The sequence below is a fragment of the Lissotriton helveticus genome, chromosome 1_2 (genome assembly GCF_964261635.1).
Source record: "Lissotriton helveticus chromosome 1_2, aLisHel1.1, whole genome shotgun sequence".
In the NCBI taxonomy this organism is placed as follows: Eukaryota; Metazoa; Chordata; class Amphibia; order Caudata; family Salamandridae; genus Lissotriton; species Lissotriton helveticus.
Window position 1 is genome coordinate 205,180,636 of NC_136058.1, and position 72,089 is coordinate 205,252,724.

Below are 72,089 nucleotides of genomic sequence, written 5' to 3' on the forward strand. Positions count from 1 at the left end.
CGCAACTTAACCCAAGGGCATCAAGGCTCCTACAGATCGTACAGCATATACTATAAACCGATGCAAAATTACAGATAGGCCTCTGTGAAGAGCCACGTTTTTAGTGCTTTACGAAAAGACATGGCAGATGGTTGCCCTTTTAATTCAGGGGGAAGCATATTCCACCTCTTGGGAGCAAGAAGGGAAAAAGCCCTCCCTCCCCATCTGGCTTTACAAACCCGGGGACAGACAGTAGGTTTTTGTTGGAGGAGCGAAGGGCCCTACTGGGGGCATACGAGGATAGAAGAGATCTTATACCTTCAGAGCTGGCTCCATGCAGGGCCCCATAGATAAGGCAAATGATCTTAAAAGAGATCCTAACCTGAATGGGGAGCCAGTGCAGCTTCTTCCTGGCCAAAGAGGCAGAGTACAGCCTTGGGGCATCAAGAACAAATCTTGCAGCCACGTTTTGAACTATCTGTAGGTGCTGAATAAGTTTCTGGTTAATGCCTAGATAGAGCGTGTTACAGTAATCAAGTCTCGAAGAGACAAGGGCCACAACAACCTGCTTTCGGGCTTCTGGAGAGAGATAGTGGGCAATCTTTCTCAAGATCCTAATGACCCCACAGCAGGTTGCAACGGTCCTGCTGACCTGCCGGTCAAGGGAGAGCGAGGTATCAACTAGCACCCCCAGATTCAGGGCGAATTGAGAGGGTGAAGGGCACACTCCAAGGGACGGAGGCCACCAGTCGCTCGACCAGATGACTGTGGCGTCGGCTGATGAACTGGAGTCAATGGTGCCGATGTTGGTGGGCCAAGGCTGCCGTGTTGGATGGGTCTGTGCGTTGTCTAACTTACGAACGGTGTCCCAAACCACGGTGTAGGAAGCGGCTTCAATGTCAGCTTGGACGTGTTGGCAGTGAGACCAGGGCTGCGATGCACCGTGTTCTTCATGAGCAGTGTCCACTGGTCACGGTGCAGGCAGCAGCGTCAGTGGCAGCAGTGCAGTGACGTCAGGGATATCAGGGCGATGGTGTGAAGCAAGGTAGTGTGGAACGCCCACAGGTCACGGTGCAAGCAGCGGCTCAGTGGCGGCATCGAATGGCAGTGTTGGTGAGACCAGGGTTGTGGTGAGAAGTGGGGCAGTACCCTCTGCTGTGCATTCAGGTCACTGAGCCGACAGCAGCGTCGTTGATGGCATCAGGTTGCTTTTTCTTCTGTGGCAGCACAAAACACACAGTTCCCAGTGCTGGCAGGAGATGAACTTGAAGTCTTTGTTGTTCCTGAGACTTCTTGAACAGAGGGTAAGCTCTAACTCAAGCCCTTGGAGAAATTCAGGGAAAGAAATGCAGAAAGTCCAGGCCAGCCCTGTCACTGCCCAAGACAGAAGCAGCCACTGCAGGCCAGCACAGCAAAGCACACAGCAAAGTGGTAGTCTCGCCTCACAGCTTCTCCAGCTCTTCTTCTTGGCAGGTATTTTGATCCAAAAGAGTTCTAAAGTTCTGGAGTCAAGGCCCCAATATTTATTCCACATTTCCCTTTGAAGTTGGCACAAACAAAGTTCCACCGGCATACATAAGCCAGTTCTGCCTGGCTCAGGCCAGGTTCACCACAGGAGGGAGACACCTTTATGGAAGGCAGCCACAGTCCATTCAGGTAAAAGTGACAACTCCTCCCACTACTCTAAATGCAGCCAGGTCTATTCATCCTGGCTATGAGACCCAGAAAAGGCAGAGCACACCTCAAATCCCCCCTTGTGTCTGTCTACTGTGAATGCACATCCCTGCTACTGTCACTCTGAACCCAGATGGTGAATCCACAAATGGCAGAGGCACACAAGATGGCTAAGCAAGAAAATGCCCACTTTCTAAAAGTAGCATTTTCAAACACACAACATAAAAATCACCTTTACTAAAAGATGTACCTTTAAATTATGAGTTCAGGAAGCCTAAACTCCACTTCTCTATCTTGTCCCAATGCTTCTAAGATGTTACAAAGCAACTCCATGTTAGCCTATGAGACAAATAGCCTTTCAATAGTGAAAATTAAATTGGCAGTATTTCACTATCAGGACATGTCACCCACACCAATACAATTCACAGACAATGCACCCTGCCCAGGGGGATCCTTGGGCCTACATGAGGGGTGCCTTACATGTAAGAAAAGGGAATGTTTGGACCTGGCAAATGGGTGCACTTGCCAGGTCGACATGGCAGTGCAAACTGTGCACAGACACTGCAGTGGCAGGTCTGAGATAAATTTGAAAAGGCTACTTGTGTGGGTGGCACAATCAGTGCTGCAAGCCCACTAGTAGCATTTGATTTACAGGCCCTTGGCACACATAGCACACTGTACTAGGGACACTAGTAAGTCAAATATCCCAATCATGGAAACACGAATTCATCAACACAATTTACAGTAGGAGCACTGCACGTTAGTACTGATCAGTACTATTAAAGTGTGCAGACACACTAAACCAGCAAAAACAATATCCAGAGTACCATGAAAACCAGGGGGTCAGAAGCAAAAAGATTGGGGAAATGTGCCAAAAGATGCCAGGTCTAACAACAAGTGTAAGTTACTACAGCCAAAATGGAGCAGTAGTAAGTCCAGCACAGCACATGCTCAACCACTGATACTGTAACACTCTCTCATGAAAAATAATTGAGGAAGGGACTTAAAATAAAGTTACATTAAAATAATTTACCTAAATGTTGTAAAAATATATGTAAATTAAAGGGAAAGTTTAAAATGATCTAAATATAAAACACACACACACTATGTACACGATGCATTGGCACACTCACCTATCGTACTAAACATTATTTAATTTTTGGAACTGTTATATGAGTTTCTTGAACTCTTCCTTACCACCAGCCTCAACCCCACCCTGTGTTATATTATCCTTACAAGGGATCTTTCCCTTCCTGGACTGATTCTTCCAGTAGCAGCTGGCAGGGAATGGAGGTGGCGCGGCTGTTGAAAAAAAAAAAAAAAAAACACTTACCTTTTCACTGTCTCTCCTCAGTCGTTGCTTTTCTTCCTGGAAGCAGGAATCACACAGGCTCCCCTAAGCCAATTACAATGCTGTAATGCAACATTGTGATTGGTCTGAGCACCATGGTTCGGCGCTCAGAGGGGGACTGGGAGCCTGTACATGTTCTCCACCCAGGCTGTGTATTACAGCTAAGCCTGGGTGGAGTTCGCAGAGTTGCGCCGCGAAGTGGCAAAAAACCTCTGATCCGCTACACTGAGCTCCCTGAGCCTTGAGCCAACTTTCCTCCAAGTAAAAACGTAATTGGGATTCATATCCAGTCTCGGGATTCCTGGACCGTATTGTCTCATTTCAACTAAACTGAGCTCCGCAAGTGGCGGAGTTCCATAGAAAAATGCAGTTCGCTGTGATTGCACAGTGCAGATGCTTGTCCGCACTGTGCAATCATTACGAACAGCACCTTGCACAGCGCAAGTGGTTCCTTCTTTCCCCTTTCTGCCACTCAAGTAGATTTTTACTCGAGCGGCAGCTTTCTCAACGCGAACACACCGTTTCTCATGAGAAACCTGACCACCCCGCGTTGAGAAATCTTGCAGTTTTTAATTTTCCACGCTTGTGCTCGCCAACTTGATGTTGACGATCGCGAACCTGGAAAAATCTCGCCGGGAGGTTGATTTTCCTTGCTTGCGGTCGCCAACTTGACGTCGAAGATCACGACCAAGGGAAAAAACTCTGCTCCACGAAGAGGAGTTTTTTGGAACTCCGCGAGCTCTGCGGAACGCGGAGTGCGGAGTGCGGTAAACTCCGCAAACTACGCGAGCGGAGCGTAGTTCACCGCCCATGATTAATGACAGCCCGGTGGAGAACATGCAAAGTGCACATGACTGTTTGGCCGCCCGAGCCGGCCGGCCAAACCATCATGCACACTTACAGAGTGCCCACCCCTTCCCCCGTGACATAAACCCAGCCCTAACCCAGCACCGCATGCTACAAAAAACTTAAATGATAATAACAACGTTATTATCATTTTTTTTTCCTTTTTCCATTGTTCTGAGAGCAGTGGGGCAACGCTTCTCAACCATAGTGAAGGATTTATCTCTTCAAAGATATGCTTTTAGGTATCATTGGTGTAATTCAATCTTCACCTAGCATCACTCTAAATTTCTTAGAAGAGTTTTTTCTATAACATTCTCGCAGGATGAGAAGGAGATATCCGAGATAAACACATCACATCAGCTTAGATTTTACATGTTTAGTTTTCAAAAATGCGTTCATATGCTTCAGTCAGGACAAGGGTTAAGAATCTGCAGTGTGCTACCAACACACACTTCACATGGCCACATTTCTGGCTTGATAGTGGCTGGTAGTAGTAGGTTTAATCTGTAACTGCCATTTCCAGTACATTATGGAGTATTGTAAATATTATGTGATCAATATGTTCACACATCCACAAACACCAAAGGATGTCTAGTGTTAGGTTATGGTATTTGTTGACATTTGACATTGTTGTAGCCTTGGTGCTCTTTAGGCAGATTGTTGACCTTCCACTGGGCCCTAGTACTACCATCTCTGACTGGAGTCCGGTTCAAATTGTTATGATATGTTAAGGATAATGCATTCTAGCCACATTATGTAGACATTACTATGTTCCTTTAGTTTTGCCTACCTAGTTTGCGAAGTATGTGCAGGCAAGTAACTACTGTGAAAAAAACAAAGAAATTATTATGTGCTGCAAAGGTTGGGACAAGCAATGGTAAGCCGTTTGCTTTTAGAAGTGTAATACTTCTGGTTTCCCTATATATAGAAAATGTAAACAAATATTTATCACACTTTTCTGAAAGACACACAGTGCTCTCTTATTTTGTCATATAGGTCAAAATAGGGTATAACATGCTAATGTTAGTATCTTCTGCACCATTTCCTGGGCAAACAGATAGAAAGAGCAGCATTCACCCAGATGTCACAATTCATTGAAGATAATGCCATACTTTCAGACTTTCAAACGGGATTCCATTCAGGAAGAGGCAAAGAATCTACCTTCATTGCCATCTGGGATGACCTTAAGAACACTATTGATCGCAATGGGATTGCTGCACTACTTCTCTTGGACCTTTCAGCTACCTTTAACACGGTCGACCATGACACTCTGATGCAAAGACTCTATGAAGCCGGCATAGACGAGACTGATCTAGACTGTTTCACTTCCAACCTTCACAACAGAACTAATCTCATCCGTACCCCACCTTTCTCACCCAAACTGTACTTCACAAACGCAGGGGTCCCTCAAGGCTCTATTATCTCACCCATGCTTTTCAACATCTACATGAAGTCATTACCGGCAATCAGTTCCCCTCACGTGCTATAAGTATGCAGATGACACACAAATACACTGGAATGCCCCAAAGACATTGGAAACTCACCAATTTTCTGTTGTCTATGAGCCGTGGATCAAAAGATGATGTGGAGCCATCTCAAATTGAATGCTTCCAAATGGAAATACTCATGTGTGGCTATTGGACAAATTATGTCCCACTTGCCGCCTGGCCTGATGATCTGTGAACACATCCTAAAGTATCAAAGGAAGTAAGAAACCTCGGAATGACCATAGACTCCAAGCTATCAATGAATGCCCAAGAGGACAAACTAGTAAGATCAAGCTCTGTTACTATAAATACTCTGTAACTAATATTACCCCATCTGGGAATTCCACACAAGGTCCAGGCTACCATCTCTCTTGTTCTGTCCAAACTCAATTACGCCAGTAGCCTCTACCACAGATCACCTTTAACAACTATAAAAAGCCTACAACGATTCAGAACCTTGCTGCCAGACTACTCTTACATATAAAGCCACAAGCCCACATCTCCCCTGCCTTGAAAGCCCTGCATTGGTTACCGGTTGCCAGAAGATCCATGTTCAAGCTGCTTTGTATCACTCACAAAGCGATATATGGAATGGGACCGCGTTTCATCAGGAATAAAATCTCCACATACATTCTGCAAAGGAACCTCCGCTCTAGAGTGACACCTCGCCTCAAAATCCCAATGTTCAAGAAAAAAAACATGGATGGCACATCCTTCTCTGTTCAAGCAACCAAACTATGGTTCTCTTTACCCCCCAACATAAGATCCACGGATAACCACCTTAACTTCAGAAAACTACTCAAGTAGTGTCTCTTACCCACATAACCACCATACTCAAACATAAATATACAGCATATTCCTCTGCATATAAGCATTTATTTGTACTATAGATATGAACCTATATGTGTACTGCTTTGTATAAAGGTATATAATAATTATGTTTTTTAAATATAGATATTCATTAATTCTGCTTAACAAATATACATATTACTTATAGTTATTTTATTCTATGTTTTAACAAGTATATATGTGACTGCAGAAATAAGTAAATCTTGAATCAAAGCTATCTATCTACAATTACTTCACTATTGAGTTACAAAAAATAAAAACAAATAAATTAATTTAAAGAACAACACTTGAAAGCCAGAGTTTATTAAATGCATATTTAATCTGCATATACTACCTTCCTTATGTATATATATATGTATATATATATATATATATATATACTAAGCAATGTTCCTGTTCGCCAGTACGCGGCGAAGAAAACCAGGTGAAGACCTCAAGAGTCACCTCCAACACCCACAGCAATCAGGACACGATGGCAGTATTCAAGTGTATAGCAAAGTAGAAATGTATTCACACAAAAAGAATAAAGACTTCAATGTCAATCCATGACGCGTTTTGCTCCACAAGGCAGCTTGGTCACCTTCAGTGTACTTATGTTTCTATATATTTATTACTTGTCTTATAATTCAGCATATCCAATGCACTACTCTATTTCATTCTCACCCTATACCGATCTCAATATATCCTCTACCACAACTCTATGACTCATCTCAAACCTCGTTCTACTAATCTTTCCAATGCACTGCCCAATGCACTACGCTATATCAGACCCTATACCCTGGGCTCAAGTCCTAAAAAAAGAAGTGGGGGGACTCTCCAAGTTAGGTGGTGTCACAGGAAGTGACATCATGGCAGGAAGTGACATCACAACACGAAGTGAGATCATGGCAGGAAGTGACATTGCGGCAGGAAGTGACATCACATGTGCAGCAGATCTATCATTTGCATGTATCGCAAGATTTAACAATTGAAGCTGCTCAGTACTTAGGCCTGTGACTTAAGGTCTCTGTATTGAGGAATTTAGAGCCCAAACGTGGAGGAAGTTTGGCGTACAACTACATTAGTCAATCCATCAAGTGCTGTAAGCAAGGCATACTAAAACATGGCATGCCAAGTTTTCAGGATGCTTATGTGTAAGGCACCCCGTTTTCACAGATTTTTTACAGATAAATACAGACAGAAAATGTGTTTTCTGTCTGCATTTATTTTTAAAAATAGATAAATACGGAAAATTGTCCCACTTTTAAGTGACTCTCCGTGCTGTCTTTCATGAATTATAGGCCAGCAGCTGGACAGCATGGAAAATTGCAACACCTCGTATTATTTCTCTTCAGTTCTTCTTTCTCGCCTCTCTACATTTTCCTCTCCGCTGCATTTCACTCGCCGCGTTATTTCTAGTCTCACTGGCAGATTAACAAGGCTCTTGCACCAATTTTGCGTCACTTTTCCCATGTTAAAAGTGATGTAAAAGTGGCATAAGGGGCTTGTAAATCTGCACCACAGTTTTTTAGTCCTCGCTCCATAAATCTCTTGACTACACCTACCTCCTCGATAAATTTCCCTCCTCTTTTTATTTCTCTCGTCGTCGTATTTCTCCCCCCGCCCCCGCTCCTGCCACAGATTCCTTGCTTTCTATTCTTCAGCTCCCTCTGTGGTTGCTCTACCCAGGCTCACGCCCTCTAATTCAGGCCCAGGGTCGGATTGGGATCACAATTCGGCCCAGGCACTCCCAAAAAAAGTGGCCCACTTTCCTGGAACGTCCCTTTCATGGATCACCATCTGGTTAGTCTCCTAAGACAAATTTTTTTGAGAAATGTTTGGTAAATTAAATAATTTAATGCTTCTAGAACCATTGACCAACCCATGTTTCCCCAGCGGTATAAGCGCTATAAGTGAGTACTGCTGGCGCACTCTTGTTTCTGGTGTAGCAATATCCCTGGACTGCTCAAGGCTGCAGAGAACAGAATCTGAAAATGTGCGGGGAGAAGCCCCCTTCTGTGCCCCAATGTCTTCTTTATAAATGCAAAGGGCTGATGTGTTATGTATTTGTTTCTGATGTTATCCATGCCTGAACGTTCTTGAAACCCCACAAAATCCTAAAAAAAAAATACATTTTTAAAAACCCTGTACCCCACTTTTCAAGAAGTGCAAATTGCACAGACCTTTCACAAGCAACTCTCACAAAGTCAGGAATACCCCTCCTTTGTTTGCATCAAATATCTTCTAAAAACACAGGGAAGCCCTTTCTGTGGCTGCATAACACCCTTTCTGTCTGACAGCAGAGAAGTCTCTGATAATTAAATTTAGGAAGCTTGTTTTACAGGAGCTCATGATATACAGGTGATGCTCTCTTCATGATATAATACTCTATTCAGCTTTACTCTATTACCTATAATCAGGGGCCCATCTGGTTTTGCCACATGTGTGCACTTGCTTTGTGTTTCGCTGACATTTTCCTGTACTGCATTGTTCATTTAACTCTTGTTAATGTTCGTTTACAGCACTGACACTGTTCCACTCAGTGCTTTCTGTACTTTTATATACACACATTTTGTGCGGTGCCATATCCAGTCTTTAAGCCACGCACCCCCCCAACAAGGCCAAAAAGACACTGGGGCCGAGGCTACAACACCTGGCTGCTAGGTAGGCTGCTTCTCTTAGCCCCCTCCCAGCACACAATAGCCTGAGGTGAGAATGGCACTAAGGCCACAAGTCACCCCCAACCCGCGCGTATTCACACCCTCCTTTATTGCCCCCATAACCTGAAGACCAAGGCCCAGCAGGGGATGACACTTCTTCTGGCCAGGCAGCCCCACGAGGCAGGGGGCAAAGGCAAGAATTCCCCAAAGGCCAGAGCAACACCGGGTCCCGGGCCTCAAAAACAGCAGGTCAGGAGAGAACCGTGATGCTGGCGCCTCATTAGAGTGGCGTGGCCTGGCGGGGATTAGGGAAGACTGTAAAAGTCTCTTGGGCCAGTTTGCAGAGGCCCAAAAAAACGCCCCACATGTGCCACTTGAGCCCCGGCCCATCGGCCAATGCCGGAGTGCCCTCCTTCCCAATCCGACCCTGTTCAGGCCTAAATCTCTTCACAATCGGAATACTTTCAAAGGTTTTATTGTTGTGCCGAGGGTCTGCAGCGCAAACTGAAAGCGCCCTTTTTTTTTCAGTTCCAGCAAGGTGACTGTTCCGGGGAATGATAGATTTCCTGCAGCGCTGGCAGTTTATCACCTGTTTATTTAAGCGTCACCTTGTCCATCTGATCTGTGCAATCAGAGAAAGTCGTCTGCAGGGCGCTTTCAAGTTTCTACATCGCTGTTTGGGTTTTTCCGGTTCCATTCTTTCCTCAAAACGGAGCTTCAAAGAGTTGCTAGGTATGCAGATGCAGGGGCTTTAAGGAGTGAAAAAAAACAACAAAGCCTCATTCACAACCAAATGGTCTATTAAAGAGCTGTGAAGGGCTCGGGTGCGGCTGTGTGTGCTGTCTCCTCCCGGGCTGCGCACACGACAGGGAGGGGAGGGGGGCGGGGATGCAAGTAACTCAACATCTTGGATGGTCATGCTTTTGAGCAGGGGGGATGGCGTCCCCCCTGTAAAATAAGTGGGGGGACGCCGTCCACCCGCATGGTCCCCCGACTCGAGCCCTGCCTATACCTCAATCAATATATCCTCTACCTCCACTCTCTCATTCATCCCAAATCCCATACCACTACTATGATCCGCAAAATAACCCTTTCTAGACTCTTCCCTCATCTGCCCCTCCTGGCATCATCTCATACCTCTTTTACTATTCAGATCTCCCAAACAAGCCTTTCTAAACCCTTACCTCTGACTCTGCCCCATCTCCCTTTACTCATCCCAAACCCTCTCCTACTGTTAGGAGTTAAACTAAATCATTCTAGACCCTCCCTCTTCTATCCCTCCTTCCTTCTTCTATCCCTTTTCAATCCAAATAACAGACTAACATGTCTACCACTCAAATTAATTTCATATTTCCCTATACTAAAGCCCCTCCAACTCCCCTTTACTCATCCCAAATCCCATCCTATGTCTATAAACTACCAAAAAATAAAAATGCTAGACCCTTCACTCTTTTATACCTCCACTATTCCTTTTCAATCCAAACAAAAGACTAACATATCCACAGCTCACATTACTTCATATTTCACTATACTAATTCAACACTAATCCTTTATGAGTTCCTGAGTAGTGTGTTACTCACCACAAATGTGCTTCAACACCTCATCAGGGGTAGCAAGCACTGCATAAATGCAAACCTTTTTCCCTGTTCTATCCCTCCACTTTCCAACTCAAACCAAATAACTGACTAACATATCCACCACTCAAATTACTTTCATATTTCACTATACCAATTCACCACTAATCCTTTATGGTTTCCAGAATAGCGTGCTACTCACTGGAAAATTGCTTCGACTCCTCGTCTGGGGTAGTAAGCGGTATATAAACACAATTACAATACAATACAATACACACTCTTGACAATATTTTGCTCGAAGTCTAGCAGTGAGAAAACTGCAGTGTGTCTGGATCACTCTGCAGCAACAAAAGTTATGACATTGAAAAGCAAGCAAACATCAACAATACTCCTGATGTAAAGCATGCGTGTGTTATGCATGCAAGGTTCACAGTGGCGCAATGCATGCATATCCTGTGTGCGTAACTTATGTATGTATACATTATGCAAATCTACTTTTCAGGTGGTTGTTCTAAAAGATATTGTTCCCAGAGCAGGACCAAGCAGAGTCAGTCATTTAACTTCAAAAAACAACAAGTGATGGACTGAATGTGGATCAATGTCACACACTCCCCCAGTCAAAAGATCTGGGCCCAAATCCATCGTTTTTTTGCACTCCACACCACCCTGGGTCAGATAATGGCTTTATGCAAATCAGCTCTGACCCTGTTGCCCCATGGGAACAGTCCAGTCCGAACTACAACAGCCATATCTTTCCCAGACCGGAATCAAGCATCCGAGGACCGGACCGGTTTCGAGGTAACACCTCTCTTCAGCCCGGCTAGCTTGACTCCAGTCATTTAACTTCAGCATTCTGTAGTTCACACGTTTAAAAATATAGCTCTGTGAATTGGGTTTTTCACGCTCAAGGAGCTGTGTGTCACTTTGTCACTGAAGATTGAATAGATTGGCCCCTGTTTAGCCTCTTCCAGCTGGTAATTCCCCCAACACTTGAGATACCAGGACAGGTGAGGGGGAGGCAGGCGCGCAATGCCCAAAGGGCTCAAAGGGCTTCAGCCTCATCTCCTCCCCCCGTCCTGTGTGTCAGCTTGGTTTCTGGGCACACACACAGACAGTTTTTGAGCTGCTGTGGGCTGGCTGGTCTGGGGTCCGTCTTATTGCAGCCGCACCCGAGTACTTCACATGTCTTTAAAAGACCATTATTTGTTATCTAAGCTTTGTTGGTTTTCGCCCCTTCTCAGAGCCCCTGCATCTCCACTCTGGCTATTGCTGGAAGAATTAGCCCCCCCCCCTTTTTTTGTAGCCCCTCCCGAAATTTGGCTCTAGTTGCGCCTCTGGGTGAAGCAATTACCAGTCAATTATAAGCGGGATCATTAGGGTCCCCTACGAAATGAGAAATTCCTGTGTGCATTGGTAGTTTTGCACCCGAATCCTCTGGTAACTCCTCATTTTCACCTCCACCAGATTTTCTCTTGCAGATTTCAATTGCATGGATCTACAATAAAAAAATGCCTGGCGTTGTAAATCTAGGATCCTTTATTTACCGCAGAGCTTGTCATGCCCTGAATCCGGTAATGTGCACTGGGGGGCCCTCAGAACCGAAGGGCGGCCTGTAATGAGCCTCCCCCCCTGTCCGGCCCCGGCTGCAGGCCGCCGCCAGCTCGCGCCTCTCAGATCTTTCACTCCGCCGCTGTCCAGGGTAGGACATCTTGTCGAAAGGTGCCTATAATAACGATTACACCCACTCCAATCAGTAAAGCCCTAATCCTTATCTAAATCAAAAAACACCCAAAGAAAGAACAAATACATCACAAACCACTCCGAATTTCTGCTTGAGTTACTTTTCAATTACATTAGGTGAAGCAGAACGAAATTGTTGCCGTCGTCTATTGATTGTGTTGCTATCCATTAGGGTTCACGAGGAGAAATCTGTCATATAGTGCAGCAACTTAACTATCCCGGATAACAAAGGCCCCTTTCTTCTGTCCCCGCCCCCTCACGTGCGGCATTCATCCCCGCGCATGCCGCGTGCACCCTGAAAGCAAACACTAGAATAATGACGTTTTTTTCTATTAAGAGTGAAGTTAGTCCGCGTTTAAACGCCGAAGCCCCCCCCCCCCGTCCATTTGCATTCATTTGGCGCATGTGAAGCGAGGCAGATGTAATGAAATGTATTAATTACATTAATGGAGCTTTTTGCGAAAATGGCGGCTGTGAATGAAGCTGTGTATAATAACTGTGTGAGGAAGACATCTTTGAAGGCAGAGGTTTGATGGTCACGCATCTGGGCGAGCTGCATATAGGTTTAACTTAAAATTATGGCTGAGGGTCGGTGGAATAACATCTGCTCATGCACTAGGACCGAACTGTGGCACACATAAGTGCAACTGGTCTCAACACTGACTCACAGGACTGCAGCAAAGGGCACTGCAGAGTTTTCTATGTATGCAAAATATTAGCATGAATAGGAAGTGTTATGGCTGGCCAAAATAGTCCAAGTTATTCCTCTGTAAAGAGAGATGATGTGGTAAAAAAAAACCACCAGGAATTCCATAGTAAGCTAATAATCCAATCTGTATTATGACCAATCCATCCATCATCCATCCATCCTCCATCCATCCACGCATTCATCCACCCATCCACATCACAATCCCAAAAACTGCCTGTTGTTGCATAGACACACTGCCCTCACCGGCTATGCGGACAGTAGTGGTCAGGCTCCTGCCAATTATGGCTCTACAAACTCCTCCACTCCCAAAGAGAATTCCTGGCACTCCAATCCATGTTCGTAAGAAACTGCAAATGTATTGTGCGCGCATAAGAGAAGCTAATGTGTTTCAACCTAAAAAGCGGGTCTTTATCAAGGCAGGAAGTAACAAGATGCAATGACCATGCTTCCTGTTATGCCAGGCCCCGCGGCAGACCTCCCACTGCACACAGCAAAGGTTGTATGAAGCAGGGGTTAGCTGCTCTCAGCAGGTTTGGTGCAGGGCCTGGCCACAGGTCAGGGCCAGACTGTCCGTAGCGGGCATCTGGCTTTCTCCAGGAGGCTGAAAGGTGGGGGCCTGTTTTGTAGTGGTGCGGGCCAGGTTTGTTACTAGGGGTCGGTTTTGCAGCAGTGCTGAAATATTGGCCCCCAGTGACAAAAGCAGCAGTGCTTCACACCTGAAAACCCCATCAACCCCCTCCAGGGGTGGGGGGCTGGTCTGACAAGATTGCCAGGTCTGCTTTGGGTTTCCAGTCCGGCCCTGCAACGGATTGCATGGGCAGCCAACCATTGTTATAATGGGCTCAGAGTTTTTGACTGATTGCAGCATGAGTTGCCCACCTGCAGTCAGTTGGGGACAGGGTCAGCAGAAGTTTAGGCCCTACAGCCAACCCCACTGCAAACTGCTGAAGGCTGTATACAGCAAAGTTGGGTGCAGGCCAACCCCCGGTGTGTGTGGCCAAAGGCTCTGTGTCTAACCTGCCACAGGTTTGCTACCCATGTCGGGATAGGTGCAGGTCCTGGCTGCAGGCCATGCACAGTGAAGTTCGGAAACAAATTACATCATTAAAAAAAAAACAGTTCATTTTACTGGAAAAAACCCAATTAAGAACCGAGTTATTGTTCTGGCTCATATGTGTAATCCACTGAAACTTGTCTGAATTTTTTATGAACACACTCAACACACGCCAGAACTCACACCACCAAACACGTTCAGAACACAAGTGTGCCAACCGTACAGAACAAAGAAAAAATCTATTGAGAGAACAAGATGACAGGCGGTTCAAGTTATGGTGTGTGTTGTGAGCTTTGGTAAATGTAATTGGTGAATTTCTATGGTTTTGCATGTTTGAGCCTGAACCATAATTCAGTTTTAACTGTTCTTTATCTGGGTATATTTGTTTATATATACTTTTACACTTCAAGTGGTCCAGGCTCTAACTTCCAGATATAGCCACCACCATCAAATGCAAAAGCTTGAAACCTTCCCTGGACTTGCAGAAATATCCAAGTAATTCTGATAACTGAGCCTCCACTGCTCCATATATAACCATCAAATCAAATCCCATTGCTATGATTCAAAACAAAAACCTGTTTAAGTACCTTATTTTTATATCACATACTAGTGTAGCACTAGTCCCGCCAAACTTCCAGTTCTCCCGTCTTAGACAGTCAGAGAACCTGCCATCTAAATCTCTTAACCAGGCTGGTCCTCAAACACTGCACCGCTGAGTCCCTGTGGTGGCTGCCCCTTCCTATTCAGGGTGGGTGACTGACACTGAAGATGTCTTCCCAGAATCACCATAGTGGTCCAGCAAAGGAAAATGTGAAAATGCCCCTGAGGTGAAAGAAGAAAGCTCCCTTTGTTTTGGGGTATTTTGTATTTTGCTTCTCAGCAACAGCCCCCCATTTTTGGATATTGTTGTTGAAAAGCAAAAGAGAATCCCAAAGGAGCTGAAATGAAGGCCCTTAGCATGTAAATGTGATGAAACTTCCTCAGCCACACCAGTAAAAGCATTTTCATCAAAGGAATCCCCACCAGGGAGATAGGAATCTCTAAATGTGACAAGTGATCAGCCACTGCAGGACTGGAGGCTAGGGACTCCACTGACCTAGTGGGCAGGCGAAGCACCTACCTGGAGATAAGAGTACAAATGGTGCATATAGCTGAGCTTCCCCATTAAAAAAACACTCAATATTAAGGAAATTTGCAATTACCTTCAAATTATTAAGCACTCAATTAGCTGCCATTGCTACAGAGTAAAAGGACCACTCCCTAATGACAAAATTACAACACCAAAAAAGAACATAGATACGCCAGTGTATGTACGATGGCAAATGTCCCTATCCTATTCAAATTATCACACATCTCGACAATAGTGGTGTCCTGCTTCCACCAGACTTTCTTTCGAGAGACCTGCCCCACCCTACTCGATGTAATTACATCCTCAACCAACAGCAGCTCCCTTATTTGCAAGTAAAACCCCTCCCTGTTACTTTCTTCCTCTTTCTATACATCCCTCCTTTATACAATCTTCTACTCCTTTCTCATCCCTCCCTATCATCAAAGGTCCTTTCCTTGTCTCATCATCAGAGCTTCTCTACTCCCCGCTCCTTCACCTTCCCAGCTCATATAGTCTCAATTTACTTCTCTAAACTGCACACTCATTTACACCACCAACCAACACATACTAGTATAGCAATGTTTGCTAATTTTCCTCTTTGATTTGCTCCCCAGCATCCCCTGCCTACCATCTACATCTCTCAGCTCTAATCCACCTTAGTGATCACTTCTACCGCCTTCTACAAATATCAAAATGTTTCCCTCAATGACTTCTCTCCACATTCCTTGTCACAATGGCCATTATGTAAGCTGCAGACGGAGCTAACTTACATACTTTTTGACACTCAGCCTCCCTTCTTACTCTAACCTAACCTATCTTATCTTATCCTTTCCTTCACACATTCCCTGTCCCCATCATTCTCACAACTTTTCCTAATGGCTATCTGTTTATCCAAACATTACTCATAATCAACCCGCCTAACTACCTTCTTGAACTGTTTGCTGCACCCAGGCATTTCATATCTAACCATAAGCAATTAAATGACTACACTAAGCACAGGTGGTCAGAAATGCTATGTAGGCACAAAACTAAGGGTGGCATGTTCAAAAAACCCTTTTTTATTAGGTGGTGCTCCGAGAAGGAGAGAAGAGTAGCTGCCCAACTTTTCACAGGCCCATAGAGGTCCCAAATACAACTGCGTCTCTTGAGCACACAACAAGATCATGAAAGTAATTTCTAAAATCAACCCAAAGTCCAACAGTTGTTCAAACTCTTCTTTATTCGATGATCTTGCTCTTGGCCATGTAGTAGTTCATCAGTATACGTAACATAGCCTTTCAGAACTCTAAAACAATCAAATTCTAAAAAATTCTTAAGTATACAATCCTGTGCAGGAGCCAGAATATGAGCGCTGTACGCAGAATACACACATACGACCTCCAGAATATGTAAGGAGGTAAACTTGGGATTACGGCCAATTAGGAGCTCGCTCTGAATCCGTAACTCTTCAAGGATACTTATGATGATATTGGCACTTACTTTTGGAATAACTAATCAAATATTTGAGAATTTGGTTGTTTTGGAGTTCTGAAAGACTATGGGCCCAATCCCGATGCCGGATGGACCAAAGTCGGTCTGACATCGGTTTGGAACTGGACCCAAACAATCTCCTGTCGGCAGTTCCATCCCAGGAAGTAGGATGCAACTGAACCCTGTTTGGTCGCATGCATATTCTTTATAATGGGAGCATGCATTCCGAATGAAATGCATGCTCTCATTGCAAAGAGCAGAGGTGCAGTTCATCCCTGCACCTTTAGGATGCCATTCGGCGGCCCTGCTCCCATGGTAGCCTTGCTGGGGGCCCCCAAAGACAGATTCCCAATGCCTTTCTGTGTGAGAAAGGCCGGCACAGAAAGGCAGTGGGAAGCTGCCATCGTAATTCCTCGGTCGGGAAGAGCAGGCCGAGGGATTACTGAGGGCTTTCCAATGGCAGATGGGCTCCCCAATCCTGTCGGAGGCCATTCAAAAACTGATTCTGATTCCGTTCCGACTGAGCCCATCAAAATGGCTTGGTCGGAAAGGAATCCGAACGGGCAATTCCGATGCATTCGGAACGGCTCCAACCAGCAGTTGGGAACAGTCAGAGCCGTTCTCAACTGCATCGGAATCGGGCCCTATGTCGTGAATACTGATAGGTCTGAGGAAGTCAGTTGATGAAACGTGTTGGCTGGAACATGATTGACCAGAATGGGATTACCACATGGCGAAGAGCAAGATCACACGAAAAGAACCTTACTGTGGTAAGAGCAAGATCACCACATAAAGAAGACTTTGAATAACTATTGGACTTTTAGCTGATTTGAGAAATTACTTTCAAGATATCATTTTGTGATTGAAGAATATACTTGTAGTTAAATCATTGTTTTGCCTAGTAGAGAAAGTTCATGAACCTACCACCTCTCTTCGCCTACACCCTCTACTGCCACACCGGCCAGAGCAATGCCTAGCAAACCACCGCCCTCAACCCAACGCACATCTCCGACCCCCACTCTGCTGCGCATGTCAAAAAATCTCAGTCACATCACCTCTCCCACATGGACCAAAATCCTTAACTCCTCCTTATCAAGCGGATCCATGCCAACCTCCCTTAAAGTCGGACAATCACCCCTTGATCAAAAAACCAGACACCAACATGAACGACTTTAAGTATTATAGACCTATAACTAATCTCCCTCTCCTTGCCTAAGCCATTGACAAATGTGGGCTTACACAACTCAACAACCACATTGAAAAGTACAACCTCCATGACACCTCCCAATCTGGGTTCAGGAGAGCCTGCAATATGGAGACTGCAATGCTGAACCTCACAGAAGACCTTCACAGATTTCTAGATAATGGCCAGGCCTACCTCCTTGTCCTTCTGGACCTCTTGCCTGTCTTTGATACTGTCAACCATGATATCCTTCTAAGCACCCTCTTACAGTGTGCAGGCATCAATGGAACTGTCCTTCAATGGCTTGCTTCTTTCCCGAACCATAGATCACAGCTAATCATGCTAAACAACTCCACCTTTAAAGTAACACCAGTCTCACAAAGATTACCCAAAGGATCCGTCCTGTCTCCTGCACTGTTCAACCTCTATATGGAACCCCTCTCTTTGATCCCAAAACAAACCAGAATTGCCTATCACCTCCAAGCAGATGACACCCACTTCTACATTAAAATCTCCTCAGTCACATACATCCAGCACTTAAACAGCACTCTCTCCACAGTTCAATCCTGGCTTACCAGCAACCATCTTCAGCTCAACCCCAACAAAACCAAACTCCCCCTCATCCAACCAAAAGAAAAGTCCTTTCCTGTAGATATCTGGCTCGACAACCTCACTGCAATAAACTGCAAACTATCCATCTCCAACTCGGTCAAATCTCTGGGGATTACATTTGACACAAACCTGAACATGAAAGAGCATATTAATGCCTCAGCTAAAAGTGCCTTTTACACGTTGAAGCACCTTTAAAAAGATGAACCCTTCATCCCCATTAAGATAGTGGCGCAATTCTTGGTCCTCTCCAGGTTGGACTACGGTAATGCAACGACCATGGGTGCCCCCAAAACACTCTTAGCCCCTTTAAAAGTGACACTACACGCAAGGACCAGACTACTGTCAGAAGAGAGTCGCTTTGAGCAGTGGCGGCTGTTACTTAATGGCTGTGGCAGGGCAGGGAAGGGAATGATTTAAAAAAAAAAAAAATTTACTTACCTTCCTGCCATCCACCACCTTTTGGTCCTCTTGGCCCGCTTCCAAGACTCCGGGGGCAGGAGGCAGCAACAGGAAGCACACAGGCTTCCAGACTCCACTAGCCAATCACAATGCAACTGATATCAGCGTAGTTATTGGTCTGAGCGGCGTGGTTCGGCACTCAGATGGGGACTGGGAGACTGTGCATGTTCTCCACACAGACTGCATTACAGTCCGTTGGAGAACATGCCAAGTGCGTATGACGGTTTAACTGGTCCAAGGCAGCAGGCCAAACCATCATGCACCATTATGGTGCCCACTGCTACTCCTCCTCCCTGCTCAGTCACATAGTCCACCCCTAACCAGCTGAGCAACGACAGAAAAATAAAATGATAATAACAATGCATTATTATAATTAAATTTTTTCCTTTTTGACCAGCTCACTGAGCAGAGGGGTAATGCTCCTCCGCCTTAGCAGAGGAGCCGCCCCTCGCTTTGAGCACATCACTCCCACTCACAAGAACCTCAACAGTGGCGGACATGTCCACAAACGGGGTAGGGAAATACAGTTGATATGTTACTTGAACTAACTTTACAATCGTAAGTACATTCTCTGATTTGGAAAGGTGGTGTCATGTAAGCCTACACCCAGGTGTAAATCTCCACTCGGAAATGATGAAAAGCAAAACATTTGAAAAGTTACACCTAGGTGTAGGATAACACATACATCTGTATATTTAACTTTGTGAATATAACTGCCTTTTCATGAGCACAGTGGAGGCTGTAGCCTCAAAACGTGAGCATTTCACTAAATGTTTTACTTTATTTTTACAAGTGTTTACATTTCTGAAAATAATTTCCACATATTGATAACTTTGATATTGTCCACTCCAGGTGGACCCTAAAACATTGCACTTGTGTGTGTGTGCATGCGTTTGTCTTTCTAAAAATGTAAGTTTGTGTGCGTGTATGCACATTCGTGTCTGTGTGTGTAATTGTTAAACATTTAGCCATGTCAGGTATATGTGCTTCACCTTCCACAGTCTCTCGTTATATAAAACTTTGTATGCGCTGACTCATGACTGTGGCATTATTACTTGAAAATGAAATATGAAAGGAACACTCTGCCTCTGGAGGGAGTTACCCTTGCGGGCATTTTCTTCACGCTGAGAAAAGTATATAGAATCAATACGGTAAATAAATAACCAATTTATTGCTGTGTACTTTTAGATTTCATTTAATCTTTACAGAATTTTCGATTAAAAAGATGTGTACACACCACTCACAAAATTCCAATAGATACATGGCAATTATTTTGTGGGGCATTACGCTCGCCTTCTTGTTTGGGAATAAAGCCTAAATTCAGTTTGCACAGTGTGGCAAGACTTTATATTATAGAAATCGAGGCACCCTTCTGTGAGACACCAGGTCCCTTACATGGAGTTTAGGTGAAACCCTTGCTTTGAGTGCAGAACAGCAATTGGATTATAAAATCCTACTGCATGTTGCCATAGAAATGCTCCTAGGTTTGGAAACAATGTCCACTGATCACGGATTTGCAAGAAGTTGGGAAAACATATTTTTTGCATGTAGAAACCACCACTGTTAAATAAAGGGGTGTTCGCTTGTCGTTCCCACCCAGGACACTCTCTTACTGCTGTCCTTGATAGCAGTACGTTTGCAAGTGTTTCCAGGGTGGTAAACTAAATGCAAGACGTTATGTGAATACCCACAAACTCGTGGGAGTAATTTGACTGTTCCTCAAAATGTCACCATATTGCAGCAATTTCAGCTTTTGCAAATCCCATTTGCAGGGATGAAATTCTGTCTTCTTTATATGGATTAGTAATTTGGTACATGCTATAACTTAAACTGGTTCCTATGATGGCAGTGAATCTCCATGGTGTGAGGAATGCTGCATTTTTGCATTATCATGTCACAGTGGGTTGAACCAGACAATCAGGCACCGTGATGAGTGACACTCACCCCTTCATGGCGGATCCTTTAGATGGTGTGCTGCAACTTCTGATCCTGATGTCCGGTGCCCTATCATTTAGAAGGGACAGTGGGTGGACCTCATATTTTTCAATCAGAGAATAGTATAAAATGTAGTTTTTCCTGCATTATCCAGATGCATAATATAATATGTTGGTTAACAGAATTGTGCTGCAAACAGAATACCTGGATTGGGTATTGGATATTTCTGGATTGTGACAAAGCCTAGTAACGGGATGCTGGAATGCTCTAGTTGCGCAGAAAATGAGCAGTCAAAAACTTCATAAGTTTTGGTAAAGTTGTCTATATTGATGTTGACCTCAATATCCAATTGGATGATATCTGAATCCAGCCGATAGATCCCAAGGATCCATGGTCTGTTTTATTGACTACATTAACCCCTGATCTTGCTCCGACTTCCTCCTCTTATCACAGCGGTTTGTTATGGTCATTTACTGTACCACTTGCTTCTTCTTCTCTGGATGCCTGGCAAAGAGCAGGATGATTGACAGTTCATTCATTTGTATTAATTTCATGATTTTAGTTGAATTGGTGTAATTCGGAATACTTTATTGAGCTACCCAGCAATTTTAATATGTTTATATATACTTTATGTTTATCCTTTTCAATACTACTTCAGTTGCTATCTGTGATGTTTCCATGATCTTTTATATTTGGATGTTGTACTGTATGCTTTTATGACTGTACAGTCAAAATAAACTCATTGATTGATTCATTGGATTGTTCTTTGGCTTGCAGCAATCGATTCTGGTTTGGTAGGTTGTATTTTGCTGTGAGTGCTCTGTGACGCTGGAGCTCTGTTTATAATATCAGAGCAGATGACTAGCACAGGGTGGACTAAATGCAAGGGCTAAGTTTGTGTACTTTAGGTGAGTGATGTTAGCTCAAGTTCTTCCTGAATTGGAGCACACTGTATTTCAACAAGCAGCAGTGTCACATTTGGTATTTTTCTGGGGTGACAGTGGATTTTGGCAACCTCGAACATGACACTCAGATCCCCAAGAAAATCATAGAGCAGATCTTACCCCTTTCGTTGTTTACTTGTACGTACCCATGATAAACACAAGAAAGATATGAATAAAGTTTTCAATACATTTATTGAAACAATTGTAGTCTTGCATAGAAAGAATGAGCTGCTATTATTAGGCAGAGAATACAAAGCAAGGTAACCAGCATAATGAACATGGTGAAAAGAATAAACAGTCCAACCATGGCAGTCTGATTTCTATATATTTCTACCTATCACTACCCCTACTCTGAGTGCCTAGTGGGTGTACCCTCTGGTCGATCTCCTAGGTTAGCCTGAGCCCCCATACCTGGATAACGTGGTCAGGGAATCGGCCTAAAGTGGAATTGGCAATCCCTCTCTGCAGGATGCAAGATCAGCGTCAGCAGAGCTACATGTCAAACACAGACTTTGTTCCAGGACAGTGGTGACCGGAGGGCTCCTCTGAACTCTGAAGGCCAGTGTACAGTTTATATGATAACCTTTTCCGTGCTGATGACGGAACCGCTCCGTCATGAGCACAGCTCAACCGCCGCTGGTGACGGAGCGATTCCGTCACCAGCATGGGCGCGCTGCGCAGCCCCCCCCGCCCCCTTAGCGTTGCGGCGGAATAGCCGCCGCAGCGAAGGTGTTAAAAAACACTGTGTTAGAGGTACAACTCTGATTTAATGATATGTCTGGATGTTAGAAGCTGTCTGCAAAAGGACAGCGCAGGCACTAAGATATCTTGTTCTGTGTTCTGAGCCTTGAACGGAGTGTACTGATTACATAGAGAGAAAGGCTTTCTAAAAACAAGCAGCATGCAAAGATTCTTCTCAAAATAATATTGCGCAAGCCAAACATGTAAAAATAACATTGCTAAAACGAAGTCTGCAAAAATTTGTAAAATATAAAACTAAAATGGAGAATGAAAATGGGCCCAAGAAGGCCTCACAACTGTATATACATTAAATGTGCTTGTACACTAATGCCATGCTCCTTTTCTATTAAAACAGTTTTTCAAAAATACTGCAGCTCTCTCAATGGGTATTCACCTGTTACAACGCATTTTTTACAACGCAATACTGTTACAACGCATTTTTTACAACGCAGGTACTGTTACAACGCATACTATTACAACTTATACTGTTACAACGCAGGTACTGTTACAACGCAAGTACTTTTACAACGCATATATATATGTATATGTATATAATTTTATATGTTATTTTATTTTAAATTAGGTTAGAATGTAGTAATATTAAAATAATTAAATTTATACTTAATAATTTTAAAATGTTGTTTATATATAGTTTTTAAATTAATTAATTTATTATAAATATTAATAATTAATAATTTAATAAATGAAAATTAATGTATTAATCAAATGAAAAGTATTTTTTTAATTATTTTTAAGGTTAGATTGTAGTAATATTAACATATTAAAATATATTTTTAATAATTAATTATTAATAATTAATACTTTAATAACTGAAAAATAATGTATTAAGCTAAAGAAAAGTATAGGATAGATTGTATTAATTTTAATATATTTAAATTTATTTATAATAATTAATTATTAATAATTAATACTATAATAATTGAAAAATAATGTATTAATCAAAATAAAAGTATTTTTGTAAATATTTTTGTAAATAATTAATACCTTTTAATATAGTATTTATTTTATACTTTATTTTAGGAATTTGTTTATTGAATTTTTTGGATAGTAATAATTTATATGTTCATTTTAATTTGATATTGTTTATTATATTGTATAATTTAAATTTAGGAATGTATATTTAATTATTATAACTATAATTTAGGGTAGTAAAAATTTTAATTATTATCACATTTTTATTTTATATTTGTATTTTTAATGTTTTAGTTTTTGTTTATTATTATTATTTTAATTGAAGTATTAATTAGTATGTATATATTAATAATTAAAAAACGATATAAATAAATTTGAAAAAAATTTAAATAATATTATTTTGAATTTTAGAAATTATTATATATGACTATATGTTTATTATATTTTATTTATGTTTTTAAAATTATATTGGGAAAAGATTATGTTCTATTATTGTTTAATTAAATTTATAAAAAATTGTTATCTACATGTAGAGTTTATTAAGTATATAGTTTTTAAAATTAAATAATTTATAATCGATTTTGTTTGTGATATACTCATATTAAAATTTCCGTTCCCACGCTTTACCATTGTTTTCTATGGATACGTTTGTCCTTCATTTATGTCTTTGATACAACTAGTTATGTAGAGCGGTTGGGAATAAAAGCAAAGGAAACGAAAGGAAAGAGGAGGAAAAAAGCGGAACTGAAAGAAGAAAACAGGTATAGTAAGGAAGTATATATTTTACATATTATTTTAAAAGTTAAGATATAGAGATTGAAATAAATAAAAACGTAGAGATATGTTTTTGTTTATAAAAATAACTTTTTATTACATACAAAAAATATTTATAAATTCTTCTGTTTTTAATACATTTTATGTATATTTTTTTAAATTTTAACATATATATGTAATCATATTTAAAAATAATATTTGTTTATAAATTGATATATATTACAATGTACAGTAGTCCTTTCTTTATTGTTGCAGCATATCCTGACGTTATTACGTATACGCGTGCGTCGTCGGCCATTTTGTGGGTATCCGGAGCTGGAAGCAGGAGGAAGCAGCAGGACGCTGATCTACGACCAGGTAGGAAAACAATGTAATACTAAGTAATAAAGTTAAATAATAAAAGATTTACTTTTATTGTAAGGATAAGTTAAGTAGAGGTTGCTCGAAATAAAAAAAAAGTTAAAAAAACAACATGTCGCTACTCGTATTATTAGAATATGCCGATGTTGGGTCGGTGGGCGTGGGGAACATCGGTAAATATAATTAAAGTAAGATTTAGTTGATTTTTAGTAAAAAAAACCTGAAAAGGGGTTTAGAAAAGTATAACAAAAATTTCATAATGTATTTATGTATGCAAAGTAGTAAAATGCATTTTCGAGTGATATAACAGTTTGCAAATATTGAGTTTGAGAATGTTAGTTGCTATGTTGTTAAAATATCATATGAATGTGAATAAAGATATTTCCAATGTTTTCCTGGTGCTTTTCTGAAATACATTTGTATTTTAAGAAAATTATGATGTAGGGTTTATTTCCAAATCACTGATTGTCTGATTGATTATATTGGTTACATTTTAGTTGTTTAGTATTCATTTCGGAATTATTATTGCTTTGTTTATTCTATGAAAATTGGAAAGTAAAAATTTTGGAGCCTTTGTATATTGTACTATGTTTGGAGAAATGTTGTAGGAATTAGTACTTGATGTGGAAATATGGAAATATCAATATATGGAATACATAAATATTTTAACCATTAATTTTATGGTGTGGTTTTCATAGAAGACTTTATGATAAAATAGAAAATGCATTTTATTTTTATTTGCAATGTACTTTTCTAATATTTAAAAATGTAGTCTCAAAAATTATTTCTTTGGGAAAATATTGGTTCAGCTATTTCTTCTAAAGTTTTATGTGAATCAAAAAATTAAAAAATATGTCATGTAAGGAATATATTTTTTAAAAAAATGTTACAAGAACAAAAAAATAGAGGAAAAATGACCCAACATCAAATATTAAAAAATGTTTTTAAAAAATTTTTTTACCAATTGTAATTAAAAATTAAAAAATATTTTTGGTAGAAGCAGGAAAGTAATGTAAATTATACTTTAAAAAGAAAGGATGTTAGCTATATTCTCAAGGTAATCTAAAGCCACACACAACGTAAATTGTTGTAATAGTGCCAATAGTCGTTCAGACATATCCTTAGTTCTTTGGGTAATTCGTGAGTTTAGACTACCAGTGAGAGTTTGAGAAAGTCTCATTTCTTGGAAACTTTGCTCCTTCTTCAAAGTTTCCAGAAATGAATAGAAATTAGGGTGGGGTTTGCCAATTAAATGGTTGAAGGAGTTATGCCATCCCTCAATGGCATTATTTGTTTTTGCCTCTCCCTCTAGGCAACTCGAATAACAGTTCCACCACTGCACATGGAAACGTGGTTTCCTCCTGCGACCCGATCTGCCTAGGTGTCCAATCCATGTGTCTTCCATATAATTTAAAATGGGTGCCAATTTATCTTCGTTAGTTAAATAATAGTCTGAGTCTGTAATTGCAGTGTAGTACTCGTCTACACTTTCGGGAGGGACAAAACAAAGAGCAGTTAATTTTTTTAATTCGACTTGTAGTTTGCTGTCCAATGAGTATTCAGTAACTAAGGGTGTTTTTTGTAATTTACGCCAGAATGCCTGGGAAAAATGGAAAAAACACCCTTGAATTTGGGTATCCATGTACAGTTTGGTGATCACATTGATCATACTCAATTCAAAATCGATAATAATTTTCCTAGGACTTTGGCTTGTTTTGGATTTAATCACAGATAATAATTCTGTGTAAGTTGCTGAAGTCTTATCAGGCAGTAAACTATATACTAGGGGTATTACAGTGTTATTAATTTTACCATGAATAGTATAAATTTGGGTGAATGGATGGGGCGTGCTTTTAAACGTCCCATCCATCATCCAAATTTCACTTGATTCAAGTTTAACAAGGTTGCGTGGGGTACTAAAAATTAAGATGCGCTTAAGAGGGTTTTCGTTGTCATGTAAGAGGAAAGGTTCATTAGAAAAAGTAATAGTAAGTTCAGGAGGAATAATAATATCAGAAAAGGTATGAGGTGTGTTTGTTTGTGTATTACTTGCCTGCTTTTGTCTTTGTATAATTCTTCGCAAATTATGTACGTTAGGAATATTGCTAGCAATATGAGTAGGGACATGTTGTGCAACCTGTCTTAAAATTGATCCAGTGGATTCATTGGAGGTGCTTGCAATAGCCTTCATCTCGTTAACAGTTTCTCTGACATCAACTTCCATTGCAGAGGCAGAGTGGTTATGGTCAGTTGTCCTTACAATAAAATCATTGACCGTAACCGCTCTGCCGCTGCAACGAGTTGTATGGTATTGCACGCATCTCCAATGAATCCGTGGATTACTTAACCTATCCTTACAATAAATGTATCCTTGATGAGCTAGTAATTGCTTTCCTTTCCTGGATGGAATATACTTTGCAGTTTGTTGTTGTGAAGACATTTTCTGAAAAGAAAAAATTATTGTTTTAGTATTTGAATTATAGAAATGGAATGCATAAAATTAGTATGTAGTTTTGATTTTATAAAACTCTGATTTTAGTTTTATTATATTGTATCTAGCACATTTTCCATATGCTAGCTTTTTACTTATTGTTGTAAATTAGAAAACATATTCAGCACTTTTCCTACTGTTGCACTTACTTGGAGTTGGAATAGTAATTTACACCTCTAGACTATCCAGCACTTTCTCTACTGTAGCACTTACCTGGAGTTGGAATAGTAATTTACAACTCTACACTATCCAGCACTTTCCCTACTGTAGCACTTACCAGGAGTTGGAATAGTCATTTACACCTCTAGACTATCCAGCACTTTCTCTACTGTAGCACTTACCTGGAGTTGGAATAGTAATTTACACCTCTACACTATCCAGCACTTTCCCTACTGTAGCACTTACTAGGAGTTGGAATAGTCATTTACACCTCTAGCCTATCCAGCACTTTCCCTACCGTTGCACTTACCAGTAGTTGGAATAGTCCTTTACAACTCTAGACTATCCAGCACTTTACCTACTGTAGCACTTACCTGGAGTTGGAATAGTAATTTACACCTCTACACTATCCAGCACTTTCCCTACTGTAGCACTTACCAGGAGTTGGAATAGTAATTTACACCTCTAGACTATCCAGCACTTTCCCTACTGTAGCACTTATCTGGAGTTGGAATAGTAATTTACATCTCTACACTATCCAGCACTTTCCCTACTGTAGCACTTAACTGGAGTTGGAATAGTAATTTACATCTCTATACTATCCAGCACTTTCCCTACTGTAGCACTTACCAGGAGTTGGAATAGTCATTTACACCTCTACACTATCCAGCACTTTCCCTACTGTAGCACTTACCAGGAGTTGGAATAGTCATTTACACCTCTAGACTATCCAGCACTTTCCCTACTGTAACACTTACCTGGAGTTGGAATAGTAATTTACACCTCTAGACTATCCAGCACTTTCTCTACTGTAGCACTTACCAGTAGTTGGAATAGTAATCTACACCTCTAGACTATGCAGCACTTTCCCTACTGTAGCACTTGCCAGGAGTTGGAATAGTCATTTACACCTCTAGACTATCCAGCACTTTCCCTACTGTAGCACTTACCAGGAGTTGGAATACTAATTAACACCTCTAGACTATCCAGCACTTTCCCTACTGTAGCACTTACCCGAAGTTGCAATAGTAATTACTCTTCTAGCCTATCCAGTACTTTTCCTACTGTAGCACTTGCCAGGAATTGAAATAGTGATTTACACTTGTACATTTTAACAAAATTTTTTAATTAAATACCATGTGTTAATTATTACTGCTTATGCATGTTTTATATATGTATCTGGAAAAGTGTATTTCACTTACTCTTAGATTTTTGGGTCTTTACTTTGAATAAATATGTTTTGTTTTTCTTGTGTTGGTTGTCCTGGAGGTTGGTCAAGTTTTGGTTGGAATGCAGATCTAAAACAAAGAAAAAGTATGTTTGAAAATGTGTAACATTTATTTTTGGAGAAGACTATTTTTTAAGTTTTCTTTACAGGCATGAGGTATTATATTGAAGTTCACTTTAGCACTTTCTCTGCACTTTGTTTATAGCACTACTCATGTAAAGTGAGAAATGCTATTTTGGCGTCTGGATTGCACAGTTCTTTGTGTATTATAGTGTTTATATGTATCTGGGATACCACATGATAATTTTATAGTTTATTGCACTTTCACTACTGTAGCACTTAACTGGAAAAGCATTGATTATTTAAGTTTATAGAGTTTCCTGCATTTTTTCGACTGTTTTGAATAGTAACTTACACTTCTAGCCTATCCAGCACTTTCCCTAATGTAGCACTTAACAGGAGTTGGAATAGTAATTTACACCTTTAGACTATCCAGCACTTTCCCTACTGTAGCACTTAACAGGAGTTGGAATAGTAATTTACACGTTTAGACTATCCAGCACTTTCCCTACTGTAGCACTTACCAGGAGTTGGAATAGTCATTTACACCTCTAGCCTATCCAGCACTTTCCCTACCGTTGCACTTACCAGTAGTTGGAATAGTCCTTTACAATTCTAGACTATCCAGCACTTTACCTACTGTAGCACTTACCTGAAGTTGCAATAGTAATTTACTCCTCTAGCCTATCCAGCACTTTCCTTACTGTAGCACTTACCAGGAGTTGGAATAGTCATTTACACCTCTAGACTATCCAGCACTTTCTCTACTGTAGCACTTACTTGGAGTTGGAATAGTACTTTACACCTCTACACTATCCAGCACTTTCCCTACTGTAGCACTTACCAGGAGTTGGAATAGTCATTTACACCTCTAGACTATCCAGCACTTTCTCTACTGTAGCACTTACTTGGAGTTGGAATAGTAATTTACACCTCTACACTATCCAGCACTTTCGCTACTGTAACACTTACCAGGAATTGGAATAGTCATTTACACCTCTAGACTATCCAGCACTTTCTCTACTGTACAACTTACCAGGATTTGGAATAGTAATCTACACCTCTAGACTATGCAGCACTTTCCCTACTGTAGCACTTGCCAGGAGTTGGAATAGTCATTTACACCTCTAGACTATCCAGCACTTTCCCTACTGTAGCACTTACCAGGAGTTGGAATAGTAATTTACACCTCTAGACTATCCAGCACTTTCCCTACTGTAGCACTTACTAGAAGTTGCAATAGTAATTACTCTTCTAGCCTATCCAGCACTTTTCCTACTGTAGCAATTGCCAGGAATTGATATAGTGATTTACACTTGTACATTTTAACAAAATTTTTTAAATAAATACCATGTGTTATTTATTACTGCTTATGCATGTTTTATATATGTATCTGGAAAAGTGTATTTCACTTACTCTTAGTTTTTTGGGTCTTTACTTTGAATAAATATGTTTTGGTTTTTTTGTGTTGGTTGTCCTGGAGGTTGGTCAAGTTTTGGTTGGAATGCAGATCTGAAACAAAGAAAAAGTATGTTTGAAAATGTGTAACATTTAATTTTGGAGAAGACTAATTTTTAAGTTTTCTTCACAGGCATGAGGCATTATATTGAATTTCTCTTTAGCACTTTCTCTGCACTTTGTTTATAGCACTACTCATGTAAAGAGAGAAATGCTATTTTGGCGTCTGGATTGCACAGTTCTTTGTGTATTGTAGTGTTTATATGTATCTGGGATACCACATGATAATTTTATAGTTTATTGCACTTTCACTACTGTAGCACTTAACTGGAAAAGCATTGATTATTTAAGTTTATAGAGTTTCCTGCATTTTTTCGACTGTTTTGAATAGTAACTTACACCTCTAGCCTATCCAGCACTTTCCCTAATGTAGCACTTAACAGGAGTTGGAATAGTAATTTACACCTTTAGACTATCCAGCACTTTCCCTACTGTAGCACTTAACAGGAGTTGGAATAATCATTTACACCTCTAGTCTATCCAGCACTTTCTCTACTGTTGCACTTACCAGTAGTTGGAATAGTCTTTTACAACTCTAGACTATCCAGCACTTTACCTACTGTAGCACTTACCTGAAGTTGCAATAGTAATTTACTCCTCTAGCCTATCCAGCACTTTCCTTACTGTAGCACTTACCTGAAGTTGTAATAGTAATTTACTCCTCTAGCCTATCCAGCACTTTCTTTACTGTAGCACTTACCAGGAGTTGGAATAGTTATTTACACCTCTAGACTATCCAGCACTTTCTTTACTGTAGCACTTAGCAGGAGTAGGAATAGTCATTTACACCTCTAGACTATCCAGCACTTTCTCAACTGTAGCACTTACCTGGAGTTGGAATAGTAATTTACACCTCTAGACTATCCAGCACTTTCTCTACTGTAGCACTTACCAGTAGTTGGAATAGTAATCTACACCTCTAGACTATGCAGCACTTTCCCTACTGTAGCACTTGCCAGGAGTTGGAATAGTCATTTACACCTCTAGACTATCCAGCACTTTCCCTACTGTAGCACTTACCAGGAGTTGGAATAGTAATTTACACCTCTAGACTATCCAGCACTTTCCCTACTGTAGCACTTACCAGAAGTTGCAATAGTAATTACTCTTCTAGCCTATCCAGCACTTTTCCTACTGTAGCACTTGCCAGGAATTGAAATAGTGATTTACACTTGTACATTTTAACAAAATTTTTTAAATAAATACCATGTGTTATTTATTACTGCTTATGCATGTTTTATATATGTATCTGGAAAAGTGTATTTCACTTACTCTTAGTTTTTTGGGTCTTTACTTTGAATAAATATGTATTGGTTTTTTTGTGTTGGTTGTCCTGGAGGTTGGTCAAGTTTTGGTTGGAATGCAGATCTAAAACAAAGAAAAAGTATGTTTGAAAATGTGTAACATTTAATTTTGGAGAAGACTAATTTTTAAGTTTTCTTCACAGGCATGAGGCATTATATTGAATTTCTCTTTAGCACTTTCTCTGCACTTTGTTTATAGCACTACTCATGTAAAGTGAGAAATGCTATTTTGGCGTCTGGATTGCACAGTTCTTTGTGTATTGTAGTGTTTATATGTATCTGGGATACCACATGATAATTTTATAGTTTATTGCACTTTCACTACTGTAGCACTTAACTGGAAAAGCATTGATTATTTAAGTTTATAGAGTTTCCTGCATTTTTTCGACTGTTTTGAATAGTAACTTACACCTCTAGCCTATCCAGCACTTTCCCTAATGTAGCACTTAACAGGAGTTGGAATAGTAATTTACATCTCTAGACTATCCAGCAATTTCCCTACTGTAGCACTTACCTGAACTAGCAATAGTAATTTACTCCTCTAGCCTATCCAGCAATTTCTGTACTGTTGCACTTACCAGTAGTTGGAATAGTCTTTTACACCTCTAGACTATCCAGCACTTTACCTACTGTAGCACTTACTTGAAGTTGCAATAGTAATTTACTCCTCTAGCCTATCCAGCACTTTCCTTACTGTAGCACTTACCTGAAGTTGCAATAGTAATTTACTCCTCTAGCCTATCCAGCACTTTCTTTACTGTAGCACTTACTAGGAGTTGGAATAGTCATTTACACTTCTAGACTATCCAGCACTTTCTTTACTGTTGCACTTACTTGGAGTTGGAATAGTTATTTACACCTCTAGACTATCCAGCACTTTCCCTACTGTAGCACTTACCTGGAGTTGGAATAGTAATTTACACTTCTACACTAGCCAGCACTTTCCCTACTGTAGCACTTACCAGGAGTTGGAATAATCATTTACACCTCTACACTATCCAGCACTTTCCCTACTGTAGCACTTACCAGGAGTTGGAATAGTAATTTACACCTCTAGACTATCCAGCACTTTCCCTACTGTAGCACTTATCTGGAGTTGGAATAGTAATTTACATCTCTACACTATCCAGCACTTTCCCTAACGTAGCACTTACCAGGAGTTGGAATACTAAATTACATCTCTAGACTATCCAGCACTTTCCCTACTGTAGCACTTACCTGAAGTTGCAATAGTAATTTACTACTCTAGCCTATCCAGCACTTTTCCTACTGTAGCAATTGTCAGGAGTTGGAATAGTAATTTACACCTCTACACTATCCAGCACTTTCCCTACTGTAGCACTTACCTGGAGTTGGAATAGTAATTTACACCTCTACACTATCCAGCACTTTCCCTACTGTAGCACTTACTAGGAGTTGGAATAGTAATTTACATCTCTAGACTATCCAGCAATTTCCCTACTGTAGCACTTACCTGAAGTAGCAATAGTAATTTACTACTCTAGCCTATCCAGCACTTTTCCTACTGTATCATGTGCTAGGAGTTGGAATAATAATTTAAACTTGTACATTTTATAAAAAATTGTTTATAAATACCATTTGTTATTTATTACTGCTTATGCATGTCTTATATATGTATCTGGAAAAGTGTTTATCACTTACCGATAGTGTTTTGGGTCTTTACTTTGAATAAATTTGTTTTGGTTTTCTTGTGTTGGTTGTCCTGGAGGTTGGTCAAGTTTTGGTTTGAATGGAGATCTAAAACAAAGAAAAAGTATGTGTTAAAATGTGTGACACGTAATTTTAGAGGAGACTGATTTTCATGTTTTTTTCACAGGTATGACATATCATATTTAAGTTTACTTTACTATTTTCTCTGCATTTTATATATACCTGTATTTTTCATAATGTAGTACTATTCAATAGTTTTTTTACTTGCTGCAAGATGTTAGAGTTTTCTAAATTTTTATATAGTTTGATCTTATTCATATTATTTATTATTTATGAACAATTAATATATATATTTCGCAATGTGTTTTTTACTTACTTTTCAGTTTCGTTTTTTCAATGGTAGAAATGTGTCCTTCCACTGGCTGTACGATTTATTTTTTACTTGGATTAGTCTGTTATTCTGAAACATTTTAAAAAAAAAACATTATTTTATTTTAACCTGCTTACAGTGATTTATGTTTTGCCTTTGAATAGTAGTGTTTAGTTTTATTTGAAATATTTAAATTACCTTTTAAAGCGGTGTTGAAATTTTTTATCTGTCCGATTATTTATGAAGAAATTATTTATATGTAGTATCTCTGTGAGGGACAAAATTTTGTACAGTTTACTCATACTGCGGCGTTTTATATTTAATTAATAATAAACTAATTTTTAAAGAAATAATGATGTACCTTATGTTTTTATGCGAAAGCGGGTCGCTTTAAAAAAAAATGAAATGTACACGGATTTCGTGTGTAAACGTTCTGAATAGATTTCTAAAACAAAAAAATTTTATAAATATATTAATAATACTGTATTATATTTAAATCACGTTTTAATCTTTAGATTATTAATTTACAAATTTATGTATCATGTTATTTAAGACGTATTTTGATAATAACGAAGTAATCTTTATTCATTTTTAATTAAAGCACAGAAATCTTTTATAAAAATTGCATTTAAAAAATATATAGTCAGTATTAAAAAAGAAGTTCTTTTTTTTTACATGGCTATTATTTATGGTGTTATCGTTTTTCGAACATATTACTTACTTGTAATTAGTTGGTATTCGTAGTATGATATATTTTTAGAATTTTCGATTGGATGATAGGGTGAAAAGTTCACAGAGTGCAATCTCACGTCTGCTCTCTCGGGTAGTTGAGAATCAACTAATTTCAAAATGGTTCCCCACTACTATTTATAAGTTTGGTGTAGTGTAGCAAAAATAATCGTGAAAATATGCGGTGGAAATCGCATTAAATTTTATATTTATTTATCTGAGGATATATAATTTAAAAATTCATTTAAATAACTTTAGATTCCGTAATGTTTGCCGTTTTGGCATCCATTTTGGGTATTATGTTGTCGTTTGAACTCATAGAAATAATAGTAGGACTCATTATTATAATACTTATGCAAAATGGCGTCCATGAAAACACTATATATGTTTGTTTTATAAGAATACTGACATATCATGTAAAACAATGTGAATGAGTATATTTTTGATTCGTACTAAGTCAGTAAGTAAATAGTTTTCATTTTTAGTTCTCGTAATACTTTGGAAACTACTGTACTTTGAAAATTATTACTCGAGTAATAATTTAATAAATAAATAAATGTAAATCGCGTTAATATGGTATTTTTTCATGCGGTTTTTTTAATACACTTACTCACCCAAAACCCCTATTTTCCCTGCATCCCGTTGCCAGTTTTTATTATTTAAAAAAAATAAATATATATTTATAGGATAATTTTTTATAAATATGAGTATGAATTTATTAAATAATTATGATAATTAATACTCGAGTATTTATTTAAAAAATAAATAAATGGAATACGTGATTTTATGACAGTTTTTCATGCCGTTTTTGTAATACACTTACCCACCCAAAACCTCTATTTTCCCTGCATCCCGTTGCCAGATTTTATTTTACAAGAAAATAAAAAATATATATTTATTGGTGAATTTTATAAAAAGGGAGAGTACGATTTTATTAATTAATAATGAAAATTAATACTCGAGTAATAATTTAATAAATAAATAAATGGAAAACGTGATTTTGTGCAAGTTTTTCATGCCGTTTTTTTAATACACTTACCCACCCAAAACCCCTATTTTCCCTGCATCCCGTTTCCAGATTTTATTTTACAAGAAAATAAAAAATATATATTTATTGGTGTATATTTTAAAAGGGTGAGTACGAATTTATTAAATAATAATGAAAATTAATACTCGAGTAATAATTAAATAAATAAATAAATGGAATACGTGATTTTATGGTAGTTTTTTATACCGTTTTTTAATACACTTACCCACCCAAAACCCCTATTTTCCCTGCATCCCGTGCCAGGTTTTATTTTACATAGAAATTTTTTAATATATAAATGAGTTGTAATGGTACACGTTGTTAAATGTTGCGTTGTAATGGTACTTTTCCTATTAAAGTACTATTTTGCGTTGTAATAGTACTCGTTGTAAAAACATGCGTTGTAGTAGTATTTACGTTGTAATATCCGCGTTGTAACGGTATGCGTTGTAATAGTACGCGTTGTAACATCATATATCCCTCTCAATGAGAGCATGGTTGTGTGAAAGTAAGTTCTTGGCCAGAGCAAAGTTGGCACCAATTATTTCAAAATAAGAAAGTTTTTAAAATTCAGTTTTTTTCCTTTGAACGTGTATCGGGGGAGACAATACAGCCATCAACGCCGACTGCTGCCCCACGCATTACTTGCACAGTTTGCTGTGTTCTGATAATCATTCCATGGCCACAGATATAATCTCAGTGATAAATCGCCTGCCAAAGCACAGGAGCGTAATCAGTCTAATATTATCATATCTGCCGCTGCTTCTCTTCTGCCCACCTTATCTTCTAGGGTACAATCGGCTGCACTGATCACCAGGCGTCCCTTTGATAAAGTAAAGTGGGCATTGGATGCTGTTGGAAGCATACTGGTTTTAATGAGCTTTAAACAACTGTGTACGTGTGCTATCTCCAAAGAATGCTTCACATGAAGACCAGACAGGCATTTGAAAGCCACTGGGCTAGAAACTACATAGTGGATAGAGGGATGCAAGTTAAAAGGCACCTGTGTTGGCTTCTCGGCGCGCAGGCCGTTCCAGTCGCAATCCCTGGCCTCATCCTGTTGGCTGCACTCATGCTAGTCCAGTTTTTAAAAGTTCAGGGCAATTTTTCACCTGTGTTGGGAAATTTTGCAGGTATTTTGCAGTGTAAAACCTACTTTTTGTAACAGGAGGTCTGTGCAAAACATAATTTTTAAATTAATGCAAAATTGTAACCTTAATGCATATGTTTATGAAAAAGTAATATAGAAACATGATTTACTTTCAACTTTGAAGACAGCTATATTTGTCACTTTCAGGGCCGACTGGGAACCCAAAGCAACCTAGGCAATTTTCTCGGACCAGCCCCTGCCTGGCCCGAGAGGCTAGAAACGCTTGCTTGCTGCTTTTGTTACCGGTAGCTGATATTCAGGGCCGGACTGGGAACCACAACCGGCCCTGGCAAAGTGCTCGGCCGCCCCCCCCCCTCTCCCCACTGGCTGGGGGGGGGGGGAAGGGGGGGATGGGGGGAGGCCGAGCACTTTGCCAGGGCCGGTATTCGGCCGATTTTATTACAGGGCCGATTTTGCAGCTATGCTGCATCAACGGCCCTGTAACAAAAACGGCCCCCAGGGGCACAAAACCGGCCCCCACATGTGCGGCGCACCGGGGGATTGCCGAGTGCCCGCTGTGGCCAGTCCGGGCCTGCTGATATTGTAGCACTGCTGCAAAACCGGTCCCCAGTAACAAAACAGACCCTCACTGCTGCAAATCTGGCCCCCATCCTTCCAGCCTCCTGGAGAAACGCACGATGCACGCTACGGCCAGTCCAGCCTTGGTAACTTTCAAGTGCATTCTTTGCATGTAAAGACACCAGATGACGCAATATCACCCGAGACAATACATTTCAGTGCAGTTTTTTCTTTCCACAGCCCGTTGTTATCTAAAATTTTAGTCCAGTTTGTTTTATTCCAACAAACTGGACTACACATCCCAGAATGCATTTGGTTGTTACATCCTGAAGCAGTATGTCCTTGATGATAGAAAGCTGTCTGGTGATCTTATTGTCATGTATGTAAAGAAGGATAGGTTCAAGTACTTTATTTGCAACCCTGTGAACATATCGACTCTGTGTCTCAAATAGACATACTGCCCCCCCCTGCTCCCCCCTTCCACTGTCCTCAAAACTCAAGCATAAACATTGTACACAAATGGGCAAGACAATACTAGAAACATGGGAAAAGGTATAATCTGCAACTCATGTACAAGGTACAGTGGTTATGATCACAGAACCAATCAAGGACAATAAGTCCTTAAGCTTTAATCAGCAGCAAAGTCTTTGCAACAGAACATCCAAATTTTCCCTTGGAAATCTTCTTACTAGTGGAATTGTGTTCCATCTGACCCAGCTATGAATCCGTCTCCAATCCTCCAGGCTTGCTACCCAAACCCTGTCCATGCAGAATCTTCCTTCCCACTGGATGACCTGACAGTGGATTAGATACCATTGACAGTCATTTGGGTATGGCAAATCATTGGCCGTCATTCGGGTGCCCCTACATCCCTGGGACAACCACCTTCGGGTATACGCACTGACTTATCATCCCCTTGATCAACTCTTTAGCTTACAAAAATAAATCATTCTTCCAACCCTGCATTTGGCTATCATTCCTCCACCCTTGCATTTAGCTAACTGGCTCAAGCACCAAACTCTCCCATCACTTAATTTACCTGAATTTGTCTTGACCTTAATAACTTCCAAAGGTTGCAAACCCAAAAAATACATTTGCACCTATTTCTTCTTTACATGAACCCACTGCCCAAATCTCAATTCTACTCCTCCTCACCATGCTTAACATCATAATACTGTTTGTAGGCCCCTTGAGTTTTTGTATGTTCCCTCCAACCACGTGGGGCAACCATTCCAAAAACATCCCTTTGGATATCCAACTAAATTGAATTTAACGAAAGGTGTCCTTCTTCTCCTACGGGTAATAGGATTTTGCCACGTTAAAGTGCAATTTAGTATTCCCATACTATTTTCTTCCTTTCATTTCTCCAGCTCTTCCTATTACCCCTTGAAAGGTGTAAAAATACCTTTAAATGCTCTACTAAATCTCTCCACATCGCTGAGACTAAAATACATTTCGCTATGCCACTGCCTTCGTGAAACCGGCCTAATTTTATCTACACCTCACATTTCCCATGGCATGTTGGGGCAGCTATTGGGACATAAAGAATGCATGTGAGTGATGTTAGACTTATCAGCTTTCTCACATTCCATACAGAATCTTATTTTGCACTTGTTATTACACTCTTAGTAGAGGGGTCTTACAAGTGCAAGGCTCCTGTGTCACAAATATACACCTTAATCTTGGAAAAATTATTCTGACAATATTCTGACCAAACAAATCTTGGTTAATTTTTCAACAGTCGTTTCAAAGAATGGGTTTTCTCAGCAAACGTGCTTACATATTTTGAATAAAACCCTGCTAGGCCTACGAATGAACTGAGCTCATCCTTATTTCCCAGAGCTGGCATGTTTCTTATGCCCTCCAATAGTTTGGCTTTCAGTTTTATCCCTTGGCAACTCACTTCATGACCCAAGTAAGTAACAATCTAGACAACAAGTTTGCTCTTTTTAAACTCTACTGTGAGACCCTTGTATTCTAAAATTCTAAAGACTACCTGCAACCTCTCATCATGTTCAGTTTTAATCCTTAATTAAAATCTCTTGTTAGAAGATTTTTACACATGGTAGAGACAGATGCAAGCTTGAAAGGAATGCATACAAACTAAAAACAACCGAATATTGTAATGCATCCAGTTAGTCCTTTGTAGCAGTGTCTTCCTTCAAAACTATTTTTTGTAGAAAGTTTCAAAAATACAATTTTGTCCCTGGAAACTTAATCGAAAATCTTCCTCAACATCTTTTCACCTACAGCAGTGCCCTCACCAGAAACTAAAACTTTGTGGGGTTTGGGATTTAAAACTGGGTCTAGAGCACACTCATCAATCCAACCCAACACATTTGGGCCCTTTTCTGCAATGTATAGTTTTCCGAGAGCCTTCCTATTCTGGAATTCTAAGAATTTAGCTCTAAAAGACAATATGAGAATTGACTCACCAGTAGAACTATCAGGGTAGATATCTGATGGTAGATAATGTATCTCCAAGACTTCCTACAAATTTGTTTCTAAAAACCACTTTAGCAAGAGTGGTATCAATTGATTCAAAATCTGAGACTATTAAAAGGTTCTCCCCGCTAGTCTTCATTTCGCTCACTGGATTGTTCCTGGAGTTCTTGTTTAGGGTACACACCTCTGACTACACAATCCTTTCACTGTTTCTGCTTGTTTACGTGGTGCCAGGAGTCTCACTTGATTTGTTTTCATTGACGTTGTTTTGAAGTTACTTTTCTGGCGCAAGGGCACACACTGCCCCTGGATACGAGTCTGGGCATCTTTGATCGACTACTGGGCAATTATTGTTTTAGGTTAAGTCAGCTGCACTTCCACACCTGTAACGCTTATTTTGCTTAGCCTGTTTGTACGCTGTTCTCTATACTTGCTCTGTACCTGTCAATAACAGATTAATTTCAGTTATTGCCTTCGACCCTATTCTCCTTGCTTGACTATTCCTACTTCTCTTTCATTGGCAACCTAATTAATCATCATACCGTTGGTAAGCCACCCACAGACTGCAGCCTTGCTTGCAATAGATCTGACATCTTTGAGGGCTGAATCACCATTCTGCCACAACCTTTTTTATACACCTGCACTATTAGCAAGTGCTTAATTTGAGCCGGTGGTTTCTGGTGCTCGGCACCGGCACTTAATTCTCAAAACAGGCGCTAATGAGAGTCCACCGTTTGGTGGCACTATCTCTCTAATTTTGATATTAGCAAAGCAAAAGTGTTTAATAACTTAATATACATAAACAATGTATAATACCTTCTACCCACGCCATCCTTATAGCTTTCGGCGATCTGGAATAGTCTGAATTGTCGCACTTGTAGGAGTACAATAATGAGTAGCTGTGTTGGTACTGTCATTGGCAATGCTGGCAGGGGTCACGGATGGTGTAAGCTGCAGTGGCCTCCTGAGAAGGGTCCTGGCACTTCTTTAACCCCTTCGACGCTCATGACGAGCTCAGCTTGTCATGGAGTTTCCATTGATTTCAATGGAAATTACATTGCTGTGGTACCAGGGGCTCAGCATCCAAGTGGTTAAAAGTTAAGCAATAGATGCATAATCATCAATTTACGGTTACAGCCCCAAAACACATGTTGGCTTGTGATGTCCTGCTTTTAAATTTAAATCATCTGATGCAATAAAGAAAAAACTGTGTACTTTGTCTAAAATAAAACTTTTAAGACAAAATATTAAATAATAAAGGATGATTTGAAGTACTGAATAAATTAGATTTTGGACCTTATAATCTTCTTCATTGTGCAAAATGGATGTAATAGCATTAAGACCAATGGGAGTAGGAATGCTGTACAAACACTGCAATGTATACATACTAATTAAAGAGAGGTGTAAATATGTTATTACAATTTAAGTTCATCTCCATGGATGACTGCATTAATCCCCTTATTTGGTATTCCCAAATCAGGAGTACATTTTTAACTGCTGACAAATCAATGTTCTTTTCCACGACATGAAAGAAGGAGGAAAACCATATAAATCAAGAAGGGAGACTTGAGGTAACTGATCTCTCGTGTATGGGATTTTTTCAAAAGGTAACCAGTACATCCCCACTAGATCTTTTCATTGACAGCATGAAGTCTTGAATTGCACATCATTAGTTTCAAATGAGAGCAAAAAGTGCCTTTCATATATCTTTTGTATGCTAATCAACTCCTTTTTGGTGACATTGTGGTTGTGTTGGACAATCACTGATATGCGCTCCATACAATCTGGGTGGTCCCTTTCTATTGATAGCATGTTACTTTGACTTTGCAATCATATAATGCATACCCTACTCCAGTTTTGTTGAAAATCCTGCCTTATTTCTTTTAAAAATGTGTTCAAGTATAGCGAACAATTTAATGTATCTATACCAAGGGCCTTATCACATGAGCCTAGGAAAATTCAGATCCCTGTTTACAAAAGTATCAAAATTATAAGTTGTGCAATGTCTCTAACGCCCAATAATTACCTGGTCCAATAAAGTTCAACCTCTCCCCGCTTTAAAGTCAACTTTGCCAATAGTTAACAATTAAAAAGGGCCCGATAATGAAAGGTATGTAATGGATTTGGCAAACCCAATAAACCCTTGTAGGCTTGGGTAATGAAATTTGATCAAGTAGGAAAATGTCTACAAGGGATTTCACTTAATTCAAGAATTAATTATAATTCAAAAATAACTTATGAGTCAGTGCAAAATCATCAGACTCCATGGTGTCCTACAGGGCAACCAAAAACAATATGTATAATTAACAAAGCACAAAAAAGGAAAACAACGCACACGGAGAATCCTAGTCAAAAGGAGAAATTTATCTGAGCAAAAATAGAAAAGGGTACAGTACAGTAAATGTCAGCAAAAACGTTATGGAAGAGATGTACAAATAAATTTGAACACACAGTACATAACCAGACGTCAGCTCCTAAAGATGACAAAAAACAATATTGATAATGAAAGGGGCATGCAAGTTTTAGTGCAGAATGTGCTGAAATCCACATATTTTCCCAATAAAAGTTTAAAAAAAAGATGTACTATTATTGCACCGATAGATATCGAACTGTGTTGGATTTTACGGGTGCAATTAATACCAACTATAGCTGTGGGAAAATATTTTTCACAAGCAAAAATCCCTTCCCCTATATTTCACCAACGTTTTGAGGTGATCCAATTCCCTTTCAATCACTTCAAGTATGAGAAAGAGTCAGATCGGAGTATGTGAACCCTCAGTGGCATATTAAAAAATGTAATATTAATTCTGACATTATCTGTCCTCTTGGTTACTCAAAGGAACAATTCAACAGGTTTCAGAGCTTGATCTGGACTACAAGGAATGATAAAAGAAATAGCTGATAATAATGCTCCTCCTATCAGAAATCCTTTTTCGAAAATCAACACTGCCTCTAGAACATACAAATCCAACATTTAGGCTGCATGGTGTATGTTTTATGGTCAGGGAGCGCTTACATAACCAAAAAATGTTCTCTTGTTGCACAGAAGTCAAGGAGACAGAGGACCACTGAGTTGATGGTTTTATCCATTTTAAAGGATGTGAAGATGCCAAGAAACCCCTTTTTGTCATAAGAAAGGTAAAGCACACGACAAGGCACAACACTGTTGGCATCCTGGCGCCTTGAAGGCCCCATAAGAACTATCATAATCCATTACTGAAACAAACAAGGATGGTTTGAAATAGCACACGAGATCGTGTAAAGAACTTGAAGCAACAACAAAAAAGACACACATTAGTAAAGAAAACACAGTGGTGTGTTTCTCGGGAACTGCTCGCCTTTCACATGAAAAGATGGAAGGCGTTTCATTACTGGATAATGCAATTAGAGGCAGCCAAGGGCAGGGAAGAAAAGAAACGTGAGTTGGTGCCATTGGGTGCAGCAGGTCTTAAGAAAAAAAAGGACAAGCAGAGGTAGAAATGCTGCTTTTAATGGTGACACTTTAGCAAAGTTTACACCGCTAGGAGCCAGAGTGCAAGAAAACCACCTACTAAAACCAAAGTCTTTATTTTATTTCATTTATTCATTTATTTAATGCAATTTTCAATAGCGCGAACATTACCCGAAGGTGTCAGAGTGCTTTACAAAAGAACCAGTTGCGATACATAAGGACTTAGGATTACATGAGTCACATAAAAGATACAAACAGGGAAAAAAATAGCAAATGTACAAGTTGTAAAGTCACTCAAGGAAGAGATACAAATGGATAAACTCTAAGAATCACATAGGAATGGTAGTGAGTACAAAGGTCTACTACATATACTAGTGGTTAGAGTTATCTCTATATACATATATACACAAATAGTAGATTTTCTCAGGATTCCATTTTACCAGCAATTCGGCTTGGACAAGTATATATCACATATTTACAGAGTGAAAAGAGAAATAAAAATTAAAATTAAAATTGAATAAATTCCACAGACGTGGAAGAAAGACTAGAATTTGGCAGCATTTAAGGGAACAGGTCTAGATGACACAAGATGGCAGAATGACAACACTTTCCAACAGAGAATTGTACGTTTTTAGTTCAAAACATTAATGTTCTCCCTGACCTATTCACCTAACTATAATGTTACTTTAACCTTTGTTTTTTTCCAGTGGTTTCAAAGGTTTTTTAAAAAGTTTTTTAAAAAGCAGATCTTTTTATTACATTTAACTATTAGGTTACGTTAACCTTCGTTTCTCTCAGTGAATTTCCCAGCAGCCATATCCCCACATGCAGCCACCCCCACACTGAGCACGACCTTTGGCCATGTGAGGGAAGGGGTTGGCCACTGTGGCCAACGCCAGTAGAGGCAGCCAACCCCACAGGATCTGGCTGCTAACCCCTGTTGCGCATGGCCTTTGGCCATAAGCTGTGGGAGGTTATCCACAAGTTCTGGCCTCTGTCCAGGCCTTGAAGCCAACCCCCAAAGGCAGCCACACCCCACACCGCCTTTGGTCGTGCACGGGGGTTGGCCATAGTGCCTGGCCCTGAGGACTCCATACACCAGGCTTTTTTTTTCTTAAAGTGGAAGGAGGCAGGCAGGGCAGAACTCCCCCCCCCCCTCCCATTGCCTTCTAAGGCCCGGGGACTCCATTGCCCAGGGCCATGTATTTTTGTAAAGGTACGGGCCACATTTCTATAAGGTGGGTGCTCTGGTGCCCACCACAGGCACCCACGATCCCCTAGGGCTGTACACATAAGTTGAGAAGGGAGTGGGGACACACAGTCCTCTTCACCAACCCTCTTTAGGCTCTGGAGACCCAATCCCCAGGGCCATACATATATGTTAAAAGGAGAAGGGGCCATGTGCCCCCTCCCCCAGCCTTGTTAAGCCCTGGTGACCCCATCGCCCAGGGCCATTTGTAGAAATAAAGAGGAAAGGCGATCCAGAGCCATCCTCGCGAGCCGTTATCAGCCCCTAGTTCCCCATCCCCCGGGCCACTTAGATAAATAAAGGGGAGGGTGGCTGTGCATTCCCCCAAACCTCTTTAGGCTCTGGGATTCCCATCCCATAGGGCTGTGTATTTTTTTAAAGATACAGTCCTGCATCTCAAAAGGAGGGTGCTCTGGTGCCAACCCAGGGAACCCACCATACTCTCTTTGGGAGCTGCTGGGGGAGCCCCAAGGCATCCGCGGCCCGCGCCAGCTCCCTGCATGCAGCGAAGCTGGCATTCGTCCCACTGGCAAGGAGCAGCTACTAATGCTGCTCTCTTTGGATGATCTGTTTCCTGCCTGCTTCAGTGAGGGCAGGGAAACAGATCAAAAGTCTGCCCCCAGCGGGCAGGAGCATTGATAAAGCTCCTGCCCACTGGGAGCGGAATTGGTGTTTGCTTCCGTTTGGCAGGAAACTAAAGAATGCTCCTACCAAGCGAGACAAACACAGGTTTCCCTGCCCATGCAGATGCGGGAAGCAAAACTGCTATGTCCGTGCGGAGGGCTCCGCAGGACATAGCTAGTGAGCTGTGCGCCCCCTCCCCATTTTGTTACATTTCTGCCAATGGGGGTGGGCTTTCTGGAACCTTTTCAGGCTCAGGGAGGGGTTACGGAGGCTGGCTTCCCCATATAATGTAATTTGAACCCCATGGATGGGCGCCCCATGGACTCTGGAGGCTTGGGAGGGGGACCACGTGAAATGATTCATGTCATAAAAATCAGAATATATCCAGTGATAACTCCACTTTCAGAACTATGAAGGGAAAGTCCAATCAAGATAACCGAGAACTGAGAAAGTTCAGGGTGGCACGAGACATCTTTGGCGTATCTTAGTGAATGTCTACAACATTCCTTGGAGAAGTCCCTGCCACAGCCTACTGTGCAAGTAATCGCAATCCATAAAAATGAAGGAAAGAAGAGTTAGCTCATATGGGCACTGCCACTCCTTCTATCCAGAAGACCCATCTCCTTTTTGCTCAAGCCAAAGCACTTCGTTTGCAAGTTTCCAGAAGTACAAGTATAAAATATTTGCATCCTAAAGTGAGGATAATCCTCATATGTTAGTTTCGAAAACCTGGTCCTATCTCCTGCCCGGTGCCATAGTGATGCGCTATGATGCTGGGCTATTTGGAGGCTGGCAGTTGCCTTTTTTGGAAAACCTCTGTAAATGCTGTTGCATTCATTCAGATTGAGATTTACCACTGTGAGGACAATGGTGATTTTTTTCATATAAGCCTGTATTAAGGGAGACCCCTGGAGTGGACAGATAACAAGCTCTGACTTACTGCTTTCAGTTGTGGTGTGAAGGAGAACTCAATGTGGAAATGAGCATCTGTATTGCACATTTTTCCTTCTACATTTTGCCCCTCACAATGTGGTCTAGACCAAAGGAATGGGCGAGATGGCGAGTGTACCTAGTTCATTATTAGGACCTCTGTTTTCTGACCATTGAGGCAAAGCACATCTGAATGCATCATCCATCCTCTAGGGATGCAGCCATTCTTAGTCTGGTGGAGGTTACCATTCAATAGAGCACCACTGGGTGCTTGATGATATCCAGGTCTGTTGGGAGGTCAGTGGGATAAAAGCCCACATGTGACCTCTGAAATGTGTGTGTGTGATTGCTCTCCCCTTATGTTCAGCAGCAAGGTTGTCCTTTGGGAAAGTAACCCGCATGTTGGTGGTATTTGAGAACGGCCATACTCACATCTAACTTTTCATTTGAGATGAGCCTCTTATTCTAGCCTCTGCAGTTTTTACCCATGAACTCCTCAGGTTAGTGTTCAGTAAAATTGCAACACACAAGTCAATATGAAATGGAAGCTTCAATATTTGCCAAAACAAGTAATGAACAAAGAAATGTCTAATTTGTTCTTATGGGTGTTTACATCGTTAAAAATAGTTCATATATTTTTTTTAAATATCCTAAAGAAAAATCTGCATTGACCATTTTTCTGGTAGTCCCCTTTGCACCATTGTGCCAAATGGGAACTCGTGATATGGAAATAATGAAAAAGGTATTATGTGTCGATTAGAAAGGCAAATCTTTTGAAAATTAATTTAATTCGTTTGATCTTTAAGTAAAATCTTTAATAAACACCATCACAGGGAATTATGAAAGAGCAATTTCCCAAGGACATATTTAGGCAAGAAAACAAGATTGTTCAAAGAAGTTAAACTTTGCCGAGGGCTTGTGGTGAATATTAAAGTACAAGGATTACTGAGCCATGGATAGGTTTGTTGAGGAATATAAGAAAGTGAGCGGTGGTTTTATTGGTGCAGTGCGGTTGCCGGGCTCTTTGGATCTGTGTATTTTCGTTCTTTGTAAATGGTACAGGTTTGCTTTAACACAGAGCTTGTGCTGTGCAAATACTTCTACATCCTGATTGCCAGAGGGCCTTAACGCTGTTGTTAATGGAATATTTGTGCTCCACTGTATATTAAAGCACATGAAAGGTGAACAGTGTAGGACTCAAGCTGCCATTGACTGATTAGACCCAACAAGAGACAAAACAGCCCGGGACTGCTCATCTTCCCCTTCATGAGAGGACCTGGTTTAGCTGCTCGGGCAATACCATCTTTTTTGGGGTGGGACCATGACTGATTTGCATGTGGTCTGTCCCAGTCTGGTGGCACCGGAAGGCTAAAAAAATATATACATATATCAACCGGTCCTGGGTGATTACCAGAGCCTGAGAAGCATTCCTTCCAATTCTGATGCTGCTGTCGAAATTTAGGAGGACAAGCAATTTAGGGGCATTTTTACAAGTCCCTATCGCCACCACAACGTCACTTTTCACGATGTTGTGGTGGCGATAGGGGCTTCGCCTTATTCACAAGGCAGCATTAAACCACTTAACCAGGCTTAACGCAGCCTTGTAAATAAGGCACCCTTTCATGCTATACTTAGCGTGAAAAGAGAGGGCAATGGGTGTTGCAGTGGGCATTCCACCGCAGCACCCATTGGTTTTGATGGCGCCCTATATATATTAAATATGGGGCAGCTCCAAAATTAAGACCAGGGAAAACCTGGTCTTACCCTGGCGAAACTAGGAGGAATGTTTAATTTCTCCTCGTTTTTGCTGTTTCATATGTGCTGCGTTGTGAACCACATATGGAAACTGCAAAACTCCATTGATTGCTTATATGCAAGAAGGTATTCCTTCTCGCACATGAACAATCATTAAAAAAGGGACGTTTTGCAACTTCTATGTGTGCTGCACTAAGCAGCACATTTCGAAGTTACAAAAAAGCGATTTAAAGGTTGTTTATGTGCAGGAATGGACACCTTCCGGCACATAAAAAATCTTCCCCTACAACGCAGGCACCCGTGCACTATGGTGCAAGGGTGCCTGCCTTGGCTCTAGGGAGCTAAATTAGCACCAGTGCAGGGGGAAATGCAGGACTGCACCACATTGTTGTAAATATGGTGCAGCCCTGCATTTCAGAAGCAGCGGAGCACAGCCTAGGAGGCTAACGCTACGCTCCGCCATGCTCCGCCACTTCCTGTTAAAAATAGAAAACAACAAACACAAATTCCAATATATCTACAGTATCTCGGGAGTTTAATTTGCTAACTATAGAGAGCTATGGTTCTCGACTAAGGGGGCAGTATGCATTATAGCAAAACATATCATTAAATAGATAGACATGTACATATATGCCTAAGCTCATCTCAGACAGCCAAAGGTGTAGTGGTACTTAACCTTGGACTTATGTTGGCACCCACTGAGAGAAATCATGGTTTATGCAATTTTTCCCATCCGAACCCCAAAAACACCACACAAAAAATACAGAAACAAGTATACATCAAACAAATACAGAAATGATTAAATGTTTTATTTAATTGGCAAAAAAAATAAAAAAAATACTACTTTTATTTTGAAAGTTGGAGCCTTACAAAAAATTGCTTTATTTTTTTCTTTTCCACAGTGTTTATTCGTGCATTTACAAATAGTGAACAAGAAGGCAGTGCAACTTAAAAATAACTTAAAACAATAACCTCCTTGTTCCCCAACCCAAGATCGCATCCCCACACCAGACCATTCGTCCACTAAATATGCATTACAGATCAGCATTTAGAACTTCAGGGGAGACATATCAAGCCAACAATAAGGGATCAGGCGGGCCCATCGCTGGAAAAAGTGTGTGGCTTGTCATACCATGGAAATCTGCGTTCAAATATGAAAGGACCGATCCCCATCATTTTTTAAAGATCTGCGGTTTGTCCGTCAAGTCATGTGCACTTTTCTCACATCCCAGCAGGTGCCTAAGTTTGTGGAGCCAACGTTCATACGTAAAAGTATGCAGTTTCCCCAAAATGAGGAAGAATGGTGTGTTTGGCAATGAGGAGGCGATGGGACATTCCTTTGCCTGCAGTGGAAGGGAGCAGGTAGAAGACTTCGGGGAGTTTGTCTACGTCCTGGCCTTGGATCTGGGTGATTTCAAGAAAGGTAGAGTCCCAAAAGCCCTCCAGTCAGGCACAACCGCAAGCTGTGCGTCAGGGAGCCTATCCCTCGGCATCCACGCCAGCAGGACTTTGTGTAGGTGGGATTGATAAAGTGGGGACAGTATTGAGTAAGAAGACGAGAGAACAGTGTTTTCTATGGGATCTCCCTGGCTTGGGAATGACGAGCGTAGTTGTTGGCATGGAGGAACACCTCTTGTCCAAGTTTTGCGACTAATATGATGTTAAGATTTTTCTCCCAGTGTAGTTGGAAGGAGGATTTACCCGCCTATGCCTGTTTGCTAAGTATGCTGTAGATGTTAGAGACCAAGGGACTAATTTAGATCTTGGCGGATGGGACACTCCATCACAAACGTGACAGATATTGCGGCCGCCGTATTACATGTGCTATAGGATATAATGCACTTGCAATACAGCAGACGGGATATCCATCCCATTTATGATGAAGTATCCCATCCGGCAAGATATAAATCAGGCACGAAGTGTTTATAGGATGAGAGGTGCTGATGAACTTTTTTAAAGGATGTAGGAGCTCTCCTAGCATGAACCTTGGCACTACTATGTGAGATCCAATGGCATTGATGGAGGTAGTGAAAACACAAGGAAATCCCATATTCATGTTTCATCTCTTCAAAGATTTTCATAAGGCCTTCAGTGTAGATATCTCGAAGGCAATAGCAATCCTTTTCTCTCCAGATCTGGAAGGCCCATGTTGCCCTGCCTGGAGCAGACTTTGGTTGTCTATAATTGGTGTGAAGGGAGAGGGAAGGGAAGTCAGGCCCCTTTTGGCAGCAATCACACCTCAAGCCGCTAGGGTCACTCTAGTGACTAGAGAGACCTACATGAGCCCGCCTCCCATGTTCTTGGAAACCCATGGTACCTCACCTTGGTTGCAAGGTTCTGATCTATGAAGCTCCATCGTTTATCCGTTTCCCCTTTAAGACATTCAGCCATATAGCGTAGTTGAGATGACTGGTAGGATAGTAGTAAATGTGTGACTACCCCAGATCGTGTTTAGTGCACGTTCTGAAAGCCAATCTCAAGCATATCCCTTCCAAGATATAGGGCTTAGAAGAGGTCTGGCGGCGGGCAATTCTATTTATTTTTAAAAGACAATGTGATAGGCTGGACTCTAGCATATCATTAGGTCTTTTTTGCTCCTAATTTATTCTCTCTTTTTGTCTGTGTGTACTATTGCTTCAGTTGAAGATACTAATCGTCAATACTAGATTCTGTTTGCTGTACTTGTGCTGCTCACACAAACCAGGATCAGGAGAGCAGCATAATTGTTAGCCTCTAATCACAACTTTCTTCACGTTTACAATGTTTTGTATTTTTCACAGTTTGCTTTTTTTATGCACATATACTTTAGGAATCTGCCAATGTTTTAACCATGTAAACAGTCATGGACTCCCTGTGTAGGTGGCAGACCCAAAGTTATAGACGGCTGGCTTAGATGGTGCACATATGTGTTGTGTGTTTTGCGGTCTGAGATTCAAATACTGCTCAATTCATTGTAATAATCTCACCACGTGCTGGAGAGTTACATGGATTTATTAGTCATATGTTAAGTCTTGGCTGGACCAGAACTGCAAATGTTTCAATTGGGTACAGTGCAGTGAAATGGTGATCTAAGAGGGCATGACATCACTCCATCCCTACCTGACATTTAGAAGTAAGATGCCCCTCACCTCTATTTAATTATGAATGGAGTGGAGCTGCCTTCAGCAAATCTTCTCCCAGTGCTCAATAGGTAAAGAGGTAGTTTAACTACTAGATGAAAAAATGTTAGCATAGAGAAAGACAAATCTCACAACCCAAGATATAGACATGAAAAAAGTGCAAATGTCCTCAAAACGCCTCCACACAAACATCCAAAGCCTCCACAGCCAGCCAACATTTGAAACGGGGGTAAGGAAACAGCAGCACAGCTTGGGTATCCAAAATCCTTTTTATTTTACTTCACTATCGGGTGCGGACATGAGACCAACACGTTTCAGCCATAGTCTTCATCAGGGTCAGAGAGTTTCCAGTGTGCAGAAAGTATTTTTAAAGGGACAGTCCCTTTACCTCGTCACCATTAAAAACAATGTCTAGTCTGCTGTATTTTCTAACAACGGGCACATGTAACCTCCATGTTGCTTCCCAAAATGGGGTGAATTCCTTATTTTTATTTATATTTCAGTTTATCTCATTTGTTTTGGCTATAAGATTTACAACTTTAAAAAAATGTAAGTTAACTATATCCCTCAGTTAAAAATCCAGTGAAAATTTCCTGTACAAATTTTGATGTCAAAGGATTTTCTTTTTTAGCCTTATTGCTTTAATGATGCTTTGTGCAGCACCTTGAGGCGAGCACCAAGATTGCTTAAGGGAATTTACTGGAGGCCGAGGATACGGTAGTGAGGAGGACTTGGAGGTTGTTCAGCAAGCAGGGTAAGTGTTTTTTTTCTTTTTCTTTACACACACCACTCACTTTGCATGAATGCACTCAGCAACATCACCTATGCCCGCCCTCTCACTCTGACTACATGCCAGCCTCTACCTCAAGGCACTGTTATCTGACCATCTTTCTTCCATGGAGTGGCAATCAGGGATCTGAAGCCCACTGTATAAGGTGCAGCAGAGTGAGCCTGGACCATCAGTGTAAATGCTGGCCGACAGAGTAAAGCAAGTAAGAATACAATTGCTCTTGCTTTGTGTTTTTGAGCATTTGTGGGTGCATGTCTGTGTGAGTCTTAGTGCGCGTGTCTTCAGATAAGGCGTGCTGTGTCCACTGCCCACCTGGTGAAAGGCTGGCCCTCACACTATGGTTGTATTTCTTGGCAACTTGTGGTCAACCTTAGTATGATGACCATTGCCCACTAATGGTGAAAAGCTGCCTCTCACATGATGGTGGAAAAGCTTAAAATCTTATTGCCATCATTGTGATTTTTATCGCCCACCTTAGGAAAATGCTGGCCTTGGCGCAATGGTGGATATTCTTGGCCACTTGTGGACATGCATGGAAGGAAGCCCATTGCCCATCAGTCGTAAAATGCTGGCACATTGTGGGCATCCATTGCCTAATGTACACTCTTGGTAAAAAGCTGAACCTGGCTTAATGATGTTAATGCTTGGCAGTTTGCGGACATCCATGACATTTTGCTCATGCCTGCCTGGTAAATTACTGGCCTTGGAATGCTGGTCATTCTTGGCATATTGGCACATTGGTAGCATGGGGCCTATCTCAGCTGTTATGCTGGTCCTTACTATATGGTATTCAGTATTTGCATATTGTGCTAATCCATGGCACAGAGGTGACATCACACAATGACGGTCATGCCACTATGATATCTCTTCCAATTTTCATGGACTTTTCAAGTCCTTTGTTGTAGTTTTTCCTTATCTCTTTCTAAAATCATTAGCTTGCGAATAAAAATTGATATTCTTTCTACTTTCCCCAGAATCCTGGAAAAACCCAAAAGGTGGCATAGCCTTTGTCTGCCCCATGAATGAAGTGGTCTGAGCACACAAGGGCAGATCCTGCACAAAACTTTAAATAAACTTTAAATAAAGAGCTATTTAAAAAAAAAACATAGAAACAAAGCTTAATTATGCAAGATCCGCAGCTCCAAAACGGGAGGCTGACAGATCCAAAAGAGGTGAGTCAGCCACAGGGATCCAAGCTTTCAAGGCTGGCATCATCTTGGATCTGCAGCTCTCTTTTGGAGCTCCGTCAGCTTAAACGAGGCCCGTTGTACTAAAATTGGCACCAGGGCACCGGAGATGAATCATGGTGTGGCCAGTAGCCATGCTCTCTGCCCACAGCATTGTGCACCTGGCCTTCACTGGGGTCGAGTTTGGGTGGTTGGACACCCGAGCACAGACTTGCATAGTGTGGCCAAAAAAGTTGTGCAGGTGGGGGCAGAGGCTCGTGCAGGGCATGTTCAGAGGTCATGCGCAGTGAAAGTACATCAGCTGGGCACAAGGTGCTGCTGGAGAACATACTTGTATTCAGAGCTCACAGTGCACAGCTGAAGACCTTGCATAGTAGGAGCTAGGGGCACGGTAGCTGGATGCAGACCTTTCAATGCACACTGCACCCATGCAGAGGCTAAGCACAGGATCATCTATTGTGACCAGCAGCCAAAGGGTATCATTAAAAAGCCTAAAACATTTAGGGACTTTAGTCCACCCACCACTCTAACGGTCCCTACATAGGTATTACGATGCGACCGCCACCATTGTGGTCGCAATGCCTATATTTTGTATTACGGCATGTGCATCTGGCTGCAGCACACGCCGCAAGACAAAAAGGGGACAGTGAACATATCCCTACACTACGTGGCAGGTACCATGAGATATGTTGGTACCATAGGTGCCCCCCAAAGCTCAGGGCTAGGGCGTAAGGGAGGTCTGCTACAGGCCCCCGAAATACCTTTCCTTCTGCCTGGTCATGGTGGGTTAGCCGCTGCTGACAGTCAGCTGGAAAGGGATATCATAATTCCAACGCCAGTGCCTGGCAGGCACCACTGCCATTCCAGGGATAGCTGGCGTTCAGACAGGCTATCGGAACCAATTCCGACTGTCGGACCCCTGGCGTTCGGTCTTTCGGACCGCCACACATCCGCCCACCGCACCTTGCTTACGATTGCAGGGAGACCACCAGGGAGACCACCATCGACAGCCTGTCAATGGCGGTCTCCCCGCAATCGTAATCAGGCCCTTAGTGAAGAAGAAAACATGTTAAAGTGAAGTTTAAATACATCAGTCATATTGACGTTATGACTATGGTGCAAACTTTAAAAAGCATTGAAATTAACCTCTACTGTGCGCCACACAACTATACCTCTACCAATGCACAGCTCTTGACCTCACACAGATGTAGACAGAAAGTTACATTTCATACATTTGGAATACCATCTTTTGTTTTTCTTACATACAATGGACTAAAAACGCTACTTATTTGGAGAATATAAACATTGTATTGACACAGAAGACAATATTTGAACTGCTATTCAGGACGACCGTAATGGAGGGGAAATCGGATAACCAAGCGGTTTGTCCAGGTCAAAACGTTTTACTTTCAGCCTGAGACTCCAACTGCTGGGAAAGTTACTTCTGGTCAGTCCTGCAAAGTCTATCTTCCCAGGGCAGTCTTCCGGGCCTCAGGTCTATCTTCAGCCAGGTCTTCTTGTGGGTGTAGTCTTTTTTATTAATCTGGCCCCTCTTAGAGTACAGAATCCTTATGATGTTTGTGTCCCTAAGTCCCTAAAGCAGGTAAAGCAGAACCAATCAATCAATCAATCAATTAGGGGGTTTATAAAGCGCGCAACTCACCCATGAGGGTTTCAAGGCGTGGGGGGTTGGGGGGGGGGGGAGCAGCTCCGGATCAGTCGAAGAGCCAGGTCTTGAAGTCCTTCCTGAACGTGCGCAGGGTCGGAGAGCATCTGATGTTCACGGGGAGCTCGTTCCAGGTCTTGGTTGCGATGTAGAAGAAGGCCTCCTGCCTGTTCTACTTCTGCAGATGTGTGGGACATCGGCCAGGGCGACGGAGCAGAGTCTCCTCTTGGGTAGGTGGAAGGAAATTCTCTCGTTGAGGTATTTGGGTCCGATGCTGTGGAGGGATTTTGTAGGCGTGGGTGAGGAATTGAAGGCGACTCTCTTTTTGACGGGGAGCCAGTGGAGGCCCCGTAGGTGTTGGGTCATGTGTTCGTCGCGTGGAGTCCTGAGGACAAGTCCTGCGACGGCGTCCTGGATGGTTTGGAGTTTGCGTAGTAAAGTTCTGTTGATACCGGCGTATAGGGCGTTGCCATTGTCCAATCTGCTGGTAATCAGTGCGTGGGTGACGGTCTTTCTGCAGTCGAGGGGGATCCATTTGAAGGTCTTGTGGAGGATACGCAGGCAGTTGAAGCTGGTGGAGTCGACGGTGTTGATCTGGCGGTTTTTGGAGAGGGTGGCGTCGAGGATGATGCTGAGGTTCTGTGCATGCTCTGTAGGGGTGGGTGGCTTTCCGAGGGCGGAGAGCCACCAGTAGTCGTCCCAGGCAGAGGTGTGGGTTCCGAGGATGAGGACCTTGGTCTTCTCTGAGTTGAGCGGCAAGCAGCTTTCCTTCATCCAGTCTGCCACATTCTTCATCCCTTCCTGGAAGCAGAGTCTGGTGTCTTCGGGATTCTTCGTGAGTGTATAGGATACAATGCTGAGTCCCTGCTGTCTGACCATGGCGGCAAGAGGGGCCATGTAGATGTTGAAGTGGGTGGGGCTGAGTGAAGATCCTTGGGGTACGCCACATTTGATGTCTGTGGGTTTGGAGAGGATGGGAGGGAGTCTGATCCTCTGGGTTCTGCCGGAGAGGAAGGATTGGACCCAGTCGAGGGCGGCTCCTTGTATCCCTGCATTGTGAAGTCTGGCTGTGAGTGTGTGGTAAGAGACGGTGTCGAATGCTGCGGAGAGGTCCAGGAGGATGAGGGCCATGGTGTGTCCCTGGTCTAGTAGTATGTGGATGTCATCCGTGGCCGTGAGGAGGGTTGTCTCGGTGCTGTGGTTGCTGCAGAATCCAGACAGGGTGGCGTCAAGGATAGAGTTCTCTTCGATCAAGGTGGTCAGATGGGCGTTCACGAGTCTCTCGGTGACTTTTGCCACGAAAGGGAGGAGAGAGATGTGCGGGTAGTTTTTCAGGTCGGTAGGGTCGGCCGTGGGTTTCTTCAGGAGGGGTTTGACCTCTGCCCGCTTCCATACATCTAGGAATGATCCAGACATGAAGGAGGCGTTGATGGTCCGGCTAAGTTCGGGTGCGATGGTGGCGGCGGACCTGTGTAATATGTGTGGTGGGCAGGGATCCGTAGGGGTTCCTGAGTGGGTTTTCTTCAAGGTGGCGGTGATGTGTTTGCGAGGAGGGGGTGTAGTTCGTCGTAGGTTTGTTGAAGTTGTTGTAGAGGATCTTGATCTTCAGATGGAAGTAGGTGCTGAGTTTGTCGCAGAGTTCCTGGGAAGGAGTGATGTCTGTGGCTTTTGTGGACTGTTGTATGATGTTGAACAGCTCCTTGGTGTTGGTTGCGTTGGTCTGGACTTTGTCTTTTATGAAGGTTCGCTTGGTGTCTCTAATGCGCTGGTGGTATTCTTTGAGGACGCTCCTGTGGTTGTTCCGAGCTTCCGTGGTTTTCTGGTTTCTCCAGGATTTTTCTAGGCATCTGCAGGCATGTCTGGCTTCTTGTAGTTCAGTGGTGAACCAAGCGGCCTTTAGGGGGCGTTTGCTTAGTGGGTATCGGAGGGGTGCGAGTTTGTCAGCGCATGGGGAGATCTTGCGGTAGAATTCTGTGGCTGCGGAGTTGGTGTCTGTCATGGGCAGGTCTATTAGGAGGGTGGTGCTAAGGAGTTCCTCTGTGACCTTGCTCCAGTTCCTCCTTGGTGGTTCTGGTGCAGGCTTCAGTGCGGGGGCGGTGTTGAATGTGAAGTGGACGCAGTGGTGGTCTGTCCAGAGAGGCTGAGTGGTGTGGCTGAAGCTGATGTTTGTTTCTCCTGAAAAGATAGGGTTGAGGATGTGTCCAGCTCTGTGGGTGGGCCTGTTGACCAGCTGCTTTAGTCCGATGTTGCGAGATTGTCGAAGAGAGTGATAGAGTCTGGGTTGTTGTAGTTGTCGAGGTGGAAGTTCAGGTCCCCGAGTAGAATGTAGTCTATGGAGGTGATTGCGTGTGGTACAGAGAGCTCGGCGATGGTGGTTGCGGACTGGGTGCGAGGTCCCGGCGATCTGTAGATGAGGGACCCGCGTAGCGTAGTTCTTGGGCTGGGCTGGATCTGGAAGGTGAGGTGTTCCGAGTTGGAGTGTGGGTCACTCGAGCTGGAGGTGGAGAATCAGAGGGTGGCTTTGTGGGCCGTGTCGGTCGACCTTTGATAAGGGGTTCCAATCCCTTGGTGCCAACATGATTCAGGGGTCGTTTAGTACATATGTGAGTCCTTTTCTTCAAACAGGAGCTAGGAGTCAGCTGTCAGGATTCTTCATCCAGTAGGGCCTCCTTCTTCACATGGAGTCTTCCCAAATCCAGGAGTTTTCTGAGTAAGTGGTGGTAGAGGTGATAGATGTATCCTGTACACAAGCCAGTATTTGGAGGAATTTTACTACCCAACCCAGCCAATGTCTGTGCAGTTCTCCCAACTCCTTTTCAGAACTTCCTTTTTGCCTTACTGTCAAATTACCTAGGAGTCCCTGTTTTAAGATGGCAGGATCCAGCAGCCCCTTGACAGGCCAGTTGTCAGCTTCTTGGCCCCTCACAGGGTCAAAAATGTTGTTTTTCCTACTGAGGCTGGAGCCTAACTCTCTAGGAAGGTCCTCATGATGAATAGAAGAAGCCTTCACTGGCATTTCCAAGTCAAACTAAAGCTGCCTTTTGTTCTGTCATTTGCTCATGTCCACTCCCAGATAGCTAATCCCTTCTAAGCGATCAGCAGCTAACACCCTTTGGCCTTTCCTTGGCGCAGAGTTATGCTGTCCTCTGAGCCAGAGTTGTTTCCTCTCCCAGCTAAAAATTTATTTTGCCAGCTCTGGAAGTGTGATAGGTGGCAGAACTGATTAACCCTCCTCGTGTGACTGGGGTGGAATGTCTAGGAAAATCCTAGGAATAGACAGGAGAATTCCTTCCTGGCATCATGATAAAAGAGGTAGCACTGCAGATGCCTTTCATTCTGCCAACTGTTCCTGTCCTGTCCACTCCCAGATGGCTAATCCCTTCTAAGTGGGAGCAGTAACACCCAATGGCTTTTCCTGGGTCTAGAGGAAAGCCTTAGTCCTCCGAGTCAAAGGTGTGATCTCTCCCAGCCATAGATGGGTTTCCAGCATTTCCAGAGATGGAATACACATCCTTGGCTAATCCTTTCTAAATGGTCAGCAGTAATACCCACTGGCTTGTCCTGGAGCCAGAGGCAAGCCATTGTCCTTGTGAGTCAGATGTGTGAACTCTTCCAGCCAAGGACGTTAATGCCAGGTCTGGAGGTATGATGAGTGGTAGAACCGGTGTTAAGCCAGTTCTGATTCAGGCAGCCATAGTAATTTTTTACAAGGTGATTTTCCGCTTAAGTTATTAAAACCTGATTTTACCATTAAGTCAGATTTTCAAAACTAAGCAGGGAATAATGTTGAAGCACTTTTCTAACCCTTTCTTAAGTATAGGTGGAAAATAATGATGTATGCACACCTAGGACTATTAGAGAAAGGTCAGAGCAGGGCTACAAAGTGAAATAGCTTTTGGGTTTTATCTCACTGGGAGGAAACAATACAATAATGGGTAGAGTGCCCTATTTTTGATATATTTGCACCCTTACCTGGGGGCTCACAAGGCAATTTTAGGGGTGACATGAATATTTTAAATGTTACTTTTCCTATATGGCACAGGCATTTTCCCTGCTTTGTCACTACAGCACATTTAAACTGCAGCCTAGCCAGAGCACAGAGGTGGAACTGGCAGAAATATATTTTTGTCATATACCTGGATGGTGCAAATACACACAGAGCATACCACTTATGATATTTAACTTTCAATGCCATAGGTGCAATCAAGGCACCAATTACAGTGGACGTATAGGAAGGGTAAATAGGCCAAATAGGGAGGTTCACCGTACAGCACACAGGTTAAAGGGGAAGCACTTGCCTTATACGATTGTTTAGCAGTGGTAAAGTGCACATAGTCCTAAAACCAGAAATTCCAGACATGCAAAAATTTGGGGGAAGGGGCACAACAAAATTGGATAATATCTCACAGGTTTAGTTTGACATTTTGAGAGTTTATACTTGCAGCGGGAGGAGGGTATTACTTTTTTTAAAATCTATTGTCACTTTTTATTCAGGTGCATGTGTACGTTCGGTAATTAACCACTGCTGCTTTGGAAAGGGTAATGCCGAGGGAGTTCTGCCAGCAGTGATGTGTGTTAGATGAGTGGGCTGCAATAAAGGAAATCTATTTTGCTGCCACTCTGTTCACTCTGGGTGAAACAAACGGATTTCCTTCGATTCTCTCATTTTATGAAATGCCATTCGTGGTTTCAGTACATTTCTCACATGTGCAATAAGAAGTCATTTTATTAGGGCACCTATTAAATAAAAGAAAGGAAAGAAGCTGAAAAGCGTTTTGGGATATTTTATGTTGCAGCTGAGAGAGCGCAAACTGATATAAATGTATGAGTACATCACACTTACCTATAGTAAGCATAAGTCATGATGAGAAATGCCATGAGTGCTAATAGTATCTGAAATTATATTCTAAATGTATAGCTAAAATAGAGATTTAAGTAGAAGTGGAACTAATACAGAAATGTGTGACATTATGTGACTTTATTAGACGTGATTATTTTTGAATCCATGTCGTGAAGCTGCTAAAACATAAGATGGTATATGGTAAAACGCAGAACGTGGTAGGCCTCAGGGCCAGAGCTGGAGCTAAAAGGGAAGGTGTTTCTTTTCACGACACAGATTGTTTAACGTTTTTGGTCATTGCATTAATGGGCCATGATTTAGAGTAATGTTTTCTAAATAATAGAATAAGAGTTTTAACATGCTTTAATTAAATGAAGAATTTGAATGCTATAATCATAATGTGAAATATTGTAGGCCTGAAATGTTTTAGCATTGATTTACACGTACATGTCTGGGCTGAGAAATGTTGCAAGCCTTTTTAGAAGTCTATGAGAGTTGGGTTCTTGGCGGCAGATATCTGTCTGCAACAGGAAAGGGGGGATCCAATTATAAGTGAATGAATAGAGGTCTGTTCAGTAGACGGCCCAGACATGGAGGAGGGTTCTGGAATGTTTAAGGGGTATCAGCGGGCCGGAGAAGAGACTGAGAAGCAAGGTCAACTCTAACGTCTGAGGCCCAATACAAAGCATCATGGAAAAAGCCTGAAGTTGCACCACGTGAGAGGCGTTTCGCAAGGGGCGTCTCAAATGTTGTTGACTGTTTTGTATTAGGGACAGCACCCCTGGGTGGAGTTAGAGCAGAGACCTGAGGACCCTTTAGAGAGCGGATGGGTAGGCAGTGAGGGGTCATGACTGGAGAACTTTAGGTTTTCACCAAGAGACTTAGAGTGGGTGACTTCCCTTGGGGGTCATTCATTGCTGACACCTTTGTTAGGTTGGGATTTGGTTAAGTAGGGATACCATCTAGAACAGGGTAGGGAAGCCTAACCTGTGTTTGTTTTCCTCCAACCTAAATGAAGGAGAGATATGCGTCTATGCTGATAGCTTTGCTATTTTTAGAACTTGTGTTAGTGATTTCTGTTGCTCGTCTGAGGGCTTTTCGAGAACACATGTATGTAATTGGACCTGTGTATCTCGTGAATCTCATTCTGAGATGCTTGTATTTGCAGCTCATTATATCTTTACAATAAACTTTTGAAACCTAGAAGTTGTCCGTGATCTTTGAGAGTAGAGTCCTTTCTTGGGTGAACTAATTTGCAGATAGGTGTACTGTTTCCTTCCAAGACAGGCAATAAAGGTTCAGTCGACCAGATCGAGGTTTGGATCAATAGATATAAGGTATCGATCAAAATCTCGCCCTTTCAGTTGGTAGCTATAGAGGATGGTTGCCTTCTTGAGGACGGTGACCTAGGCCAGGTTAGCTTACCCCAAGGCCCCTAGAAATCGATGATCGGAAGAACAGCCCGCAGATGAAGATCCGGATGACGTGAGACAGAAAAAGCAGCAGTATCAGAGAGAGTGAGTATAAAGGGTTATGCGTGTTAGATTGCGGTGTTTTGTATTGTATCTATGTTGTAATGTCTGGCGGAGTTGAATGTCTGTAGAGTGACTGTGGAACAGGTTGTGAGCGCGCGCAACCGGTGGAAATCTTAAGTTCAAGGAGAGCTTAAGTGGTTCGGGTGTATCGGACACCCAGAGTAATTGTCAACTAGTGTGAAGGGGGTCATGAGGTACCATTGATCACCCGAGAGACCGAGATAGGGGGAACGTAAGAGTGAGTGCGTGAGTAACGGACGCTGGTCGGAAGTTACTGTGTGTGTAAGTAACCTATCAGAAAGACGATAGACATCTCGTCAGTTGTGTTGACAATTACAGATAGACTGTGGACGTACAGTCGAGAGAAGTGACCGCTTGGTCGGAAGTAGTCATTTTTCAGTGTATGAATGGGACGCATGCATAACCGGGAGACGAGTTGAGAAAGGAGGGGTGCTGCTGCGAAGCGGAGAAAAGAGACGTCAGGTGGTGTCGCGCAGCGATTGGCTGACAGGAGAAAGACCGCGCTGTGATAGGCCAGCTAGCGAACACGTCATACAGGGTCGCGACGTGATTGGCCGACAGGAGAAAAACCGCGCTGTGATAGGCCAAAAAAAAAAAAGCCGCGACAGGATTGGTGGATTGTCATCAGGAAGTAAACAGAGTAGCGAGGCTGGATTTTGTGCGCATAATTATGAAGTGTTTTAAATGGTTGAAAGCACTGTTTAAGAAAGAGAGGCGAGGATCGTATGAAGGGGAAGAAGCCCCGCCGGAGGGTACGCCAGCTCGTTATATGGCAGTAAATGTTGGGTTGCATACGATCCTTTGGATATCAGAGTGGAGTAAGATTACTGAAGGAAACGAGGAACTGACGTTCCCGAAGTACGGGACGTTCAGATTAGAGGTGTTACATCGATTGAAATCAGTCATGACCTCAAAGAGACCCTTGCCTAGACCAACCCAGTTTGAAGCCCTTGAGGCATGGCTTAGGGCAGCGCATGAAAGGAATATGAACAGACGGCAAGAAAGGGTGAAACGCTCGGTAAGGGCAGTACAGGATGCCAGGTGGGATGCGGATGCTAAAAGATGGAGAGTGCATAATTTGGAAATAAATAAACTGTACCCAGTGTTAGAGGCGCCAGTAAATAAAAGCCCCATAGAAGAAGATGACGAGAGCGAAACAGAGGACAGCCTGATAAACAGATTACTGACAGACAGGCCACCCCCGTATAATAGAGCAGGGGGAGAGGTCGAGAATACTGAAGGAGAAAAGGGGGGCATTGCAGGAGAGCATAGACCGCTTCCCAGTTCAGAGTGGGATCCTGAGCCAAAGAAAGAGTTGCTCCAGCCTAGTCAGGTGCAACAGGTAGTCGGTAGGTTTGTGGTACAAAGAGCGCCGGAAACGGAAAGCGCCACATCCTACCCATTACCAGATGCACTACAGGTACCTGTTACCATAGGTCCTATAATATCGATATATGACCAAGAGAGAGCAAAAGGGGAAGAACGGAAACGGAAAGACAGAGAAAGAGCAGAGCAGGCAAGGAGGAACGATACCACTAATTCCCCAAGTCAGATGCCAATACCCAGAGAGTGGAGTACCCCGATGCACACAGCAGGGGACCCAGGAGGAGATCCTGGGGGCCCTAGATGGCCAATGGATCTGAGGGGATCTGGACGAAAATCCTTTCAAGAGCTAAATGAGTACATGAAGCAGTGGGATGAGGCAGTGAAGGCTCAAAAGTGCATCAATGCTGCAGAAGCAGAAAGGGAAAGTCAGGACAGCAGAGCACGAACTCACTGCGGGGCTGGGGAGAGTAGCCCGGAGTGGGACTGTAGAGGGAGTAGGGGAGTCACCCATTGGGCCCGGAATGGAGGTAGAACAGACCTGGAAAACGGGGGCCCCGGGAGTGGAGGGGTGGCGTGCCCGATACTCAGTGAAGAGGAGAGGAGAGCGCAAGAGTACAGGAACAGCTTTAAGTGTCCACACTGTGTGCCTGGCACCAGAGAACAGAATGGGAGTTGTGAGAGGTCGCACCATAGTCCCTGTGATGACAGAAATGAGCGCAGCCCAGGGAGTATGGGGAACCAGGAAGGATCGTATCGGATACTGAGCGATACGAGGCAAAGGGAGTGTAGCGACCAGAGGGAAAATAACAGAGAGATGTGCGGTGAGAGGAGAGAAGAAGACGAGAGTGGGCAGAGAGAGAGTAGGGATAAAAGGCCCGTGTTCCATCACCTTCCAAGATTGGATGGCCGAGCATGGGACCTGGAGAGATGGGAGCAAGGGAGGCCACCCATTAATTCTCCTGAGCCCAAACGCAGAGCTCGAAGTTGGGATGGTAGGGAGACCAGTGAGCCCCCTTCAAAAGACATATTGCGAGCTGAGATAAAAGCCAAGAGACTTGATGTCTCCAGCTTAAGGTCAGATCTGGATGACATGGTAGATGGTACCCTGCCTTTAGAAAGAATGGAAATGTATGAACAGGATGAAATACTGTATATGGCAAAGGACATCACACGAAAGGCGAGAGCAGTCCATGAGAAGTTAGTCGAACTAGCAGGCAAATATATGGTGGACTTGTCAAGAACCAAAGCATTACAGGGTAACCACAGGCTACATTACTCAGATCGAGATCTAGATGAGAGGAGAACGATTGGGCTGAAAACACACATAAGGGAATTGATTACTGGAATAAGGACATGGAGGGCACTAGATAAATGGGAAGAGAGGTGGTCCAAGAAAGGGACCGGCAGGAGAAGCATGATTGGTATAACACCAGGACAGCAGGGAATAGAAGCTTACCCTTTGCGTGAAGTTGCCAATGGAAGCTATGTACATGTCCCTTGGAGTAGGGGAGATTTAGCTGCTTTTACCACATCTTTCCCCAAGTTACGAGAGAGCCCCGTGGAGTGGTACAAGCAAGTCGAGAGGTTTGTAAAGATCTCAAAAGTCCTATGGATAGATCTGAACACGCTGTTTGACATTGTAGTACCAGGAGATCTGTGGACAGCATGCAAGGTTAGCGCTGAGTGGCCCACAACGGAGCCAGAGAGAGATGCTAGGACTAATGGGCCGTCCGAGATCGTGATGGCAAAATTCGAGAGAGTGATGACTTGGCTGAAAGAAAAAGTGCCAATGCAAGACATAGATTGGGTCAGAATAGACAGAACGAGACAGGAACCCAAAGAGACAGTCCATGAATATTACGAGAGATTGCTGAAGGCGTTTAAACAGTATAGCGGCTTGGATGTAATGGATCCAAAGGACATAGGGCAATTCGTGTCCAAGTTCGTCCTGGGACTGAGACCGGATATTAGTTTAATGATTCAGCAACACTCGATTTGTTGGCAAAGTAGACCCCTAGATGAAATACTGAGATATGCCAGGTACTGCTGTGATGAGGTAGACTCCAAGGCTAAGAAACTAAAAGAGAAGCTGATGGTGGTACAATTGCAGGCAGCAGGAAAGGGGGGACCGCAACAACAGCAGCAAGGGACAGGTACAGGAGGTAAGAAGCAGTACAGTCAGAACAAGGGTAATGAGGAGAGTACTACCTTCAGACCCAGAGTAGACATAGCTACCTTGAAGAAAACGACTAGGTGTCACCAGTGCAACGAGTTGGGGCATTGGAAACGCGAGTGCCCTTACAATGTAGAGATCGGAGAGCAAGAGATAGAGGAGGAAAAGGTCCAGAGCGCACCTATGAGAGGGGCGACGCCATACCAAGGAAAGGTGCTCAAAGGGGGGGGGGCTCCTCCCCGAGCCCAGTTCCCGCAACCTCCTCGAGTAGGGAGTATGGGTAAGACCTATAGACAAATGCCCCTGTTTGTGGAAGGTGAAGAATGCTATTATGTGGACCCATTAACCGGACAGAGAGTGGAAAGAGAAGACTGCACCCTTGGGGCAGCCTTAGAGGTAGATCAGAGGGGACCCTATGTTGAAGCAGAAGTAGCAGGGTGCCCTACGACATTTCTGGTGGACACAGGAGCCACTAGATCCACGATCAGATCAGCTGCAGTTCCAGACCTGCCCATGTCTGGAGAGACCATACAGGTGGTAGGGGTCGCAAACAGGAGAATAACCAGCCAATTGACAGAACCGGTACAGGTGAAAATAGGGAAGTACAGCGATGAGCACCAATTTGTGGTTTGCGATTCAAGCCCTGTGTGTCTGCTAGGAAGAGACCTGTTGTGCAAATTGAATTGTACTATATATTGTACACCCCAGGGAGTGGAGGTATTGACTAATGATGATGATGCAGATTTCAAAGTTGCAAACTCAAGAATATGTGTGGAGCTGTACCCTACTTTGACAGTAGACGAGCTTCCCTGGGATTTGAGAGAGACAGTGGCATCAGAGGTATGGGATTTCACTGGGGAAGAGATTGGATTGGTCAAAGGGGTGGACCCAGTGAAAATTGTAGTGAAACCGCATGCTGAGTTCCCAAGAACACCCCAGTATAAATTGACTCCAGAAACGATTGCAGGCATAAAACCCGTGATCGAGTCCATGATTAAACAGGGAATACTGAAAGAAATCGTGGGTAGTCCATGTAACTCCCCGATTATGGGTCTGCAGAAACCAAATGGGAAATTTCGGATAGTGCAGGACCTTCGAAAGATTAATAACATAGTCGTTTCATGTTGTCCAGTGGTACCGAATCCATCAGTGATACTGTTTCAGATTCCATTCCAAGCTGAGTGGTTCACTGTGATAGATCTTTGTCAGGCTTTCTTTTCGATCCCTTTGGACGAAGATAGCCATTTTCTTTTCGCATTTAAGCTGGAAAATCGCGTCCTAACATGGTGTCGTATCCCTCAGGGGTATACAGAGAGTCCATCGATCTTTAACCAGCTTCTGAAGAAAAATCTTGAAAGTCTAGTGCTGCCCCAGAAGTCAGTTCTGGTCCAGTACATAGACGACCTCCTTGTGGCGTCAGAAACAGAAGAAGCTTGCAGGGAAGATTCCATTGCTTTGTTAAATCACCTAGCTGCCAATGGGCACAAGGTGTCCCCGGGAAAATTGCAGTACTGCCTGACAGAAGTACAGTACTTGGGACACAGAATTGAGAAAGGCAAACGAAAAGTGTCACCAGACAGGATAGAGGCGATCATGAAAATGAACGCGCCTCAGACACAGAGAGAGGTCAGGATGTTCCTAGGGATGGTGGGTTATTGCCGACAGTGGATCGTGAACTTTTCACTGAAAGCAAAGCCCTTGCAAAAACTGACGCACAAAGAGGTGAGTGATCCGGTACCATGGGACAAAGACTGTTTGATGGCATTCTTACAGCTGAGAGAGGACCTGTGTCGTGCTCCGGCATTGGGAATGCCTGATTACAATAAACAATTCTTTCTTTACTGTTGTGAGAGAGAAGGTTGTGCGTTGTCTGTGTTGGTCCAAATCCATGGGAATGCCCGTAGACCAGTTGCTTATTTTTCAGCTACTTTAGACCCAGTAGCCGCAGCGTTGCCCGGATGTCTCAAATCCGTTGCTGCAACGGGTGTCAGCATTGAGAGATGTGAAAATATTGTTATGGGGCACCCGTTAGAGGTGTGCGTGCCACATTCTGTTGAACTGTTGATGACCAGGACCAAAACACAGCATCTGACCAATAGCAGGCTCACGCGCTATGAGCAAGTTATTCTTGCTGCAGAGAACGTGACCCTCAAGAGATGCTCTGTTTTGAACCCTGCTACCTTAATGCCACTTCCAAATGATATTGATGATGATGATGAATATACAGACCATGACTGTCTCGATGTGACTGAACTATGCACCAAACCCAGACCCGACATTGTGGATGAGCCACTGACGGACCCAGATGAAGTTTTCTTTGTCGATGGCTCATGTGTAAGAGACGAAGTTGGGCAGTTGAGAGCAGCTTATGCTGTTTGTACAATTGAAGGAGTTGTGGAAGCTGGGTGCCTGGAAGGAGTACACTCCGCTCAGGTAGCCGAGATTATTGCCCTAACACGTGCTTGCTTAGCAGGCAATCAAATTCGAGTCACCATCTACACCGACAGCCAATACGGGTTTGGGGTAGTTCATGATTACGGGCAGTTATGGTCTCAAAGAGGGTTCATGACTTCTTCAGGCTCTCCCATTCGCAATGGAGAGTTTGTGCGCTTGTTGTTAGAAGCATTGCAATGTCCAGCAAGTATCGCAGTTGTAAAGTGCATCGCACATACCAAAAATGAGGACTTTGTTTCGAAAGGCAATAGATATGCTGATGAAGTTGCGCGGTATTGCGCAGAACAAGGTTACTCTTTCACAGAGGTGGATGTGGGTGGAATAAATGTGAGAACTGAATTAGCCATGATACTGGAAACTGTTGATACTTGGGATGAATTGTCAACCATGCAAGAAAATGCTCCTGGTTCAGAAAAGGAAACATGGGTAAAGGCAGGATGTGTAGTGGGTGAGACTCATTTTTGGGTCTCAGCAGACGGCAGAGCAGTGTTGCCCAACGAGATGGTGAGTCCAATGGCTAGACTCATACATGGTCCCGTACACTTAGGGAGAGATGCTATGCTGAGAGTGTTTAGACAGACTTGGTACAATCCTAAGTTTAGAATAGCAGCAGAAGCAGTGTGCCAGCGTTGTGTGACCTGCCAGCAGCTGAATGTAGGGAAAAGAACACCAGTTGCACTAAGTCACATAGGAAGGTCTGGAGGTCCATTCAACAGAATGCAGATAGATTTCATTGAAATGCCAAGATGCAACCGCCTCCGCTATGTCTTGGTGGTTGTTTGTGTGTTCTCCAGATGGGTTGAGGCATACCCTACACGTAGGTGCGACACCCTCACAGTGGCTAAGTTACTGCTTAGAGAACTTATCCCTCGGTTCGGGGTGCCGGCCTTTTTGGAATCAGATAGGGGAACACATTTTAACAGCGAGCTTGTGAAGATGATTTGTGTTGCACTGAATATCGACCAAAAGCTCCATTGCAGTTACCGACCAGAAGCCTCAGGAATTGTGGAACAAATTAATGGCACGATCAAGTCCAGAATAGCGAAAGTTTGCTCCTCAACGACCCTGAGTTGGCCTGACGCCCTGCCATTGGTACTCATGAGCCTTCGTAGTACCCCAGACAGAAGAACAGGGTTGTCACCACATGAGGTGTTAATGGGGAGAGCAATGAGACTGCCATCTATTCCAGCTACTGCACTGTTAAATATCACAGATGATATGATCCTGGACTATTGTAAGGGGCTGTCTGACGCCATGCGTTCTGTGTCCCTTCAGGTGCAGGCTGCAGAGGTTCCAGCGTGCCAGGGCCCTTGCCATGACCTGTATCCGGGGGACTGGGTCCTGGTGAAGAAACATGTGAGAAGAAGCTGCTTGGATATTCGTTGGCGTGGGCCCTACCAGGTCATCCTGATCACAAGTACAGCTGTAAAGGTGGGAGGCCTGCCCAACTGGATACACGCGTCGCATACGAAAAGGGTTCCAGCACCTCTGGAAACAGCTCCTCTCTCGAATGGACGTCCAGCTGAGGACCAAGAAGCCATAGAGGGGGCTAGCCAAGCTGTAGAGGTGCCAGTGGAAGCAGGGAACGAGTCTGACCAAGCTGAGGACGGTCAGTACAACAGCGAAACAGAAGACGCTACAGAAGGAGAAGACAGCTGGGAGTATGAGTCTGACCCTGACAGGTCTGAAAGAGAGCGAGAACAGACCAGAAGGAGAAGGAGTAGAAGGGCACGTGGAGAAGCAAATTGGCCGCAAAGAAGAAGTTCTAGCCTGAGGTCAACTCCAGAAGCAACCCTTCCTCCGATATCAGAAGACTCAGACCCAGAAGAAGGTGCTCAGGGCGCTGAAGCACCAGACCGAAGAAGGTCAAGAAGAGTGCGTGTGCCTAACAGAAGATACTCCACACCTGAGTGGACATATCTGGCGACAAATGTCTGTGAAACCGGAGACAGGGAGGATCCGAGCGGTGGTGGTGTCCAGTTCTGAGCCCATTATCACCGTGGAAATACAACTGTTGGTACCCGGTGTCGAACAAGAAGGGTCACTAACATTCGTGCTCCCCAGACCTCCCCGCCTCAGCAAGTTAAAACACATGTTTCTTACAGAATTGAAATTCCCCGACTTTGGTACCACGATAACAGCACATGAAGAGCATACTCTTCGCATGGAAATATTGAACTATGCTATTGAAGCTGCAACCACAAATCTAATAGTCGATTGTTAAAGGACTTTGTAAATAAAGCAAGTAGAAGAAAAGAAGATTACCTAGCGCCCAGGAAGCAGAGAATTTTAGGGAACCCCTTGAGTGGATGGAGAAGGGCTAGGGTTGTCTTTTTGAACTGTGAAAGGACTTTTTGCGAAAAAGGCTGTCAGCCTCCAGCTGTGTGGATTCTAAAGACAAAAAAGGGATTGAAAGAGACTGTAAAGGAACGAGAGGAAAAGAACTTTTTTTTGCAAAGAGAAAGGGAAAAGCTAGATTGTCTGACGAAATGGAGGCCGGCACCCCGAACCGCAGAGCTAAATGTATAATAGGTACACTAATAGTAGGAGTGATAATATTAATAGCTTTAGTGGTAACAATTTCTTATGTAAAGGGACATGAGGAAGAGGTAAAGGTAACTGATGCGAATTCTGTAGTAACACTTACACCCACTGTTGCAGGTGAGAAAAGGGAAAACACTCAAGAGAAAGCGTTATTGGCTGCAGAAGCCCGCAGGTTACATGTAGACGAGTCCCAAGGAGACTTTAGGTCAAATGCTTATGCTAAACTTTTGTATGAATACGTGGATGCCATGGAGGTTAAGGATTGCTACGTCTGCATGCAGTTGCCTGCGTCTGTAGATGAAGGAATTCGATATCATCACCTCCCTCTGACATATGGCATTACATGTAGCTTATTGCTTAGTATATTTTATGAGAGAGATAGTTTTGAATACTATTTCTCCAATTATGATTCTGTGTTGCCAGAAGTCCCGAATTATAAGCAGATGAATAAATGGGATTACTGGAAGAGTGAAGACAGATTGGCCAAGTTCTTCATTCCTTGGATTACCTTAGATACTTCACATGCCCGTAGAAATAATCTGACATGCAAGGTGTCAGAAGTCGAGAAAAAGTTCATAGGGCAGGTGGATGATCGTTACAGGAGACAAAAGATTTTGAAAAAATCAGGACAAGGGAAATTAGATTGGACCGAGGAAGAGAAGTCACACAAGAGAAAGGGTAGTAGTGGTCCAATAGCTTTAGATAAAGCGCAGAAAGGAAAGTTATGTCTTCACCGAGCCAAAACGTATTATGAAAATGTATACGTGGGTGAAGTTGACTGTGAACATGCTTTTAATTTAGAGTACTACACTAAGGATTTCCTGAAGGGAATGCAAGTAATTCCAAATGTGTATTTTGTATGTGGAAGAAATGCTTACGTGAGACTACCTGACAACTGGTATGGATCATGTTACTTGGCAATTGTCTTCCCCAAAATATATCATGCACAAGACTTATTGATCATTGAGGGCCAGACATCATCGAGGGGAAGGAGAGATTTAGGCGATGCAGAAATGGTTGGAGATGTCTTTGGAGCTATGTTCCCTCTTTTGGGAATAAGCCTTAATGATGTTAAAATTAGACGACTGGCAACAGTTGTCGACAGGTTGTCTGCCAGCACTGCTCAGTCCTTAATGCTGGTAGAAGGAGAGATGCAATCGATAAGGGCTATGGTTCTTCAAAATCGGCTTGCATTAGATGTCTTATTAGCAAAAGAGGGCGGAGTCTGTAAGGCTTTGAAGGTTCAGGAATGTTGCACTTACATTCCAGACCTTTCAAAACCCCTTGAGAAAGTTATTAAGAACATAACTAATATACACAAAGAGATCGAAGACTTGAGTAGAGAAAATGTCTGGGAAAAGGTGGGCCACGGAATGAGTACAGTTGGAGGGTGGTTTTCCACCTTAGGCAAAAGCTTTATTTGGTATATCCTAAAGCCTATCATCATAATATTGATCTGTGGGATAATATTGTGGGGATTGGTGAGGGTATTCAAATGGTACAGAGCAAGAAGGTCAGAAAGGGCCCAAAGAGAACAGTTGCAGAGATTGGCTGCCATACAAGATAATCAGTACAGGAGCCTGAGAGCTCTGGAAGCGCAGAGAATGCCAGCAATAACTGCAGTTTAAATGTTAGTGATGACCCCGAGAGGTCATCAAAGGGGGGAACTGAGAGAGCGCAAACTGATATAAATGTATGAGTACATCACACTTACCTATAGTAAGCATAAGTCATGATGAGAAATGCCATGAGTGCTAATAGTATCTGAAATTATATTCTAAATGTATAGCTAAAATAGAGATTTAAGTAGAAGTGGAACTAATACAGAAATGTGTGACATTATGTGACTTTATTAGACGTGATTATTTTTGAATCCATGTCGTGAAGCTGCTAAAACATAAGATGGTATATGGTAAAACGCAGAACGTGGTAGGCCTCAGGGCCAGAGCTGGAGCTAAAAGGGAAGGTGTTTCTTTTCACGACACAGATTGTTTAACGTTTTTGGTCATTGCATTAATGGGCCATGATTTAGAGTAATGTTTTCTAAATAATAGAATAAGAGTTTTAACATGCTTTAATTAAATGAAGAATTTGAATGCTATAATCATAATGTGAAATATTGTAGGCCTGAAATGTTTTAGCATTGATTTACACGTACATGTCTGGGCTGAGAAATGTTGCAAGCCTTTTTAGAAGTCTATGAGAGTTGGGTTCTTGGCGGCAGATATCTGTCTGCAACAGGAAAGGGGGGATCCAATTATAAGTGAATGAATAGAGGTCTGTTCAGTAGACGGCCCAGACATGGAGGAGGGTTCTGGAATGTTTAAGGGGTATCAGCGGGCCGGAGAAGAGACTGAGAAGCAAGGTCAACTCTAACGTCTGAGGCCCAATACAAAGCATCATGGAAAAAGCCTGAAGTTGCACCACGTGAGAGGCGTTTCGCAAGGGGCGTCTCAAATGTTGTTGACTGTTTTGTATTAGGGACAGCACCCCTGGGTGGAGTTAGAGCAGAGACCTGAGGACCCTTTAGAGAGCGGATGGGTAGGCAGTGAGGGGTCATGACTGGAGAACTTTAGGTTTTCACCAAGAGACTTAGAGTGGGTGACTTCCCTTGGGGGTCATTCATTGCTGACACCTTTGTTAGGTTGGGATTTGGTTAAGTAGGGATACCATCTAGAACAGGGTAGGGAAGCCTAACCTGTGTTTGTTTTCCTCCAACCTAAATGAAGGAGAGATATGCGTCTATGCTGATAGCTTTGCTATTTTTAGAACTTGTGTTAGTGATTTCTGTTGCTCGTCTGAGGGCTTTTCGAGAACACATGTATGTAATTGGACCTGTGTATCTCGTGAATCTCATTCTGAGATGCTTGTATTTGCAGCTCATTATATCTTTACAATAAACTTTTGAAACCTAGAAGTTGTCCGTGATCTTTGAGAGTAGAGTCCTTTCTTGGGTGAACTAATTTGCAGATAGGTGTACTGTTTCCTTCCAAGACAGGCAATAAAGGTTCAGTCGACCAGATCGAGGTTTGGATCAATAGATATAAGGTATCGATCAAAATCTCGCCCTTTCACAGCGAATGTCAACTCACAGCTCTGAGCTGCTCCACTTTCTCAAGCCTCTCCATATTTAGGACACAAATCTTTTTTGTGAGAAAGCGTGAGTTACTTCTCATTTTCCAGAAGTCACTCTAATTCGTTTAAAACATACTCGTAATAGGGCCTTTGAGACTTATAGTTGGTCATTAGGGCAGGTTTATTTTGATCGCTCGGGTATTTCTGTCTGGAACTAAAATGTCAATTTATCCAGATCCCCTTCTATTCAGTCATTGG